The following is a 72,089-nucleotide window of genomic DNA, read 5'->3' as shown; positions in this document are numbered from 1 at the left end:
CGAAGTTTTTTATATCATAAACCTACTATGTTCCAAGTTTAGTGAAAATCGTTAGAGCCGTTTTCGAGATCCGTTGGACATAAATAACCATATAAAAATAGAGAAATTGCTTGTTTAATATAATAGGATATTTTTCTAATCAACCATGACAAAAATTAAAAAAAAAGTGCAACAGAAAAGCAGGCCGGTAGAGGAACAGGTACGAGAAGAGACTAGCACAGAGAGGGGATTAATTAATCACACTCACAACGTTGAAAGAATGGCCTGCAACCTTTAAATTAATTAGAAAAAAATTCCCGCTTCTTTCTAAACGAATTCAAAGCTCAGAGTTCCTCAGAAGTCCTTGATTCGAGCAGCTTTCTCTTAAGAATTGAAGCAAGAATCTTGTTAGATTCTCTCATTGAAAACGGACTGAGATTTACTGGCATCTGGTAACCTTCAATGTGAATTACTCATTTCCCAAAAGAGCCAGGCAGCCGCTTTTCAGGCGTACTTTACGCGGCAAGAGGCAGGGAAATTAATTAATCCAAATAGTCCACATTGTTGAGACTCCTCAATTAACATTGCCAAGTTGGCAACTGGGAGGTGCGCTACTCCAACTAGACGAATGAATGAAGAAAGGTTTTCATCTATGACCTTCAGATGAGGGATTCTGATGAATTATTATTTCGTAATACAACCTTCCACGATATACCAAACTCATTCATGGTATAGACGCAAAAGTTAAGGCTTCAGCTTTATAATTAGCTGTTCAACATGTTGTCAATACTTGTAGACAAGGTAAAATGCTTGTAGTAGCAGAAGCCTTCGAGTGGTGGTTGATTACATATTTGAAATTTCTTATTTATTCCTTAATAAACGAGTATTATTTGTTCAGCAATAATTCATCATTGAATATTCCACAGCATTTCAACAAATCAGATAATTTATAATCAGTCATTGAGTAAGATTACCGTCTCCCGAAGATACAAAAAAGTCAGAGCATACTTCAAGGCCTTGAATCTTGAAATGATTTTTCAATAATTCTTCTATTCACATCAGGATTGATTCAGTATTATATAGATGAGCAATACTCAAAACCTCTCGTTTTCTCAACTCAGCAAAGCTGATCCATGAATGGGAAGTGGAAGCTGAATGAGATGTGTTCAGTTGAAAAACGAACACAAAAAATCAGAGCATAATTCAAGATCTCGAATCTTGAAATGATTTTTCAATTCTTTTATTTGCATCAGGATTGATTCAGTATTATATAGATGAGCAATCCTCAAAACCTCTCGTTTTCTCAACTCAGCAAAGCTGATTTATGAATGGGAAGTCGAAGCTGAATAAAATGTGTTCAGTTGAAAAACGAACAGCACTTATATATTTTATCGGTTGAGATATCTTCACATGATTCAACGTTCCAGCCCTTGTATGGAGAACGATAATCAATGGGGAGTGGAAAAGCGGAATACGTCTGTGGCTTCCCTTCTGGGAATTGAATTTTGTGGTGCATTTTGCGAACCAAAACCACTGAAAAATTTAAATTGCCAGCTTTTGGTGCGGTATTGAAGTAGGTCTACGTACACTTGGAAATATTCAAGTGGATTCACGTGTGGTACTGAGTGCGCCATACATTAGTGAGAAAAAACACAAAATTCGCATTTGAGAGTTGGAGAGAAAATATGAAAAAAGAATCGGAACTGATCGGGTGGCTGAGGGATAATATTTCCTGGTGAAGGTTTGACTAGACGGAGCGGTCCTTTGAGAGGTACGCTGAAATGACGGTGCCACCGAACAAAAGCGGCCACTATTGTTCTTGCTTTGAAATAGTAATTTCGCCTGAACGATGGATTGTTTGTCAGAACGAAACCACAGCCACTTCATTCCAATAGCTATTTGAAAAACTAGTCTAACCTCGGCGAAGATTTATGGCGGCAAGCAAAGCCATTCCTACAACACCGATTTATCGACATTTCTGCATTGTCCACCTTTGTCGAGATTTGTTAAGCTCCATAGTATTTCTTTTCTTCAATTTTCAGAATATTGAATGAAAACGTCTGTTCTATTTCGTTCGTTCATTTGTTTTAATCATTCTAGACGTATTTTTTATTATGAGTTAATATGAGAATTGAATAAAATTCAAATTACAAAGAGATTGAGCACATTATTTGCTGTAGAAAGGTCTTGGAGATTCACAAAACTGTTCATTGATCAATTATCTAAATGGAATCAACATCTTTATTTGTATATAAACAAGGATAGTAAATATATTAACTGATAACTAGAAAAGTTTATATGAAATTATATCAATACGTTTATAAGTATTCGTTTAATTGATCAAAAATTTGATAATTGATCTAAAAAATATGATTTTCCCAAATAGAAACACTTGAGCAAAATACTCAAGAAACACTGATTGTATTATACAATAGAACACATACTCTCTGAACACACAATAGAACACACACTCTGTTCTATTGTATTGACTTCTGAAAATCTCAACATTCAACAACTCTTACTATAAATATTCTCCCTGAAATGGATGAAACTGTCACTCCTGATTTTTATTCTGTCCATCGAATACGAAATGTACTTGTAATGGGAAAAGGGGTTGAGTTTACACTGTCAAACTCATGATTTTTCATGTTTTTGCTGAGGGTGATGCCCACATGAGCTCAAGGCTTGTGCGTGGGTGATGAGGTGGATGATGAGAGATTAATGGACCTACAGTATTAGGTAGGTTCCGAACCACCAGGAAGCGATTTTACAACTCATTTGAATTTTTTTTTCTTATTCTAACTGAACCATAGTTTATCATATTAGATGTATTATAGTATGCAGTAAGTAGTATGAAATGTTATCAGAGGAAAATGATTTGTGTATTCAGTTGAAAAGTTGAAAGTGAGACTAAGTATGTATTGGATGATAAATAGTGAAGCGTTTCTTTTTTAGTAAGTAAAATGTAGTAGACCTATCAAATGTCAATAATCTTGGAACTTGAATATTCAAGTTTCTTCAAGTCTTTTATAACATTAGAATCATAAATGATACGCATGAATCATCAACACTGGTATCTGTATCGATGTATGTATTATTGGAGCTCTTTTTTACTTTCCTTGCCCTATTACCATAGGTAAGGAAAGTATTGCTTTCTGAAAAAAATTAAGGTACCTCAATTTCTACATTTCTATACGTTTCAAGGTCCCCCGAGTCCGAAAAAGTGGTTTTTGGGTATTGGTCTGTATGTGTGTGTGTATGTGTGTGTGTATATGCGTCTGTGTACACGATATCTCATCTCTCAATTAACGGAATGACTTGAAATTTGGAACTTAAGGTCCTTACAATATAAGGATCCGACAACGAACAGTTTAGATCGAATGCAATTCAAGATGGCGGCTAAAATGGCAAAAATGTTGTCAAAAACAGGGTTTTCCGCGATTTTCTCGAAAACGGCTCCAACGATTTTGATTAAATTCATACCTGGGATAGTCATTGATAAGCTCTATCAATTGCCACAAGTCCCTTATCTGTAATAATTTCAGGAGCTCCGCCCCATCTATGCAAAGTTGGATTTCAGATTCACAATTATCAGGCTTCATATACAATTTGAACAAAAAAAATTGAGTGGAGAAGATTGAGCATTAAAATCTCTACAATTAATGTTGAGTAACATTTTCACCTAAAATTGAAATTAAGCTCGAAATTTGAGAAAATGTGATTATCCAATTGCAAGCTGTTGATTCTATTAAATCATTCACTATGAAGAGATATCAGACCTCGTATGTCTCCAGCATTATTGTCCTGTCACCAGCTGGCTTAGATCTTTGTTTATAAGTAGACTTGTGATGCGCGTGAACACTAGCGTCAGGTGATCAATTCTAATAACGGCAAGGAAAGTTGTGTGAGTGCGCCACACCAGATTTTTTTCTCTGATTATATCGATATCACACATGAATCTCGTTCATAATAATTATATTCTGAAGCACCATCTCCATGCTGAAAGTTTGATTGAACTTTCAATGGAAAGTAGGGAATGGGGGAAGAGGGACAGAGCGCTTCTCTATCCCTTTCAAGGTCTCCAGCCCTCTTACAAGGGTCTCCGTTGTCACCCATCAAGTGTTCAAGAGGACATTGACGAGTCTACTCAACCCCCGACAAGCACACCCCTTGGGACGCTTGAAAACTCACTTACTTCGTATATCTCCTGCTTCTCTTCGATTCCTGCCAGAATGTGAGGGAATTCACTTCCCGAAACGAAATGCGGATCTCTCTGCAGTGACCCAGTGATAGAATAAGTCTTTCTCCCCACTACCAAGTGACTGGTAGTCTCTCACTGACACTTGGGAAGTCAATCCAGTGCTAGTAAATGCAGTAGTAGCATAGGGAAAAGTCAGCATGAGAAGAGATATCTTATGGTATAGGACATTCATGCTCCAAAGACTGTATGGTCTTTGATGCGAGAAACACGAATCTGGAATCAGATTTGCAAAACTCCTTACCGTTCAGGAGATATGACCATTTGAGAATTTGTAAAATTCATGTTTGAAGCTTCTTTTTCTTCTTCTTCTTCTTTCTCTTCTTCTTCTTAGTTAACACAAGCTGATAGTCCTATAGTGAGGTCCACGTTATAATGACAGTATTTGATCAACTTTGGTTTTGCTATCCTTGTCTATCATTCAATAAAGCCGGTTGTACCATCCTTTTCTAGGTCCACAACGATGCCAATATTATGTTTTTGACAGTGTAGGAATATAATTAATTAATGCAGAGAATCGGCATCGCTATTTTCCTATCTTTATCCACTGCCATTATAACGTGGCCCTCACTATAGTAGTTCTTTTTCGTGAAGCTATGTGACGATGGTTCCCATAGTGAGGTCCACGTTATAATGGCAGTGTTTGATTAGCAATGGTATTGCTATCCTTTTCTATCATGCGACAAAGCATATTTCTCTCTCTCGCTGTAGCCAGATCGTCTTTTAACAATGTAGAGTTAATAATTGATTAACAAAATATTTCATCTTAATCATGAAAATTTATTATTAAATCTTTAAAAAATATAATTTCTTGCTTAATAAAATATCATTTATTATTTCAAGGTTGTTCGGTACACCTTTTTATCTATTTAAATTGGATAATCTTTTTCGATATAATTGTTAAGGTCATTATAATAAGAGTGAGAAAAAGTGGCAACTGAAACTTTTAAGTTGTCTAATAAGCGAGTTATGGGTTGTTAAAGTGCTAAACTCCATTTTCTTTCCAGGTCATAAACTGTTTCGAATTTTGCATTTGAGTTTTTTTTAATACATTCAGTATATCATTGGCTTTGTTCTAATATGCGTTTTTTCGCGATTAATGCCAAAATAAACAAGTTATCTAATTTACAAAAATGTTACTTTTTTATTTATGAACGATAAAATGTTTTAGTTTGGAAAGATACATCTTTTGAATTTTCAAGAGAAGTTCTAATAATATAGTTGGAACCATTATGATCTGTAAAGAAAACGGAATCTGAAAAGTTAGCACTTCAACAACCCATAACTCGCTTATTAGACCACTTAAAAATTTCAGTTGTCACTTTTTCTCACTCTTATAATGATCTTAACAATTATATTGAAAAAAATTATCCAGTTTAAATGATAAAAAAGTTTACCGATGTGTGCCGTCCGTCCGATGACGATCTGTGTGCGTCTACCTTGAAAGTATAAAAGTAAAAGTGTAAAGTGTCCAAGTACACTTGGATTACTGGACATTGCATTACGTTTTCCACTTCCCATTAACTCTTCTTCATTTCAAGTTCAATGAGCATCACGATAACTTCTTCACCCTATAGTTTTTCCAGGATGAATAAAACTAATGAAAAAAGTTCTCAATAGGAATTGATATTGTGGAATTTCTCAAGATATTGTGAATTTTGTTGATGTGTTCAACACGGAACTGCACTCCTGTTTACAATCCAAATGATGTGGATGTGACAAGAATAAAACTGTGTTTTTCAAATATGATGAAGATGAATGTGTATCTCAGGATTGAAATTCCAGTTAATCCACCGATTTTGGATAACAAAAGGTACAATACAAAACAGTCTTGAATATAAAGACTAAGAAATTGTCAAAATTATGAATAATTACCACAATATCAACTTCTCAACTACACAAAAAACAGTCTCTCACATTTGGAGGAATTCATACATTCACACATCCGGTCCACCTTCAAATTCATGAAAACTGTGCTTAAATCCATGTCGTGCACCATATATTTATACGTAACAGTAGAAATTAAAAAAAAAAAGATTAAACAATAAATTATACTGCAGCTTTGAAAAACGGTTTTAGGTCTATCTACTGGTCTACTCTCACTTTTTGTGTAGTTGAAAAGTTTATATTGAGGTAATTATTCTTATTAAATAAAATACTAAGAAATTGTCAAAAACCACAGATTTATTGATATTTTATTTTTCATTTAATATTTTTATTTGATCTATCTACTCTATTTAGAAACCTGCAATTCAGCCTTTTATTCCACTCAACATGAATGTTATTCTCTATCTCAAGTTTTTTCCAATTTGTGGAGTGTTCTCCTCGAGAGGAAAGAGGAAGGAGTGTGTCTGTAGCTGAAACAAGCTTCTCAAGTCCATAAATCCATTGGAAAAAAGACCTTCTCACCTGTTATTCTCTCACACGGCTGGATGGAGAGACTCTCAACAGTGTCCCCACTCCAGCATTGGACGTTGATCAAGATACTTTCTATTTGGAAAACAAGGAAGAGCACTTTCCTCACCTTTCGAACATGTTTGGTAAACACATTATACACTGTATTTGATACAAGATCAAGAGATAAAAATCCAAGTATTCTTTTCAAAAACTTTGTCTGACAACATGTTTCAACATCAATGGAACTTAGATTTTCTATTTCTTAATGAATAGCCTTAGCCCTCACAAACAACTGATATTTTAAAAAACACTTCATTCAAATAGGCTACTTTTTAAATTGATAAAACAATATAAAAATCTTGAAGCACCCTTTATTTTTTTTTAAAACTCTAAAATAGTTCAACAACTAGTTTCGGTGATAGTAAAGGGTGCTTCAAGATTCTTATATTGTATTATTAAGTTAATATTGATACAAGATATTGATACTGTGACTTAACATGAGAGCCGTAGATTATGTCTGTCTTATAAAGTAAAATTTGAGGCTGGCAGTGTTCTGGCACCTGTTTCTATTATTGAAAACTCTACATTTTATTGGAGAAACTTCTGAATGAGAGTATTGACAGGGTTCTAGGCCGCAATCCATTAAGCTACTACAAACATCCAGCGGCTTTGGAAAAACTGAAAGAATGATTATATAATTTAGTATGAATTAAATTATAATAATTTAGAATGATTATATATTTATATATTATAAGAATGCCAACGGAAAGAATTCCTTTAAAAATTTTAAATTACCATCCGATAGGAAAAAGAGACATTGGTAGACCTCGGAAAAGATGGCAATAGAGGAAATCAAATAAGAATATAGGAAAAGCTGATAAAGAAATTCAAAATTAATAACATTTTATACTTGTATAAGCTATAAATTTTAGATATAATATATTCCTCCAAAACATTTAAATTTTTTGTAGAATGCTGTTGTGAGTCGGAACAAGCAAAAGCCTAATCCATGAAGGCAAGAAGAAGAAGAAGAAGAATTTAGTCCAATCAGAAGTAGTCTATATCTGGAAAATATTTGATAAACTGGAGGAAATGCAGAGTTTTGAATGATTGAGTAAACTGTAGTGAAACGAATGAATGAATGCTCTTCATAGTACTGTTAATAGAAATAAAACAACGGATAAATCACACAATGGAGAAAAACACATCTCATATTATACAATCAAATAGAAATCAACCAGCTTCAAGCACCAAGTTTGAAGCAAAAGCTTAAAGGCGAATGTACATATCAACAGACAAACAGAGGAAAAATCAAATGTCTGCATGCAGACTTCAGCAAAAATATGGGCTCAGAGGAATAACGCACATAGTCCAAAATTTTCAAAATTGAGATTTCCATTGCAACAGGTGGCTATCATGCTGTACTATTGCCATGCAAAATAATAAAGAGATATATTGAACATAGTCCTAGATATAAGCAGAAGAAGAAATAGGATACAGAGTAGTAACGCACAAAGTCCATGGATTGACATGTAATAACGAACAAGATCAGAGGAAAAATGAACAGAGTCCATGTAGCATTTTCTTCAAAAACGTTCTCCTGTAGAATTTGCTTTTTGTGACTATGTGTATTATTTCTCTGAGCCCTTCAATACGAACTTCTATGCGCGTTGCAACAATGCTGGGGAGAGATTTTTCCTCCATCTTTTGCTGTATGAATTTGTCTAAACTCCCTCATGAGTACATAACAAGCTGCATCATGGAATGATACATAATATGGAAAGCTACATAGCATGCATTATTCAGCATAACTGTTGATGTACATCTATTATAATAATGTAGTTCAATGCCAGCTATCAATAATTTGCAATGGGAATTATTCGATTCTCTAGTCCCAACACATGTAATGTATCTGATGGAGAATTTGCTGGATACACCGTGAAGTTGGTTTAAGCTGGAATTCCAATACTATGTATTATACTATTCCAATACTATGATTGTATTATAGGTACTTATGCTCTCCAAATATAAACTCTTGCATATAACCTGCATTCCAATTCGTTTTCTCTATTCTCCTGTATTGGATGAATAATTTGTTGAATATACCTACACCATGACATAGGGTAGGGCTGTTATTACTTTAATATTATAATATTGCTTTCTTCACGAAATTTTCATTGAGTTGAAAGTGTTTGATTATCTATTCAAATCCACTATATTATTATTGATTTGGGACATCAATTGAAATTAATTAGATTATTTCAAGAACATGTTATTCGTGATGGTTGATTCAAATGTCGATGTAATCCATTATTCAAAGATCATCCCTTCATCCATTATATCGTCGATATTCGATTTGTGATACAATCAGCACGGCAATTATCAGGCTATTATTATAGATACTCGGTTGACAATACAGTCACTTATGACCACACCATGTGTGACATGTATCTCACATGGCTAATCAATTCACCTGCCGTTGGCATGGCAACAGATTATTGATTGTTTGCTTGAATTGAGCAGAGAAGTGGTTAATATGGCGTAAACAGTTGGGAGAAAGTATTTGTTGTGGCGCAGGATTATCCCTACGCTCTGACCAATAAACAGTCACTGATTGCTGCAAGCTGAATGTATCTACTTTACTCTCTCACTCTCACAGTATGCGGGATTGTCTATCCTTCACTCTCATCCAATCCTACGCAAACTGTAAGTTTTGATTGGTTGATCCAACTTTGTTCGAACTGACAAACGCAAATTTCAATACTGACTGCTCTATAAATCCCAACCCCTTTGTATTATGTTTTGAGCTGTCAATTTCTACATACAAGCAATCCTAACAATCCGACAGCTGAATTTTTCAGTATTAGAAACATAAATTCCGGGGATGTAAAGCCACGTTTACACCATAGTTGTCAACAAAATATTGTTCACAAATAGCTTCCTTCAAGAAAGTTGTCATTTTTCTGTAGAAAACAAGTTGCTGTGATTTTCAAGAAATTTGTAACAAGTTGTCGAATTTTGTTGGCATCTCAGTTGACAACTCTGGTTTGAACGAGGCACAAGATACATGGAATTTTGTTAGTGAATGAAGATTTGGAATAAATTTGTGGGAGGGAATATTTGAAGAGAATACACTTGGAAAAATATTCTTAGCTTCAAAAGTTTGAAATGAATAGTAAATTCAAATCTTCAATAAGAACGTTGAAAAGAGAATGTTTTAAAATATGTTGTTTTGCGATCTATCTTCAATATTATCGTTCTTAGCACTTTTCGAGGTGTCATCACTCCTTTGTCCTTTCCCACTCATTTCTTCTCCTTCTTCTTCTTCTTCTTCTCTTCTTCTTCTTCTTCTCCTTCTTCTTCGTCTTCTTCTTCTTCTTCTTCTTCGTCTTCTCAAGGTCTATTATTGGAGTGGAAAAAACATAATATACTTTCTGCACTAGTAGGCTCATATGAATAAAAATTCCGTGGAGGAATTACTGCACTTTGTGGTAATGGAGAATTGAATTGCATGTATGGAAAAAGCTAATGAAATCACTGGGATGTTTGAACACTTGATGGTGAACATGTCACCAACAACAATATCTGAAAGAAAAGTTAAATTTTACAAGAAACATCTTGCAAGGCCTATTAGTATTATAATGTTCAGTGTAGAAGAAAAAGTGAACGAGATTGTAGAACTGAAATGACCAAAAAGGCCATCTATTTTCATCACAACTGAGTGGTGCATAATGAATTTGAGAGATAAAGTTTGTATAAAGTGGAGAGGAAATTACGAATGTCCATGGAGAGCAAAGGGAGAAGATTTCAGAGCGGTTTGCAGATAAAAGGCGATTAAGGAGTACCTGGAGCACTCTGCAAAATGCACTAGACTTGTGTAAACATGGACCTTCCATTCTTTATATATAATATCCTCCACCGGCCTTTTCCTCCTTGCAGAGGGCTTTGACTGTGCGCCCTATGCCCTAGAGAATATACTTCTTTATTTACGTAAGCGGCTACCCTTCCAAGCAGCCTGGCAGAGTAGCACGAGCCCTTGTATCGAGCAAAACAACCATTACAACACCCTCACCCCCCCCCCCCCCGCTAGACCTTTGCACTGCTGTCGAATTCAGGCTCTAAACAGCAGTGTAAACATTTGCTTATTTGCACTTCTCAACATGGTGAGAGTGATTCTTATTATTCTATTTGGGATCTTTCCTTCTAAATAAGTCGAAGTAATGAGTTGGCCCCTTCCAACTATCTGCTATCACGTATCCCATTACGGAAGTTCGAGAATGCTTTAGTCAGTAAGAATCTGGTAAAGATATGTAAAGATATATGGCTCTTTCTCATAGAATTTCAATGTTCATCTCTCTTATTGTAAAGCTGCTTGCTCCCGTTATTGTATTTTTTTGGCAGATGAACTGAATTTCAATAATCTCAATATTGTAGAGGGAGGTACCGGTAGAAAGTCAGTCAGTTAGTCAGTAAAGATCTGGTAAAGATATGGCTCTTTCTCATGAAATTTCAATATTCATATCTTTTATTTTGAGGCTGCTTGCTTTCGTTATTGTATTTTTTGGCAGATGAACTGAATTTCAATAATCACAATATTGTACAGGGAGGTACCGGTAGAAAGTCAGTCAGTTAGTCTGGTAAAGATATGGCTCTTTCTCATATAATTTCAATGTTCATCTCTTATATTGTAAAGCTGCTTGCTCCCGTTATTGTATTTTTTGGCAGATAAACTGAATTTCAATAATCTTAATATTGTAAAGGGGGGTATCGGTAGAATGGCTGTCACTAAGTCAGTAAAGATCTGTTAAAGATATGACTCTTTCTCATAAAATTTGCATATTCATATTTTATATTGTGTGGCTGCTTGCTTTCGTTATTGTATTTTCTGGCAGATGAACTGAATTACAATAATCTCAATATTTATTTATTTATTTATTACAGAACAAAGAAGACTACAGGCATTAAGCCCAAAACAGTCTTCACTACTTCTTCAGAAAGAAGTGACACAGTCATCACAAAACGTATTAAGCAAGTTACTAAAAAAAGAGATACAGTACATGCAATTTGGAAATACATAAGAAAATTAATAATTATAAGGAAAGCATAAGCAATTGAAAGTAATCTGAATATAAGTTTTTTTTGTGTAGTTGAGAAGTTGATATTGTGGTAATTATTCATATTGAATGAAAAAGACTAAGAAATTGTCAAAAAACCACTGATTTATTGATAATTAGAAAGACCGGTTTCGGTTATTACACCATTGTCAATCTCTGATAAACTAAAACTAAATACAAGAGCAGCAGAATTTATACTGGTAGGCGAGTACTGCTATTGGTCGAAGGCATGAACGCCTGCCATTGGCCTAGCTAGACAGTCTCCTCCCCCTCAACGGTGTGACAAAATGGCGGCTTAAGCAACAGAATCGCCATGATAATAAAATTCACTTTGAGTACAAAATAGGAACCAAGAAAACAAGTGTGAAAGATAATAAAACAAATATGTAAATGGAAAACTATTGACTAATGTATGCTTACAATTTTATGATAAAACTAAATTCATAGTGTTGTACTGGTTGAAATGAATCTGGTCATTTAAACTATACTGGGAATTTTCCTTAATTACTCTTGTTATTTCTAAAGCCTCTAGAATATTCAAAGATCTGCCTTTGTTATTAACATGCAGAAACTCAACATTCTCCTTAACTGTGAACTTGTGATTATTTGTTATCAAATGTTCTGCAAAGTTAGATTCCCCATTTTGTTTATTCCAATCTCTGATGTGTTCTTTAATTCTACTTTTGAAACTTCTACCAGTCTGACCCACGTAACAAGCATTACAATCATCACATTTAAGTTTGTACACCCCGCTTTTATCCCAAATATCAATTTTGTCTTTACTCCAGCTAAATAGACTATTTAAAATCGGTTTGGTCTTGAAAGCAACATGAAATCCATTCCTCTTCAATTCCCTACCTATTTTATCAGATACAAGGCCTAAATATGGGATTGTTATCCAAGTCTTCTCCTCACAGTTTGAGCCTACAAAGCTAGAATTGATTGAAATTATTCTATTAATTTTACTCAATAATCTGTCCACCATACTTTCTTCATACCCATTTGTGACAGCTATCTGTTTAATTTTAGTGATCTCAATATCAAAATCATGATGGCTCATAGGTATTGTTAGTGCTCTATAGACCATACTATTGAAAGCAGCAAGTTTGTGAGAAATAGGATGACAAGAGTGAAGAGGAATGATAACATCAGTATGGGTTGGTTTTCTGAAAATAGAAAACTTGTGAAAACCAGTGCTATGATCTATTCTTAAATCTAGAAAATTCAATACACAATCCTGTTCTACCTCTACATTGAATTTTATACTCTGATGTAATCCATTCAGATAGGAAAGAAAATTGTCCAGTTGTCTGTTACTTCCTTTCCATAAGCAAATAATATCATCAACATATCGAAACCAGTAAACAATTTTATCTTTGAAATGACTATTTTCAATGATTCTACTTTCCAACTTATCCATAAATAATTCAGCTAGGAGTGGTGAGAGGGGTGACCCCATTGCCAACCCCTCTCTTTGTTCAAAAAATCTATTGTTAAATTTGAAATAATTATGCTGAGTGCATAACTTCATCAATCCTATCAGTTCTTCTCTGAGTGTATGATCATTTATAGAGGCTTCCATTATTTCCTCAGCTCTTTCAAGACTTTCTCCACCGGAATGTTAGTGAATAAATTAGTAACATCAATGACACAAGTTTATAGGATGATAGAACAGGAATATGTTTTATATTGTTGACCAACTCCAATGAATTTTTAATACTAAACTTTGGTTGAAAACCTGTTAATGACCGAAAGGTGCTATTCAGTTTGTGAGCTAATTTAGAGCAGGGGAAATTAACAAAAGATACCACTGGTCTTATAGGAACATTAGTTTTGTGTAATTTAGGTTGACCGAAAAGTCTAGGTGGATATGGATTCATAACTGTTAGATACTTAGTTTCTTTCTTGTTAAATAATTTGGTGGTGGTGGTCAACTTATTTCTAATCAAGCTATTGATTTTGGTGGTGGGATTGGAGTTAATCTCAATAAAATTGTTATCTGCAATGAAATGGTTTACCTTACTTAGATATTCGTCCTTATCCATTATTACTGTAGTGCATCCTTTGTCAGCTTTCAAAATCATCAGGTCATTGGTTTTCATCTTCTTCTTTAAATTCTTCATGATGTCCGCCGTTTTTGTGATCTCTGGTCGAAGTTCCCTTGTCTTTTCTTGAAGAATTATGTCAGCACATCTGTTAGTTAGTATTTTGTTCCTTGAGGCTTCCCAATTGCTATCAATGCTGCATGCTAGTCGTTCAAGTTGTTGGTTATCCAAATAGTTATGACTACTAGTAGTTATGACTACGAGTTCATGACGCCGATTCAACATTAAACCGGATATCTTTCCAGTATAAGTCACTCTCTTTCTTAAGGGTTGTGTGGCAGAGAGAACCTCGAGTCCTAGCTCCACCCTAATGAAAGCAATTATTCAATTCTCTCTCTCTCTCTCTCTAGTTTTTAACTTACTAAGTAGACTTTCTTATTCGAATATCACTTCGAGTTATAATTCCCAACAGCTCTAATCCATCACAACCCGGTCGTGTGTTGGGGAGGATATTTTATATCCTTCTTAGAGAATCGACAATTTTGTTGAAACACCGCCGATTTATGAAGCTACATCACATCATTATATTATCGTTATTCTAATTGCATTCAATCTTTATTCTCATTGATTAATTGTTCATACTTTGTAAAAATCGTTGAATAATTAGCATTACCGTCATTTAATGTAAATTAGTGTATAAGCCAGTAAATATTTTACATACATAAATAAAGAAATCTAATCTAGTCTCCCTAGAATAGTATGATTCAGGCTCAATATGATAGGTACTGATTGCAGCAGTGCAGAAGCGTTCGTTTACATAAGGTCTTGCAGACTCAAAAATTTCAATCGTTATCAAACTTAAAACATTCACCACATACGTGAACCGTGTGGCCTACAATTACAGATAAATAGACAACAAATAGAAGAATTCGTTTTATATTGTCTCTGGTATTAAAATGTACAACTTCTTAATAGGGACTGTGTGCATTCTCATTCAGTTCATTCCAGATATGCCATAGAGTGATAGGATTAACAGTAGGTAATAATTATTATTGTTCTTTATGTCTCATAGCTAGTCATTTTAATAAAAATGGAAAGCTTTCCATTCCAACAGTGTTGAATATACAAGAGTTTAAGAGTAGGCCTATAGGCTAGTTCCCTATGTAGGCATTTGCATTTATAAATATACTAGCCGTCAGGCTCGCTTCGCTCGCCATATCCGTCTACCCCCGACTGGATCGTCCAAAAATGAGATCAGCGGGCTCGCTTCGCTCGCCTGTATTTTTCATTTGAGCATGCTTCATTCCATCAGAAAGTCAAAGTACTGAGAAAACGCAGAAAAGCTGAGAAAAACGCTGATTTTGGGCGTATCTTTGATGAAATATTAAAGTCAACTCATCACAAAAGTTTTAGACCCTAGCAAAGTTTTAGACTCTAGGGTTAGACCCTAGAGTTTTAGACTCTGTACCAAATTTTCTGTCTATTACTTGATTAAATAACTGAGAACACACAAAAAAAACGCTAATTTTGGGTGTATCTTTGCCGTTATTGCAAATTCCTTCTGATACAACATTATTACACCCTAGCTGATCTTCTGTACTAAATTTGAACAATTCCTGTTCATTTTTTCTCGATAAATCTGAGAAAAGGCAAAAAAACGCTGGAAAACGCTAATCATGGGCGTATCTTTGACGTTATTGCAAATTCCTTCTGATACAACATGATTACACCCTAGCTGATCGTCTGTACTAAATTTGAACAATTCCTGTTCATTTGTTCTCGATAAATCTGAGAAAAAGCGAAAAAACGCTTATTTTGGACGTATCTTTGACGTTATTGCAAATTCCTTCTGATACAACATTATTACACCCTAGCTGAGCTTCTGTACTAAATTTCAACATTTTCTGTTCATTTGTTCTCGATAAAGCTGAGAAAACGATGGAAAAACGGGCGTATCTTTGGAATTTTTTTCAAATCCGCCGTTCTTAGTGCGCCTCTAAAGGGCCAACTGAACATACCTATGTTCAGTGAGTGCCATTTCGCTTTTATATATATATATATATATATATATATATATATTATATATATATATATATATATATATATATATATATATAGATATTACCCATATAATATTCTAGAAATAATAAAATATTAATATTGTTGGTAACTAGGCCTACCTACATAAAAAACTCTGCATCAAATTTCATATGAAAATTCTGTAACTCGTTCCTTAAATTGGGCTTATCGTTTCAGTAATAACAAAAGCATATTCGCATGTGACAAACTTCATCAATAATTTGTAATCATTCTGATTGTGATTGTCGAATTGATTCGATATGGCAAGGTTTTGCATGTTGCAATAAATTGCTCGAGGCAAGTGAATCAATGTAACACGACAATGTTGACTCAACATGGTGGACCGTTGTTTTTTTAAGCTCATTAGTCGACTGGACATTGTCCGCTGTTCGAAATCAAATCCAAAGAATCAGTTATTCCGGAAAGCTCCAATTATTCAACTGAAACCCTCCAGTTCAGTTCACAATCAACTTGCTCCATCAAAAGTGTAGAACGTCAAAAAATCTGATTGATGAAGCTCTCTATATACGACGGTACACAAACTTTTCAATTATATTTTTTTCAGGAGAGAAAAAGTAGGTACTACTATATCGTTTTATGATGTATTACTTGTCACGTTAGTAAACAAGGTAGGTAATAAAGTCTTGGAAAAATAATTTCTTAGTAAATTCATGTTCTTCCGATACTATGAGGTGAATCTAACTAATTCATTCACTCACAAAAGAATCAAAGATTAAACTTTTTTGCGTACTTTTCGAAATTGGATCTTGAACTTACACAAACTTTCACTAAATTTAACAGCGTTCAAATGACGTCTTTATAATGTTTTTCTAATTCGTTCATTGGTTCAAGAAGAAATTATTGCGTGCGATTCAACCACGATAATATTTATTTATACATTGATACTTACAATATCATTCTCAACTATGAATTATCGATTTGTAAGACATATTCTTACAAAATGCCTTATGAATGATGAATCATAAATTATCTATTATGTTATGGAAGCAATTATTAAGAGATATCCATGTTTGCTTCTTTATTTTCATAACTAAATCTATAATATAATAAAGAAAAGAATGATTGGCTTATACAGGTACGGGATAGGAAATTCACGAGAGGTCTTTCATCATCACATCTGAACTAATGGACTAATTAACTTGAAATTTTGCATATAGATTCTTAATTTACCGAGGATTGTAATAGGCAAATTTTAAATTCTTCAAGATTTCAGTACATCAAGTTTTCAATCAGACCCTTGCGTAGCACGGGTTACCTGCTAATAATAAATAAATATTCATTAGACCTACGTTCAACCGGAAATTTGTCTGTCTATTCGAATAGAGTTTAATTACTGTATTTGTTTATGAACAGAGGAATGTCTGTTTAACAAGTGTAAATACTAATTTAATAGCTTCATTTGAATAACACAACATAGAACAGGTCAGTAAAATTTAATTATCAAGTTTCATTGCTTACGAATTTCTCTCAAAAGAACAACAATGCTTATATTAATTGAAAATACCGGTAGCAAAGGAAAGAAGAAGAGAACGATGGAGTGAGTAATGCAAAAATGTATAATGGCGCCGGGTTGGAATTCGAAAGGGGGGCGGAGAGATCTCAAAATTACTGATCTTCCTGAAGTTAATTAAACAGACTCGCCCGAATTCAAACTGACTGAAGTCAGGAAGTTTGGCACAGAGATGAAGGTACACCGGGAGCCTCTTCTCCTTTATTTATATGTGCTCCAGGGAACGAGAAATGTTTGAAGAAGGAAAAATGTGTATGAAAGAGCGAGACGGAGAACAGGAAATGTACTGAGGGTAGCTGGGAAAGATTGTGGAGGCGAGAGAAATGAACGAATCTGTGAGACCACAGCTACAATGAATACACAGCTAAACAATGAGAATTTATTTGCCAGCTAAATTTATTCTGTGAGCAACGAAAACGGCGTTGTTCCCTAGACAACTCAAGTTTCATTTGTGATTCTTACTACAAGCAGAATAAAATGCAGATAACTTTTTGATTGAAAATTAGAGTCTTCAGTAAAGTATGTGGAGTTGGAAGGAAACAGTAATTCACTCAACTTTACTTGATAAGGGTGAAATTTTCCCAAGAGGGCTTGGAACGAAAATTGTTCTTCAAACAAGATTCTCATCTCTTTCCAATACAAAACAAAGCTTTCTGAAGCTGCCACTACGACAAAAAATTTAGTCGTAATAGATAGTAAAAATTTAGCAAAAAATTTAATAAAAATTTTAGCAATCTCTTTGCTCTGCGCAACATTAACCTTAATGTAATAAAACAAAGAATTGACTTATACATGTACGGGATAGGAAATTATCACGAATGACGCATCATCACGTCTGAACTACTGAACTGATTAACTTGAAATTTTGCGTATGGATTCTTAATTTACCGAGGATGGTTACAGGCCTATCTCCAATTCTCCAAATTTTCAGTAGGTCAAGTTTTCAGTTTGTCAAGATTTCAATTGGACCCTTGCGGAGCACGGGTTACCTGCTAGTCTGAAATAAAGTTAACAAATCTACCTAATTATTCTAGTCTATTCATAAAACATTGGTGAAATAAATAAGTCACATCTTATTTTATTGGCGATTTAATCACTTTATCCGAAACGGAAGAATGATTACATTTTTAATTATCAAGAAGTTAGATTGAAATTTACATAAAGATTGATAGAAAGGATCATAGATGATCAAGACAATAAGAGTTATACGAATAATGAAAACAACCAAATTAAGTAGAGCCAATATTAACAGAAGAATTGAGCAATATACACAAAAATAATCAATCACAGAGTCAATACAAAACTATTTACACCATCACATTGAATGTAATCAATTTGCTATCACCTAAATACAATAATTATAATTTCTTCAAATTACGAACAGATAAAGATTTTCAAAAAAATATTTAATATTTTTCGAATCGATTTTGAATCGAAATAGAATGAAATTACACCAAACTGAGTTTTCATAAATCAAAAAGTCTGTGACTTGGCTATAATTGTGTGCGCATAAGTAAATTACCCCAAAATTTTGAATCTTCTCTGGAAACTACACCTTACTAAATTTCATCTAGCTCTAACAGAAGTTATAACAACTTGAAAAAATATACACTCGAACAAATTATAAATGCACTGTTCGGCCAATAAGTTTAACAATAATAATAACACAGGTATTTATAAATAGCTACAAAAATAACAACGAATGTAAAAATTAGTTACAAAATATAAAATTTACAACGTGCGTTTACACATCAAGAGACTATTCAACTCTTGCGATACACCCACTATAACGTAACGAGCTTTCCCTCAAATAAATAAGAATCTTTGTGCTTATAGGAACTGAGATGCACGACTACATTCATTATTGTCAAAAATAGATATTCGAGATTCAGAGCTCCTCAAACTCTTTGTTAGAATGACAGAAAACGGTAATAATTCAGTTCATATCACATTAAATAACGACCCTGTTTTTGTTAAGTTCTGTACCAATAGGCAATTAGTCGTTAAATACCCCAATCATAATTTCTACAAAAATACAATCAAATTGTAAGTTTTTTGTCAATTTAGAATCAATTGCTTTTCAAGCGTCAAATTGTATACGAATATACAAAACTACATTTTCAAATCATTTAGAACGATAGTTCTCGCAAACTAGTTGGTATTCCGAAAATACCAATGACTATTCAGTTTGTGATGAATAAAAAAAAGATGAGGGTATCGATGATTTGTCTATAATTTCCTACAACTGACTAGTGAACGATTTACTTTGAGAGGAATTGAGCGATTTTGACTGCGTTGTCTCCTTGTACGATTTGCCTGTGGTTTCCCTTCAGTGAGTGTATCTGGACTGGTCGCTTGCAGATCTGAAAACAAGAAAATAAATTCAAATTAGTTGCAGTACTTGATGTTACTACACATAAGAGTTTTTTCATAAGCAATCTATTATATCACTTATCTTCGATCTCTAGTTTGGGCTATCAATGTTGTGCTCCACGCGTTTAAAAACATTTTACTAGTGACATTTTTCAAAGTACTGTACCTCAATTTGGATAGTATCGAGTTACCAAAATGGTACACATTTCCAAGGGAATAATTTTATCATTTTATGATATGAGTGCCTAGAGTTGAAATCTTTATGGTAGCCTAACCCATTTCAAAATTGGTAGCAATAAATACATGGGATTCTGAGAATACATTCTACAATATATTGTTCATCGAAAGACATGTTTGATTTCTCAGAATATGAATTATAGAGAAATTTATCCCTCTTTGAAGAAATACCCCAATTTGACGTATTTTTCTTATTATTTGAAACTGGAATGAATTTCTCTTAAATTGATATTTTAAAAAATCAACTGTCGTTTGATAAACAATGGCTTCAAGAATTTATCCTTAGAATTTCATGGATGTATTTATTATCAATCCTGAAATATATTACCTCAAATATTTGATCTTGAAAAGTAAAATATCTAGCATAGGGAACAGTAGCATGTAACATAATATATAAAAGTAAAAAGTTTTTCATTAGAAAATTCTAATTTGATCCCTTTCCATGATATGACTCTATTTTTTCACAATAATTCTCTTTTTCCCCTTCTCATGATATGATTCGAGTGAGCTGGAACATCTATGACTGTATTAATACAATTAAAAAAGGGTACTTGATTTTATTTCATTTTCTATATTTTAAATAGTAAAACAGTGCATTCATATTTAATCAATGGAAACGCTCATTGCTACAATTTTAGGATTATGTTCAATTGAAGCGCGTTTCGCTTGAAAGAATGAAGGAATGATGTGCATGGTACTTACGGGTGATAGACCATAGTCCTCGCCGAGGTTGACAAAGTTGTCTTGGGCCTTGATGAGTGTGACGTGACCGTTGTACTTTCCGCTGGGCTGATAGCTGTCAGCTGCCACCAACTTCTGGAAGAAGGACTGTGCGGCGCCGGCCAGCTCACTCTCCGAGTAGGGCGTGGCACCCTTCAGCAGCTCAGCTGCCTTCGACACCTTGCCGTCCCAGCTCTTAACGCCCTGGATTTCCTTTTGTGTCTGCAATCACACAGTTTCTACATTAGCCTATCAATTTCGTGATAATAATATTATAGTTCTATTATATTATAGATAACTATATTATAGTTCCTTTAAAAAAACAAAATTACACTATGAACAGAGATGTTGTGGAATTTTTCTATATTAAAGTGAAATAAATAAATACACGCCCGTTCTGTGTACATGGAATGTGGTAATTGTCCGATTCACAATTTACCAAGTAAAAAGTTCCGCGTTCCATGGGAGGAATTTTGACAGATTCTGTTCCAGAAACTTGTTCCAGTTCCAACTATCTGAGCTCTCATTGGTCGATTATTTTAGTCTGCTTGCTTCTCTGCGCATGCGCTATATATAATATATAATACATAATAATATTGTTGGTTATAATACATAACCAATGTGATGTTTGATAACCATTCATTAAATGAATTTTTCTCGATAGAAAATTTGAGAGTAATGGAATAAAAGAAATTACACTTTTCTAGACGGTAGGTTTGTAAAACAGCCTTTCTTCATTCACGCAGCTAGTAAACGACACATTTTAGTGTAAATCAACTTTATATGTGCGCGCCAAAAGCTTGAACCAACGATTTTGAAATGGCGTTCCATGGGAACATTTTGCACTAGTCACGTGATGGAACAATTTACGATTGGAACTGGAACAATTTACTGTACACAGAACGTACACAATGATATTGTCAGTTCCACATAATTTATTTGAGCCAAACTATAGTTTCAATGCACTTGGGGCATCATAATCTTTGGTCTAACAAAAAATACCACTGATTATGATGCATTAAGTGAAAACTTTAGGTCAAATAAATTGTGTGGAACTTACTGTATCGCTTTTATTTTACTTGAGGCATGATCATTAAAACATGAATACCACTGATCATCATCAGATGATGCATTAGGTGCATTGAAACTTTGGCTCAAATAAATTATGAGGAACTGACAATATCGCTCTTATTCCACCATTCCACCTTGATAGTTTATTCTATCAGGAAAAGATTTTAATGAAAACTTTAGTTCTATTATATTATAGATAACTATATTATAGTTCCTTTAAAAAAACAAAATTACTCTATGAACAGAGATGTTGTGGAATTTTTCTATATTAAAGTGAAATAAATAAATACACGCCCGTTCCGTGTACATGGAATGTGGTAATTGTCCGATTCACAATTTACCAAGTAAAAAGTTCCGCGTTCCATGGGAGGAATTTTGAGATTCTGTTCCAGAAACTTGTTCCAGTTCCAACTATCTGAGCTCTCATTGGTCGATTATTGTAGTCTGCTTGCTTGTCTGCGCATGCGCTATATAAAATATATAATACATAATAATATTGTTGGTTATAATACATAACCAATGTGATGTTTGATAACCATTCATTAAATGAATTTTTCTCAATAGAAAATTTGAGAGTAATGGAATAAAAGAAAATTACACTTTTCTAGACGGTAGGTTTGTAAAACAGCCTTTCTTCATTCACGCAGCTAGTAAACGACACATTTTAGTGTAAATCAACTTTATATGTGCGCGCCAAAAGCTTGAACCAACGATTTTGAAATGGCGTTCCATGGGAACATTTTGCACTAGTCACGTGATGGAACAATAATTATTTACGATTGGAACTGGAACAATTTACTGTACACAGAACGTACACAATGATATTGTCAGTTCCACATAATTTATTTGAGCCAAACTATAGTTTCAATGCACTTGGGGCATCATAATCTTTGGTCTAACAAAAAATACCACTGATTATGATGCATTAAGTGAAAACTTTAGGTCAAATAAATTGTGTGGAACTGACTATATCGCTTTTATTTTACTTGAGGCATGATCATTAAACCATGAATACCACTGATCATCATCAGATGATGCATTAGGTGCATTGAAACTTTGGCTCAAATAAATTATGTGGAACTGACAATATCGCTCTTATTCCACCATTCCACCTTGATAGTTTATTCTATCAGGAAAAGATTTTAATGAAAACTTTCCTTCAATTAATATGAGAATATCCATACTTTATCAGTAGACATTTCTATCCACTCCCTCCAACACACAGACCAGAAGTCTTGTAGGGGATTTCCTTAGATATTTTATTTGAAATGGTAAAACTCATTCTTTCATGTACATTCTGGGAAATAAATTGATTTGAGTCTATAAAATGGTTTCAACAGTTTCAACGTGAATTTCGTGATAATATAGATTTCACACAGACTTGTAGGGGATTTCCTTAGATATTTTATTTGAAATGGTTAACCTCTTTCTTTCATGTACATTCTTGGAAATAAATTGATTTCGGCCTATAAAATGGTTTCAACAGGTTTAACGTTAATTTCGTGATATTTACTGAATAGCTGATGTTACCTTTTGGTAGTCGACATCCTTGAATATATACTAGGATATTCGATATTCGACTGAAATTGATCATGGTGGTTACCTTTTGGTAGTCGACATCCTTGAATATATACTGAAATAATCGATATGCGACTGAGATTGATGATGGTGATTACCTTTTGGTAGTCGACATACTTGAATATATACTGAAATATTCGATATTTGACTGAGATTGATGATGGTGGTTACCTTTTGGTAGTCGACATCTTTGAATATATACTGGTATATTCGATATTCGACTGAAATTGATCATGGTGGTTACCTTTTGGTAGTCGACATCCTTGAATATATAGCTGAAATATTCGATATTCGACTGAAATTGATCATGGTGGTTACCTTTTGGTAGTCGACATCCTTGAATATACAACTGAAATATTCGATATTTGACTGATTGATGATGGTGGTTACCTTTTGGTAGTCGACATCCTTGAAGAGCATGATGAAGTAGGTGAGGGCGTCGGCCTCGGCTTGCGATGGGTCGACATGACGTGACTTGTAGTTGCCGGTGTGACTGGCCACATAGGAGTGCGAGCCATCCAGCAGCACGAGGCTCACCTGTTCGCCGGCCTTCTCCAGCTGCAGACCCATCTCGAACGCCACACACGCGCCGAACGAGTAGCCGCACAGTGTGTAGGGGCCTTGCTTCTGCTTGGACTTGATTTGCTGCAACACGACACACAAGTGTGGTTAGATAGTTGAGAGATGAACATAGATGTGATATGAAAACGGAAATGAACTTCATACCACCTTCGAATAATAGAATCATGGTTAAAGAATACACTATAGTCCGTGCAAATCTAGTTAGAGTAGCCGCACAGTGTGTACGGTTTTTCCAATATTAATATAACTAAATTACCTGTATAAATGCAAATATCTATCCCACAAATTGTATTTTATAGAAGCCTACAGTAAAGTATATAATAATATGATTACTTTATAAAATCATTTATTCGGACAATAAAGAGTGTTTGAAAAATAACTCCCTAGTTTTAGGTATACATTAATGGAAAACTACATCAACAAGTACATACAATGAAAGAGAGAAGCTTCAAGTTTTGTTTAAAATCAGTACACTTCAATATGGGATCCATTCCTTGCCCTGCACACGTCGAGACGATATTCAAGTTTTCGCCATTTATTCACCAACATATCAGGTGTAACTGTCCCAACCACCGTGATGATTCTTTCACGTAAATGATTTTTCGCCACACTTGGATGTAATGAGCTGGTTTACGTGCGTCATATGGAGGCCGAAAGTGATTGTTTTCCGACCAGGCCGGTAAAACTTTACAGCCCTAGGGCTGTAAAATGACCTTGAATAACAGCTGATCGTGTCCGATCTCACAAAAATCATGGAGAGATAATCTCATAATGACTGTAATAATCTATATAATTATGTATCGTGAATCGCGGTATTATGTCTATAATAATATATTTTATAAATTACTGTTTCATAATTTAATATTTATTATTGTGTTTTTGATATCAAACAATAGAATACGATGATATATCCATAGCCTCAACAATATAATGTTGGCTACATTGTCCATTGTCAGAAAGGTACGTATCGCAAGTCTTTAAAAGTGAAGAATCGAATTTGAAATCAAAGTACAATAATTGTATCGATATTTAAAAGTGAGGTAGAGTAATAATTGTTTCTTTTTTATTATCGAATTCCACTTCTTAATGCAATACAATCAACAATAATAATAGGAAAATACAGCAGAGATCTAAAGTTTAAGATAAGCCTACTGGTGAAACTCAGCCTTGACTAAAAATTCCTAGTAATTTTTCCGTAATTCATTATTAAAACTTTTAGATAATTTTTCTTCAATATCAAACCATATAGAGAAAACATTAGGCCCACTCAAGATTGAATCTTCGAATGTTTTCTCTATGATTTAACTATTTTCAGAGCAATATTTTGTTGTGAAAATGCCGGCAAACCGGCTTAAAGTTTGCCGCTATAGGCTACACTATATTATAGTAGCCTACATACGTTACCTGACTTACAGGCCAGTTCGATCAAAAGGAGCAATGGCCGAGAGTGTAAAGGCGTGTACTCAAAAGCTCTTAGCTCAGTGAATTACAAACATGATCTAGGTTCGAACCTCGGTCAGTGACATTTTTTTTTGTCGATGAATTCGACTTTTATTAGCTATTTTTTATATTAGTTACCGTAATTTAAATTTCAATCAATTTTTTAGATATATTTTGAGACAAAACTGTGAAATATGCAATTATATTAATTTTTTAATCACATTATTCACAATAGTAATGAAAATTCTATTCATCCATCTATCCATGAGATATTGCACCAGGCGCAAAGCGCGAGCTATAAAAATTCAAACAATTATTCGAAATATTAATAGTATAAAAATATTGTCACTATTGTAAATCATTAATTAGTAATATTGAAATTAATTGACAGTGAAAGTTGTCATAACCAAGATTCAAACTATCAAAATAGGCTGTTTGAATTTTATTTATTTTTTAATTTCTCATATATTGGGAAGTTTTTTTTTGGTGTGGCGAAAAATAGCGTTCGCACCATGGGCAAAAATGTATTTCCGGCTCTCAATCTTTTCTAGTCCTCGGCCTACGGCCTCGGACTTAAAAACCGATTTCGAGCCGGAAATATCTCATTTTCGGCCCTAGGTGCGAAATATACTATTACGGATTTTTCCACTGTACACAACATTTTTCATGTGTCCCCAAAAGAAAACGTCCAGAGGAGTTAAGTCCAGGCTTCGTGGTGGCAAGCAATTGGGCCAGCTCTCCCTATCCACCTTCCCGGAAAGCCCGAACTCAACTGTTCCCTGGCGCCGTCTCAAGGTCAAGCAGATCTGCTAACTGCAGGGGGACAAAACTTGGACAGTAGTTGCTGAATCAAACACCACAAACTACAATAGTGTATATCACTTTTTACAGATTATATGACGTGATAAAAATAGGGAGTTCTTTTCCAAACAACCTGTACTCTTTGCATTAGTAGATTAGAGTCTACATTAACACTTGATTACTTTCATTGGGTCATCAAGTTCAATTAACAAAGAAAACTTCAATTTTTCATAAACGATCTACTAGTCTGCAATCTCATTTCCAGTAGTTACAGACTATGTAAAATATGCCAGTTGAGACAACAAACTGACCTGGATGTAGAATGCTGATAGGTCTTGGATGGACTTGAGTGGGGCGTCCTTGGTGCACTGCAGGCCCCAGACAGGCCTTGGGATCTGGGCGGCCACATTCCTGAGAGCGGTGACAAAGCCTTCGATCGGGTGGACGATGAACACTGGCTCACCAGTGCTGGCCTTAGACGGCATCTGCACGATGATCTGTTTCGGTACCAATTCCTTGTCGCCAACGTTCTCGAACTGAACCTATAAACAAAACAAATATGATTAAAACTCAATGGAAATAAGAATTTTCCTGATTCAATACAAGCACAGGATCAGCTGAGAGAACAACGCAAACTCATACGATTATGTTATGTTTGAAGGGACAGATTCACTGATCCAAAAATTCAAAGAACCCCACACGTCAACCGAAGCTTATTGTGTGTCCCAAGTACGTTACTTGGGCAAACCAATACCTGTGACCTCTACAAGATCCAAGAGTTTTTCCCTATACTAACATCCCATTCATCACCTGGTTGCTTGCAGCCAAACAGAGCTCTTCTTCTTGCCACTAGTCTCTCGCAATCCAGTGTGATATGCTAAGCAGTCTCTTCAGACTGAATGGTCCTCGTGACCTTCGTTATTTCCACTCCTGGCCTTCTTTGTAGATCCTTCCGCTGAGAAAGGGGTCGCCAAATTACCAATAGGGCACCGTCGACTCAGGCCCACATTTGTGCCTGGAGTTTCACCCATCTCTGGTCTCTTGGGCTACCGATAACGCAGCTGAATCACTTGGAGGAAGCTTTGTTTGGTTGGGCTTTTATCGTTGCGTAAACTATGTATCACAAATTGAATGAATTTGTTTTACTTAATAAAATTGTAATTGATTGATTAAAAAATCACTATAGGCTTTGACCATCCTCGATAAATTAAGAATCTTATTGTAAAATTGCAAGTTAATCAGTTTAGTTATTCACGTTTATTCAGACATAATGACGCGTCAATCGTGAATAATCGTGTACTCCGAACATAAGCCAATACTTTTCTTCATAATATTATCAGTCAAAATAGAGATTATAGATATATTGTGATAAAGAAATCGCTGTAATCGTGTACTCCGAACATAAGCCAATTCTTTTCTCCATAATATTGTCAGTAAAAATAAAGATTATAGACATATTGTGATAGAGAAATCACTGTTATATAAACGCCTACCAGTTCATAACAACCATATTTCAATTAGAGAATCTCCCATTTATTGTTTAGATATTAGTAGAAAATTGCTTACATAAGTTATTTGGTACAGGCATCGTCCCTACATCAACTGCTAGTTGTGTGTAAGTTATAATTTACAAATGCTAATAATGATAAATTGTAATGATAATATTATATGTATATTTATTTAATTGATCATTGAATGAGAAATAATGCTGACCTCGACATTTCCGTTGGTGGCGGGTGCAGCGGCGGCGGGTGCGGGGGCATCACTGGCTCCACCGGAGGCGAGCTCCTGGAGGCGACCAAAGGTGAGGCCTCGGATCTCCTGGGCACTCAGCACCAGGTCGTAGCTGCGCTCCAGTGTCTGTTTGATTTCGGCGCCCATCAGCGAGTCCATGCCAAGGTCGGCCAGTGTCGACGAGCCGCTCACTGTCTTTGTGTCCTTAATACCTGCAATCACACAATAGCCATACATTGGTTACCTATGCTACGATACTAGGCTAGAACACATAAGATTAACATCATTATTCACTGTACAACAAGTACCAGAATCACTTCAATCATACATAGTTCATCAAGACAAATCCTTTCGTGAACTATTTTAACGACACTACAGTCTAATATCTTTGAATATTAGTTATTGAAACTAGTACTCAACACTCAGTGTTGAAAATGGATTCTCAAAATCCGAAAGCGCTCCACAGTGAGTACTAGTTTTAATAACTGATATTCGAAGATATTAATTATACTGTAGTGTCGTTAAAGTAGTTCAGAAAAGGATTATTACTTGCAGTTCGTCATGGAAAATGAAATAGATGAGAAGACAAATTCATTATATTTCCAAAGATCAATCTACTTTGTACAGTTAAAATCCAGACTAGAGCTATACACAAATATAGATTGATAATTAATTATTATTAAACGAAAAGTCCCACTTGAATTACTTATTATTGATTAATTACCATCTACTTTGTGAAGTTAAAATCCAGACTAGATCTACACACTAATTGATAATTAATTATTATCAAACGAGAATCCCAATTAAATGCTGTAAATCACCCCGAAGACTTCTGCTACTGCAAATATTGACAACAGGGTAAATAGCTAGATGGAAATACATTTCTGGATATAAATTAAGAAAAGATTCAAAATAATGAGTAATAATTAGGCTACATCCAGTCTATCAACAATATATTTATATCTAACATATTGTCTACAAGAGCAATAGGCAACTCATACGAAAGTTTCATATACATGTTCATATAAATCATTCTAAAAAAGTGTCTACATATTCTAATATTATAGAGGAGGGAGGATCACAATAAAATCGTTGAAATATTTTAAAGCAGTTTTCAACTAAATGCATGAAATATCTGACAGCCAATATCTCAAAACAAAAAAGTATGTTCTACTGACCTAGAATGTTGGCAACAGCGTCAGTAAGACTGACTTGGTTGGCATCGCCACCTCCGCGCCTCTTCTCGGCGAGCACCATGGAGGCGAGGACAGGGTGCGGCTGCTGCAGGAAGGTGTCGATGGTGGCCAGACAGGAGGCCATGCGCTGCGGCAGAGTGCCGCCGACCACTGTCTCGTTGTCGCCCATGGTCTCTAGGATGAGACCGACGTCACCGATGGCGCCCCACTGGATGGCCACGCCGGGCAGGCCTGTCGCTTGGCGGGCCTCGCAGATGCGCTCCATCGCCGAGTTGGCCAGACCATAGTTCACCTGGCCGGCGTTACCGCGACCGCACGACACCGACGAGAAGGCCACGAAGTAGTCCAGCTCGGGGCACAGTTTGCGGGAGGCCACGTCTAGGTTCTTGGTACCGTCCACCTGGAAACGATCGAAAGATGGTTAAATATGTAAGTCAATAGTGATTGTAATGTACTGGTCCACCTGGAAGTAATACGTAGTACGAGAGTCATTTTTTCAACCTCCGATCACATCATAAGAAAGACATGCAGTAGGGGGGGGGGGTGATTTCCACATAGCAGAAAAGCTTGTCATCCCCAGCAGACGCCCTGTGATCAATGCGGTCAGATCGTTAATCGTTATCGAATTATAGACCCCAAAACATGGCCGCCTTAATTGAGCCTTCAAGCTAAAGGAAGAAAGTCCAGGATAAATTCAACTAAGAATTATTCAAGTTAACGCAGGGAAAGTTATGAGAGATGATATTGTTAGTGATTGGTGTCGGAAAATTAAAGACGTCAGTTGAAATGACTTCCGGAATAGTTGTGATCCATGACAACTCGGCCACACAGTGCTGGTGCAACCAGATGGCTTCTCTAGAGAATCAAATCGGATAGTATCGATCACCCACTATACAAACCCGACTTGGCCACGAGTAACTTATACCTTTTCCTCAAACTGAGGACATGACTTTGAGGGCAGAGCTTCCATACTATCGAGGAGCCAACAATGTTATTGCCCACTTGAACTCATTTGGCGGCAGAATTTTATGAAGAGGGTGTTGGTAGGCTGGTCTACTGGTATGACAAATAATACCTCAACCTCCACTGCTATTATGTTGAAGAATAATCGTAAGTGTAAGTAGCCTTTGTTGAACAAATTATTCATTTACATACATTCGTATTTTATTCATGACCATCGGAGGTTGTAAAAGATGGCCCTCGTAAGTTGATATTGTCAAAACAACTGGTTTATTAAAACAATATTTGAAATACTAGTTTCAGTTGTTACACTATAATCAATCTCTAGTAAACTGGCGTCTGTTGTCAATATTATTGTTACATTTTTCTCGTACCTTAGGTTTGCAAACGGTGGCGAAGTCAGCCGGAGTCTGGTTCTCCATGAAGGCGTCACGCAGAACGACGGCAAGATTGAAAATACCACCGACAGGTCCGAGCTTCTTGGCTTCGGCGATCAGTTGTTCGGCGCCCTTGAGGCTGGTGACGTCAGCTGTCGACACGACAACCTGCACCTTGGAGTCCTGCCACCTGCGCACACACAGCGCCTGGTAGCCGCTCTTGATACCGCTTCGTGACGTCAGCACCAGTTTGGTGGCGCCGCGCTTCACCATCCAGTCGGCCAGCTCCAGACCGAAACCTCCCAGACCACCTATTACACAAGTTCACTCATTATTCATATTCATATTTATTTACTTGTCATGAACAATCATTTATTTATACTAAACAAAGATATTTTTCATTATTTTTTCCGTTTAATAGTTTACTACCTTGCTATTTTTGTGAATCAACAGTGTTGATACAATGACATAATAGTATCTTACGTAACAAGGACGGGAAGGGGCTTTTTGCAGGCGAGAATGAAGTTTCTAGAATGAAGAGACTAGAATTTCAATCGAGCACTGCAAAAAAAATTTACGTTCAAGTAGCGTATACTATTTTTTGTCATAATAATCTAAATAAGAATAATTGAGAAATATAAAACATCACCTGCTTGTGCTGAAGTTAATACATGCATTATATAAACATAACCTAGTTTAGAAATTCTGAATCAGGAATTTTGTGGAAGTTGACAAAACTTCCACCTTGAGCGCTGAAGGTTGTTTTTTAGCAGTTTTGCTGTTATTATTTCGGAGCTAGGAAACATACCACTATCTCCGTGAACAAAAACGTAGTGTATTCTCGTAAAACGTAGTGCTGACGTGTGACGTCAGCACACGTAGTGCTCCTACACCAATGAAAACACTAGCTGATATAGATCAACTGAAATCAACGAATTTTTATTGGTGTAGAAGCCCTACCTGTGCTAACGTCACACAAATGCACTACTGCTTTGTTTACGGAGGTAGTGAACATACTCGACTGTAAAGAAAACATATGGTTTCATTACAATAGAGTATGCTGTAATGAGAATCATATGTTTATTTGTTCTGCAAACAGCTGTTTACCGGATTGATTTCATGCATGGAAAACAGCTGAAATTGAATGACTATGACAAAAAGTAATTTTAAGAAGAATAGTCAACTTTATGCGTTAGAAAATTGAAGTTTTGTGATTCTGAATCAACTCACCGACAAGGATGTAAGATTTGTCAGGGTTCATGTATGTCCTTGGGATAGCGTTGACTGGTTTTGGCTTAGGGACGATCTTCTTTTCCTTCTCTTCGTCTCTGACCCTCAGTACGACCTTACCGATGTGCTTTCCAGATCCCATGAACCTATATCCAAATAGAATCAATAATGTTGGTTCAATGTACTCAAATTATTTATAATCAATCAAGGAATTATTGCATCCACATCACTATCACCACATCATTAAACTCACTGACATTTGATACAGATGGCAAATGTTAAACTATGATGCTTAAACACATATCAGGAAACAATTTCTTATTTTACATTATTTTATAATTCATTTCATCGGTCGGTTGTGTATTTTTAATTATTGGTGTTGTGTGGCAGAGAGGACCTGGAGTCCTAACTCCGCCCTAATAAAAGGAAATAATCAATCAATCATTTCAAAAAGAAAAATATTGACTAGAAATTTCGAGAGTTCTTTATATTTTATTCAATATTGCTGATGAGTTATCACAATATCTGAGTGGCTAAACGATTAAAGTGAAGATCAGAAGTTCTGTTAACAACGATGTTTGTAATGAGTGGAGAAACTCAAAATCTATACATCTCACAGTTTATTTTTAAATGAAATCATTTAACAGGTAAAATCAAAACATGCCCTTATTATTAAAGCGTGAAGTTTTTATTGTTAAGATATTGAGGAGCAAAAAACCATGACCTTTGGTCAAAAATACCATAACCTTCATCTGGAAATTTTGTATTGGGAAGATAATTAACGTGTAACAACAGAAATCAGTGGAATTTGATGTGATGTCCTCAGTTAACAGCTTAGTCTTCATAGTACATAAATTTACTACGTTAGATGTATGGATTATAACGGAAATATATGAAATTGATTATTATCATGAAAATTAAAACACTTCACTTATATGGGCTACTTTTGTACAAATTAATAAAAACAATATAAAAACCTTGTAGTACCCATAAATAAGCATATGTTCATATTATATAGTATCAACTTGTTTATTTATTTTCAACTTGAAAATGACCTAAGTTAGGGTCGAAACTAGTCGTTGAAATATTTCATAGTTTTTAATAATAAAGGGTACTACAAGGTTTTATATTGTTTTTATCAATTTATCATGAACATATGATTAGGTTGAAGTCGAGTTAAGCAGTATTGAGTATTGCATTTTATAATAGTTGTGTAATTTCGGAAAATACATTTGAATTTGGAATTTGATCTGACCTGAAAGCCTGCTCAACCTGGGCCTCTGCGAAGACAGTGGCTGGGAGTGGGCGAATGGCGCCGTTCTTGATTCCCTCGGTGACCAGTTTGACGACGGCCTTCTTGTCTTCGTTGTCGCTGCCCGCGTCGAACAGAGCGTCCAGCAGGATTCCGTGGAAGGTCGTGTTCTTCAGGAAGAACGCCATTCCTACGCAAACACACAGTCAATATAACGATCCAGCATCAACACAGATTTCTATCAAAATAGTTCACACTCTGTCCAAAATAAGTTCAAGTCACTTCCTGAATGAACAGAGTGCACGATAAAAATTTGGCATTTCCTGTTCAGAGCCACGATCAAAAAAGATCCACTCATTTCCTTTGCAAACCCAGTTTTAATTGTAATGGATGAATAGAGTTCACAGAATGAAACCATAGATAATCAATAGCATAAGTAGATATCCCATGGTATAGGACGTTTATGTCGCAGCTTTTACTGTTATCTCAGACCAATTACTGTCGATTATTGTCGATCTTTACTGTTTTGTTGGGGTGAGAGTGTATGAATGGCTCAATATGAGAGACTACCAGCGTCACTCAGCGTCACGGGAAAGAACTACGTGGACTGTCGGCTTGGGATAACAGTAAAAGTTGCGACATGAACCACTACCTCCGTTTACGGAGGTAGTGCATAAACGCCCTATACCATGGGTTATCTACTTATGCTATTGTTTCTCTATGATAAAACTAACTTTTGTCATGGGCTTCCAAATAGAGAGCAATTCACATCAAATTCTTATTTGATAGAATGTTTTGAATATGATGGAATAATAGAATGTCTGGAATAGCATCATTGGAGCTAAACTATTGATATTGTAAAATATTGAAGAAGTTATCAATGAAATATTTGGAGCTCAGTGTGGGTATAGAATTATTGAGTTACAGAACCATTTAGAACTAAGTATCGTTGATTGAGGTTATCAGATTATAGAGAATTTAAATAATCAAAGAATTCAGTTCAAGTTTCAGCCTGAACTATGTAAACGACCCACTGTTCTTTGCACTATATTCCATTTTTTGATGTGTATTTGGTTCTGAGTGAATTAATTATTCCGAACAATCTATTGCTAATTGTTTTGTTCATTCAGTTGTTAGAACAGTTCATTACTATCAATGGTTTGTTTACAATATCAGTATACAACGACTACATAGACCTCAATCTTAAAGAACTAAATTTAGAAAGAGAGGAAGTTTTGAGCTAGCGTGAATATTGTAATGTGTTTGATAGAATAAATATTACTATGAATATAAATACTGTAAAATATGGTTACTTAGAAATGAAATCCTTCCTCATTAATGTGATAATATAACCTTAATCAAAATCTCGATATTTATTAGGATTCTCTTTGTAGCCTGTTAACAATATTGCTTTCTGCTAACAATTATTATGATTCCTGCATTGATTAATCAATAAATGAATTATTAATATAATTATTCAATACTCAATAATGAAAAATATTCGTATCGATTTTTATTGGTGCCACTTATCCCTTTCGGGTGTTCTACCCTCCAACAATAATTGAACTGTCGATTGAGAGTCATATTCGTATCGATTTCTATTGGTGTCCCTTGGTCCCTTAAGGGAGTTCCACCCTCCTACCACGATTGATAAAATTTTTTCAGTCGTGATATCAACGGTTGGTATTTCATAATTCCATATCGAGTGAGGTGTGAGTGAGAGTGTGACTTAAATGCAATATCTAATGCAGATAATGACAGTGTAACTTACCAAGAGCGGTGTTGTTTGAAAGGTCGAGCTTGCCGATCTCGAGGAAGCGACCGTCCTTGGCGAGGCAGCGCACTGAGGCCTGCAGCATCTCGTGGGCGAGTGAGTTGAGCACCAGGTCAACACCACGGCCCTTCGTCTGCTTCATGATGTGCTGCTCGAAGCTGGTGTCACGTGAGTTGGCGATGTTAGCGTCTGTCAACTGTAAATCAAAACATTCAAATTTATTGGATCTGAAACACATTTTACACTTCTCAATATAATACACGACTAGAAAGATCAGAAACCCGAGTTCATAACGAACCCCGAGAAAATCAACACTATCATACTATGTTTTAAAATGTATAACTAAATTATAAAATGAATGCTAATATTTTTGACATATTATAGTTCTTGATACAAATTATTAAGTACCCTTTTAGATTTCGTTTTGTAGATACAACATGTTTTAGCTGAAATGTCATTATTATTATAAAGTACATGCATGTTTTATTATAATTTTTTTCACAACTTATAATTTTAGTTTTGGTTTTGTAGACACAACATGTGACAGCTACAATGTCATTATCAAGTGTCGAATCAAATGATAAGGGAACAAATAAATAGTGTATTTTGAACGCGAACAGTGAATGCGTCCAGGAATAGATTGTGAAAGCTTCTAACGGAAAATCCTCTTTATTCACTAGCTGAATATTTTAATAGCCTATGGATGAGGGAATATTTAACAATTATTTCGAAATATATATTTATATCGCTATTGACATTGGACTTGGAAGCAATATTCGTATTATAGGGCATAGGCCCTTTGAGAAAACACCTACTCATAGGGGACAAAAGTTTTTTGCGAGGCTTCCGGCTGATTTGAGAAGTATTGTTGAAGAAAAACAATTCAAAACAAAACTATATTCTTTTCTCAGTGAGAAGGCTTTCTATAAGGTTGACGAATTCTTGTTAGAGTGCAAAAAAACTATTATCTAAATTTTGCAAATTTAATGAATTGTTGAATGTTATTAGAGTTTTATTTTAAGATTGATATTTTATGTTATGTTATTTATCTATGACGTTTTTCAACTGTATTACATTGTTTTTGTTATACTTTTGTTGAGAATAAAATATTATTATTATTATTATTATTATTATTATAGAATTTAAGGAGCTGAATTGATTATTTTTTGAATCCTCATTTAATTTATGTTTGACGTTTCCAGTTGTATATTGTGTAAAGAAATAAACTTTATTTTATTTCTATTCTATTCTATGATGAATATCAACTTTATAAGGAGCTGGAATTATAGTGAACCTACATTACAAATGATTAAGCAACATTTTAGTTTTGATGTTGTAGACACAACATGTATCAGCTATGGTACCACAATCAAGTGTCGAATCATATGATAAGGGTATGAATGAAAATAGTATAATGGGTATAAATGAATTTACCTCTAGAATGAGTATTCCAAATTAAGGTTCAAAACAGTTTTGGGCAAATGCCTGTTGTTTTACCTGGATTGTATTTGTATATGAATAAATAAATATAAATATCTTCTAGACGATAAATATCAACTTATTATTGTGACAAGTCTTTATCGTGAAGCAGTCTTGAAAAAATTGATTATGATTTGTGACTGTGAATGAAATACCTGTGGGAAAGTTTTCTTGAGGAAGTCCCTCTTCTCCTTGCTGCCGACTGTGGTGTAGACGGTGCAGCCCATGTGGAGTGCGATGGCAATAGCCGCCTGACCCACACCTCCGGTACCGGCGTGGACCAACAGGGATTCACCTGGCTTCATGCGACCACGCACAACCAGGGCGTAGTAGCTCTATAACATTATATCAATATTGAAATCAATTTGGATGTTCAAAATACAATGAAATATCTCCTAAGGTAACATAGATGTAATTGATAAGTTAAAAATACAATGAAATATCTCCTAAGGTAAGTCACTAACTTAACGTTTCATCGGACATATTTACGACTAACAGGCGTACAGTGTTCTGATCTGCAAGAGCACAGAAACTACTACCATTGAAAAAAGATAGCATGATATCTTATATCTATGCTACTGCATACTTGCGTTGGAAGACTGTCACAAACGTTCAGGTTTTTGGCTGTATAGTCGTATCGTACATGAGAAACATTATTCAAGTGCCAAGCCTTGCATGTACAATATGATGTAGCCCAATATGATGATAATTTAACAATAATGCTCAATGATATTCCATTTCTTGAAAATGAAATCTTTTATTTTATGGAATTTGAACCGTCACAAACTAAATCATATAACTCACCAACAAAGTCCAGGAAAGTTTTAAAAATAATTAATCCATGAGCTGACATTGGAGGACGGAATATGGATAAGAGAGGAGTAGTGAGTATTTCAAATACTTTAATCAGCATTTGTACAATGGTACAAATGGTACTGTAGTACTGGTAATGGTATAAAAGGTACAATAGTGCTGATTGTACCATTTCGCTGATTACAGAGACCAAGTGATTGATCTCTTGAAATTAATGACTCAAACAGATCATCAAGCAAAAAAAACCTAGATAGAATTATACCCTCAGAGTAATGTAGGCCTACAATAATACGTTTTTTCAAAGAAGTTCATTTTTCATGGTATTTAATTTGAATTGTTCTCTGAAAAAATACAAAATTGCCATATTTCGTTGTTTATTCCCAATACTAACTACTCCTCTAGATAGTATAGAAACGCTAAATTGTGAAACATATTTAATAATACATTATTTATGGCTCGTTATTATTGGATGTTCGTTGAAGCTTTACTGGATACTAAAAAAAACAAAAAGTATTTAGACTAAATCTATATTTCGAATTAAAACTTTTTGAATTAAGTTTTTTTTTCAAATTTGTGAGGCCCAAACGTATATAGCCTACAGCTGTATTCCTGAACACCAGTGACAGTGAAAGAGATCGATACAGTGAAAATATTATTCTCATACATTCAAATGGGACTATTCATACTCGTTGGGCCGTGCTGAGTGTGAACAGTACAAAAAGAACTCATAGAAATTATATTTTCACTGTGCCGGTCACTTTAACTGTGAATGGTGTGTGGGAATCCAGCTTAAATCGTAACAGAACACAAATCTACATATGTATTTATCACAAAACCTAAATAATTTGAGATTGAATACTGACGGTAGCGTAGACGACTGGAATAGTTGAGGCTTCCTCAAGCGTCCACTTGTCTGGCACCTCCCACAGGAATCCGGGGTCGGCGAGAACGGTGGTGGCCAGACCCTTGGCGGCAATCATACCCATCACCCTGCGGCCCTTAGTGTCCCTTCCGGTGAATTCCAGACCAAGGATACAATCCTGTCAGGCAACAAATTCAACAATGTCAATTATTCAAATGAATGAATAAATAAATAAATTCGACTCAAGTTATAATATTGGACATAGAAATAATAGCTATTCCTCTTCTTCTTGTTTGGCTTTACAACCCAGTACGAGTCACAGCCTCGCTCGATCTTCTCCTCCAAGCATCTCTGTTCAACGCATCCCTGCACTCCAACCTTTGCCGCATCCTGGTCATCCACATCCATTCATCTTAATATATTTTAATTTCCATCCAATAATAACTATTGCATGTAGAAATAATTACAAATTAAGGTGAAATGAAAGAGATTTTGTAAGTTTCACATCATTTATTCAAGCCAAACTATAGTTTCAATGCACTTGAGGCATCATCATCGTCATCATCAACATCATCAGTTAGTAGTCTTTTGGTTTGACCACTGATGATGATACCTCAAGTGCATTGAAACTATAGTTTGGTTTGAATAAATTATGTGGAACTGACAACATCATCTTCATTTCTACTTAATATGGAGAAATTCCACAAAAAGTCTGTTTACAGTGTGAATAATGACAAAATTTGGCAATATTAAATTCAGTGATGAACTGTAAGGGCCAGTCTCCAAACTCGCGATTTAGCTAAGTTCTAGACTTTAAACAGCTGGAGTTGGAAAATTGGCTTTCTGAAACGGGGCGTAGTCGTAGTCATAGTCAAAGTCATGTTTAAATAAAATTTTGAAAAACTAGAAAATTGAACACAAAATAAAATAAAGAAAAAAAAGTGTGAAGTTTCAGATATTTTGAATTATTTAGGAATGTTTCATTCGTCAAGGGAAAACGTTTCCAATATTATAGAAATGAGAAAATTAAGATTTATTTTGCTGCAACTATTCACTGCGACTAAGCCCCGTTTTGGAAAGCCAATTTTCTGACTCCAGCTGTTTAAAGTCTATAACTTAACTAAATCCCAAGCTCGAAAACCGGCCCTAATAAATAAATGTCCATTTTTATTGAACGATCATGTTGAAAATTGAATTTTCCAGGTTAAATTTGTCGGGAAGTAAAATTTTCTCTTTGATAGGCCAAGTATTTGAAGATTTACTATGAAATAATACAAGTCATTTTTCTGATATTTTAGTATTGATAAAAATGAATTCTAATAATTGGCAAAATATGAGTTCTCATTCAAAATACATAAATAATGTAGTTACCTGTCCAGCCAAGTCACCTGGCAGCGCATCTGGGGGCAGTTTTCCTGAAGCCAACATAATGTCACGGAAGTTGAGGGGAGCGTAGTAGACGGTGCACATTTCTTTGTCGGCATGGTTTTCTGGTCTGTTAAAAAACAAAAGAAAATAAGTTGATATGAAAATTAACTGCTATCATTTACTTCTTTTTTCTATAATATATACTATATTATTTACGTGCTCATATAATTACAAAATTAATAATGATTAGTTTCAATTATAGGGATGATTTTTATGACTTTCCATTAATTTAAACTAATATATTTGAAAATACAATATTCCCACATAGATTATATACTATTAATGAAAGCCTGGAATTGAACAGTTTATTCACTGTTTCAGATAATATATAGAGGGTGCATTAATAATTGTACCGTAATGGTGCACATAGACGCTCAATATTATTGTTCAAATACTACCTTCACTACATTACTTATAAGATCGGGCAACAGTGTCTGTGACATGTTCAATACAGTTGTGAGGTCTGATGTTACAAGTGGGTATACTTTAATGCACAAAATTATGTCACCTCTATGGGACGGACACTCAATGTGATATCGCATTGAAAATGTAAAGTAGAAAACACGGGCATTGTTTGTAATATAACCAATCATGAAGACACAAGAGTGTAAGGGCCAAGCTACATGAAACGTTTTTGCACTGACGGTGGATGTGTCAGCAGGACAAGAAGCTCTCCGATCAGTTGATTATCAGCTGATTAGGTTGGCGTTCGGGAATCAGATGATAATCAGCCAATCGGAAAGCTTCTTGTCCTGCCGTGTCATCCGCCGCCAGTGCAAAAACACCTTGTAAAACGCTTCATGTTACTTGGCCCTAATAATAAAGACAATAGTGAGGGAACAATACGGAAAGGGCACAATGAAGACAACAGTAACAATAAGGGATAAGTAACAATACTATGGAAAACTTTGCCAACTATGGAAAAGCTATAAGCAGCTGATTGGGTAACTAGCCTCGATACTATAAATGACAGAAAACTGTGTACTTATATAAACTGTGTAACATAAAAACTGATTAACAACTCTGATGTATTCTCGTACTAAAACTGTGTACCATAACAACTGGAATGTACATACTTGTAGAAAGTGAGCGGTCCCTCGATCCAGCGGAGACTGGCAAGGTCACCTCTGGTGAGCGCGTTGATGTAGGCGTGCTCGACCTGGAGGGAGGCCTCGTCGGAGGGGTTGCTGAGGCGGATGTGTCGGTAGCTGCCCCACACGCCGTTCTTCAGCACGTTGTGAACCAGGTCCTTCTTCAGCTGGGCGGCGTACTGGGGAGCGCTCTGTGAGAACGCTGGTGCCTTCGCGTCTTGGATGAAAACAGTTCTGCAAGCAAAACAATTATGTATGAAATTATTACGTTCAATCATATGGATAACTATAAATAGCTATGTTTGTTAAACACTTATAAAGTTCTCATCCTTATTAAGTCTTTATTTTCTCTCTGTTATAGTTCAGACACTGTGTGACTTGTAAATATTTGAAAAAACGCTCACTTGGAGTATAGAGGAATGCATTTCACTCCAACAAAAGTAAGTGTTTTTTCAAATATTTACTAGTAACACAGTGTCTGAACTATAACAGAGTGATTACATAGTGTTTCGTCATGGAAAGGAACATCAACTTTATTTTCTATCAGGAAATATGAGTGATGGAAGGTTTGAAAGGTAGGCCTACATTTTACTATTCAGAGCAAAAATATGGATACCAAATTACTGAACATGAGTTAATGGAACATAGGCTACTGAATAAAAATACTATTTTTATTGTATAATAAATTTGAACTGTTTATGAGAATATAACTTGATATTATTTATTTATCTATCACATTGTGTACAAATAGGCTACATAACATAAGGAAAGGCACAACAGGCTCTTGCCCAAAACTGTCCCATTTCCAATTTATACTATACTGTCCGAATCAAAGTTTAGGTTATATCACTTTCACTTTTCAAAAGCAATTTACACTCTTCAAAGCTCATAAAACCAGCAAATTTTGAATTGAATGGATATTATTAAAGTCTAAAATTTAAAAAAATCTAGAACAGTAATTATTCTGATTTTTTTTTTATTAAAACTAAAAAAATCTGAGTCAAAACTTCACACACTTTATAGAAAACTACAGCATTTCTATGAGATTTCATCCTCCAATCATACCCCCAAAATCGTGAGAAAATAGCGATTCATTCTCAAATCATACCTTAAATCCGAACTATAGCCTACAAATCCTACAAAAGTATTAAAAAGATTATGTTCATTTAATTTATAAATTAATTTTGATGGAACAGTTAATATAAAATTGGAAAATGAATCATTATTGGAGACTTGAAAAGTAATTGGAAAATAATATTAGAAGGGAAACCGCATTGGAAATAGTTGACTTGGCAGATAATATGATTTCAATCGTGAGTTGTAATGAGGATGTCATTTATTCATTCATCGACGGTAATTAATAGAAAATGAAATCGAACCAACAGGCATTCGACCAAAACTGTACGTATCCCTAATTTGAAATAATATTATCAGTTTATAGTCATAATCAATTCACTCGTAATTTGAAGTCGTATTTAGTGTAATTGTAAAAATAATTACCTGACATTGTTGCCGCCTGGCTCCTGCTTGATGCAGTTCATCATACCGACCATTCCAGTGGTCTCCTCTCCCTGGCACACGAGCAGGTAGTGCTTGCCCTCGTTCTCGCTGGCCTTCAGTGCAGCCTTCAGATCTTCAACCCACTCAAAGTTCTTCTCGGTCACGTTGATCACTGTTGGAGCTGGCTTCTCAACCACCTGCCAGTCAAACAACATTTTCTATCAACATCTTTCAATGTAACATGGATTGAATAAGAATGAGATTGCTTTAGAAAATCTCCAGTTCCAATAAATCAATCAAATCAAGAAGTATATCTCCAAAACTTAGACCCGGTTGCACAAAAGCCATTTTAAGCCAAAGAATTCTAACCGTGATTAATTTCACGAGAACCAATCAGAGAAGGCTTTTTTGGAAAGACGGCTTCTCTAATTGGTTCTCGTGGAATTATTCACGATTAAAATTTAACCGGATTTTGTGCAACCTGCACTTAATCTTATAAGTGAGTGTCATATAATACAATAAACAATGAGTAGTATAATAATCAGCAATAAGGAATAATGACGGTTTAAAACTGAATATACTGATACACGTTTGTTCAAAAGATTTATTGTTTTTGAAAATAGCAAAACAATTCATTACTTAATCTATCTATTCCAAATAATTTTTTATTCTAGATTGTTATTCTTTTGTTGTATAGATTAGTACGGATAGTTGAATCAATTACACAATCTTGTTAATCTATTCTGAAGATCATTCTCAACTATGAAAGGAACTAGACTGGGAGAGGAACAACAGGCTTAAAGCCCAAAGCTGTTCCTTTCCCTAATTTGGAAAGAAATCGTCCAAAAATAGGTTATGTTTATCACTTCATAAGTTTTGTCCAATTTTGAGTCCAAAATATAAATAAAGGATTCAAGCGTAACTTTGGAAAAAGAATAAATGAGTAACATACATTTAAACTGCCCATAATTATTTGATTTCAAAGTACAGTATAATCCATACAAGTTTGAACATAACTGGTGTTTTAAAGCGGAAATTCAACACAACAATAAACTAACTCAATCTTAACTCATTAAGTAGTAATACTCGTAAATACGATCATACGGAGCTATGAGTTACATAGTTCTTACATCTTATAGATTACTATTTCTATGATTCTTTGAACTATTTTTTTCTGAGTTTGATGACTATTCTAATTATATTTATTCCCGGTTTCACGCGATCGATTCTGATGTTTTAGAGACGAACCATTCTTCTCTTCAAGCTTGGGCCCGGTTGCACAAAAACCAGTAAAATTTTAACTTCATTAATTTTACGAGAACCAATCAGAGAAAGCCTTTTTTAAAAGACGGCTTCTCTGATTGATTCTCGTGGAATTAATCACGATTGAAATTTAACCGGCTTTTGTGAAACCGGCACCAAGTCTACTAAGGAATCCTCTTCTATTTTCCTCGGTGATTCGCGGTGTTTTCCTTCAACTAATGCCATTCCTCTCTTCAGACTACCGAGGAATCCTCTACTACTTTTTCTTTACATCACAATGTTTTCCTTCAATTGAATCAAAGTGATTGAGTAATATACTGTACTTCAGTAATAAACAGTATATACTATACTAGTGATATACTTCTAAGCACTTGTCAAAGTACTTCTGCAATTCGCAATGTTTTACATGAATTCAAGTAAAGTATTCAATGCGAAAATTACCTTCCTTAGCAGGGACGAAAGTCTTGCTGCCGGCTGGCAGCTTGGCGACGACCTCGAGGCCGGTCTGCTTGATGGCGGCCGGGGCTGGCGAACTGTTCTCGGCGAACAACAGGAAGCCGCCGGGCTTGAGAGCGGCGGCCATGTTGGCGACGACACCGGTGGCGGCGATCTGGTCGCAGGCGACCACCAGGTGGCAGTTCTGGTCGACCGGGCCGGCCGCCGGGTTCTTCTTCACTGTCTTCACGCCGAGTGGCTCCAGTGAGGCGGCCACTTCGTCTGAGTCAGACAGCACCACCATTTCCACCTGCCCATCACATCCATCACATAATAAAGAATTATTAGATAGTCAGATTAGTTATTAGATATCAAGTGTAGTACAGTATTAACCATTAGGAGAGTTTTATGCTAAATTTGACGATTTTCCTAAAATTAAGTAGACATTTGGAGGGAGGGTTAAACGAGTCGAACATCGTACTCAAGAATTTGTCGAAAACCAGAATATACCCACAGTGTCGTAGGAGGCGACTAAAAGGGACCTCCTTTCCAAAGCCCTCCTCCCAAAACCCTTCTTCTCCTTCTTAATATGCTTTGGAATTTTTCATTTCTAGATTGGCTTTGCTTTGTCATTATACTCTGGAATGGATTAATTAAGTTACTTCAAGTAACTGATGAAAATAACTATTGCACCTTTCCTCATGTCAATGAGTCATTGTATTTATACACAATGTGGTAAATAAATTGATACAGATTACAGTCGTGGTAAATAAATTTGGATACAATCCTCTCTATGACTGATTAAGTCATGCTTAATTGTTTATAGCAATGTTTCTGTAAAAAATTATTCTGTTAATATTTATCAACGGTGCAACACCAATTTTAGAGACATAACAGTGGAAAAACACATACATAAGTAGATAAATATTACATTATGAAGTTAATTAAATAGAAGAGATTCAACCTAGTTTAGGTTTGAAAGGAATTCTTGTACACTATAAAAAGCTTTATCAACTAAATATTTTTTCATTTGTTTTTGAAAATCTTCAAATCATCATTACTTTTCAAGATTTGAGGTAGCTTGTTATAAAATTTCCTACCAATATAATCTGGTTTTTGTTCAAATAACCTACTATTGTGACCCATTATATGATAATCTGCTCTGTTTCGCGTATTATACTCATGAACATCTGAATTCTGGATCACACCACTCTTTTTCACATGCATTACAACTTCATATACATACAAAGATGGCACAGTTAATAGACCAAGCTTTTTAAATAAAGGCCTACAAGAGTCTAACCTATTCACTTTCTCTATACATCTGAGTGCCTTCTTTTGAATCTTAAACACTCTGTCCATATTTTGTTGAGATGAATTACCCCATACTAAAATAGCATACCTAATATGAGATAGTATAAGTCCATGGTAAGCAGTTAACAGTAGTTTTTTATCATTCAGCCTAGCAAGCTGCCGCAGGACAAATACCCCAGATGATATCTTATTACATATCCTCTCAATGTAAGGATGCCATGTTAATTTCCTGTCCAATAAAATTCCCAAGAATGCTACTTTCTCTTCTTGGTCTAATTCATTTTCCTCTACAAACACATTTATTTCTCTATCCTCTACTGAATTATATTTACTTTTGAATTGTAGGAATTGACATTTCTTACTATTTATTGTTAATTGCCTTTGCTTCAAGAATTGGACAATTGACTGTACTCCAGTAAAAGCATTTATTTCTAGACTATCTAATAAATAATTGTTAAAGATAAGCGATGTGTCATCAGCAAACAACAGAGCTCTGTGATCTTTTAACTCTTTTGGTAATTGGTTCACATACAACAGAAACAGTAAGGGACCCAGAATTGAGCCTTGAGGTACTCCAGCCTGGACCTCCAGTTTTTGAGATTTAATTTTTACTATTTCATTCCCATCCACCTTGGTAAGCTCAACACACTGGTTTCTACCTATGAGATATGATTCAAACCATTTTAGTTCTATACCATTCACACCTACAGTTTTTAGTATTTCCAATAATATTCTATGGTTCACACAATCAAAAGCTTTGGATAAATCAAGAATATTGCGGCTGCCTTCTCACCTGAATCTATTATATCTATTAGTCTTTCAACAAGGGATACTATTGCAGTCTTAGTAGATTTCCCTTTCTGGAACCCATGCTGTTCATCACATATGAAATTAATTTCTTCCAGGTGCATCAATAACCTATTTAAAACTACTCTTTCAAAAATTTTACTTATTACATTTAGAATACTAATGGGTCTATAATTTTCAACTCTTTCAGAATCACCGCTCTTGAAAATTGGCAAAATTTTTCCTTGTTTCAGATCATCAGGGAAAATACCCTGCTCTAGTGAAGTATTAAGGAGATGCAATAAAGGGTCCAGTAATTCATTTTCACATTCTTTTAAAATTTTGCTTGAGACCCCATCCAATCCTACTGTTTTTTTGTTATTCAAATTTTTTATTATTCTTGACAACTCATCTCTTGATAATGGATGAAATTTAAATACCTTTTCAATTGGCTCAGCATTTAATGTAGTTGTATTATAAGTATTAGTGTTCAGTGACTTTTGGAGATTATATGCAACCTGTTGATAATATTTATTGAAAAAGTTACAAATGTCTATACTATCATCCATATAATTCCATGTTCATCGATTATCCTAGGGACATTAGTAACTGTATCCTTTTGAGCTGCTCTCCTATTTCTATTAATTACCTCCCAAACAGCAGAGTTAAAATTGGTACTAGTTGTTAATATTTCAGCTGTTTTCTTACACTTAGCTTTCCTCACTTCTTTTGCATAGTTTTTCTTTAGACATTTGTATTTGACCTCACTCGGAACATCCCTCACTAATTTAAATTCCTCATAAGCTTCCCTAACAATATTTCTTTGAGTAAGATATCTTCAGTTATCCATTCATCTACTTTGTTTAATTTACTTTTTACTTTGACTTTTTTTATCGGACAGCATACACTAATGTGAAATCTTAGAGTATCAATGAATTGCTTATATTGTAATTTAGGTTACAACTGTTATAAACACTACTCCAATTTTCTTGAAGCAGTTCCTGCTTCAAACAATTATATTTCCTAGCTCATATTGCTGAATTTCTTTCACAAAAGTTTTTTTTCTGCTTGGATTCTGGCCCTGCAACTTAACATCTAAAATTTGATAGTTATGATCTGATAGATCTGAGCTACCTAACCTGACATTACAACCTTCTATATTTGTGAGGATATTATCAATAATTGTCTGTGAAGTTCGAGTTACTCTTGTATATTCGTGGACCTTAATTTCTAAATTATTCATATTAATAATATCTCTAATATCCTCTGTCATTTTATCCTGCCTGGCAAAATCGGTATTGAAATCTCCTACTACTATAACATTTGTGAAACGAGCGGTTGTAATTTCCAAAAGTGTATGGAGCAGCTCACAAAATTTTTGCCAGTCTCCATTTGGTGACCTATAGATACCTAACACTACTACCTCAAATCGATCATCAATTTTTAACCTTAGTCCCGTCACCTCTAAATCCATCTCAACAGAAAATCTCTTAACAAAATCCAGTTCATAAGTTTGGGTATGTTTAGCATTGCTAGTGAATATACATACACCACCACTTCTATGAGCTATTCTACAAAATTCTGATCTCAGTGAATAGCCTGGAATCCTAACTTGATTTATTTCCTTTATTTTTAAGCCATGCTCTGTGAAAATAACAATGTCAGGATCCTCCTGTTTAAGAAATACTTCTAATCTGTCAATTTTGTTGCGAAGATACTGAATATTTTGATGATAAATACTAAAAACCTTACCATCTTGTGCTACTCTATCTCTAGCATTTGTAGCTATTTCCCTTTCCCTGTTTTGAGCCAATTTACTAAAAAATCGTTATTTGTTTTTTTGACTGTTTTTAAACCAGAGGATTGCAAACGGCTTTCAATCAGCTCTGCCAATCTATTACAAAAGATTACTTTGCCAGATCGATTTAGATGCAACCATGATTAGTGAAGTTATGTCTTTTCAGCCTTTCATTTAGAAAACAAATCCCCAGTTGTTTAGAATTCTTATTTTTTAGGCTGTTGATTGTATTATGGATTGATTTGTTTGTCGAATTGATTGCTTCATTTAATTCTGGCCTATCAAACCTATTAGGAATAGTACTTATTATTAAGTTTGTTTTTTTGCTGAGTGGCACAATTTCCTTGATTTTTTCTGTTACTTGAGGAAGATGATTCAAGTTAGGTTCATTTATATTATTTGAGCCACCCAGTACAATTAGATAGTCATTTTCATCAAAGTCTTTAGTTTGTTCCCTAGCTGACTCTACAACTGCATTAATTGATGCACTTGGCTTGAAAAAACATTGGACATCAAATTTATTTTTTAATCTTTTATCAAGGAGATCACTGCAATCACGTCCATGACTGGACGTCAGTAGCAGAACTCTCCCTTTCCTATCTTTATTCCCTCAGCTATATTTTTGGTTGCTGTCTTCAAAACCTCACTGTACGTTTTATTTCGACCATTTTCAGAGCATTTCCCATCATTTAGGTTAGATTCTATTTTTTTGCATTTGGACGGAGGTTCTATCATACATTTAGTATTATCAAATTTAGATTTTAGTTTCTTTATTTCCTCCGACATTAGACTACATTGATTTTTTAGATTTAGTATTTCTTTTTTATGGTCTTCATCTTGTAATTTTATAATCAGTTCCAAAGATTTAATTTCTTCTACCATCCCTAACCTTTCTTCCTCAGACGTTTTTAAAGTTACTTCTAATTGGTTTTTTAAATTAGTGTGGCTACTTTGTAGTTGAGCAACTTTTTCGGCTAAAGTAGTTTGAAGAACTGGGGTTTTGGTTTTGGCGTTTTTGAATTTTGGTTTTGGGAACGCGTAAGTACTCTCGCTATGTTTACATTTCTATTATTAACCTTCGGTGTTTTACTTGAGCTCATCTTCCTATCTAAGAAATTATATTACTTGCAATAATAATAATTGATTTATAAATGATAGGATTTTAATTTGGTTATAATTTTAGTCAAGTAAACTATCTATGTTTATTTTTAAATCTCGAAAACCTAACCTCAAACTAACCTCTAAACGGTGTTTGGCTTTTTAAAATAGAATTAAGAATTAAAATCTAAAACAAAATGATAAAACGTGATCAAGAAACAATTAATAATGAAATAAACACAAAATTTGTACTTATCCGTGACTATTTATAACACAAAATCTTCCAAAACCCAGGAGCGAAATTATGTAGTACTTTCATTCACAACCTCTCAAGGTCAATCCTCATGATTCTATTGAGCAAAAAACGTTTACAAGACGGTACCAAGTAGCCTATACAATCGAGATTCAAAGCTAAGATGAGTTTCATACAACAGATATATTGTGAAGTGAAGAACTACAAGACTCAACCTATTTCGGACTATGTGTAACCTTATCCAAATTTGGGAGACGAGTAGCACAAGGTTACCTTATTTTTTCTCTCCGTATCATTTTGACGATGTACTTATTGTATCAATGAAGCTTCAATCAATTAATAAATAAAAAATAAAGATACTCTGCAACAGTAAGTAAAGTAAAATAAAGATATGCTTACATTTATCACAGAAGTAGCCACTATCTTTTACGTTTTAAGTTTGATATATTGAAAACAGTTTTCATTTGATTAATTGATTTAGATCGTTCAGCGTGTTCACACTATTATTATACTTTTTCTACTTAATTATATGGCAATACAAAATGTTGATGGTTTTTAGGAGTGTTTGAACCATCATTTATGAATGTGTATGAAGATCGTTCCGCCATTATGTTAAAATACATCATCAGACTGATTGAGCAAGGTGTATACCATATCTCAAGGTATGAATTTCAAATCGTTTATGCAGACGATGTCTAAATATCAAAGAGAAACTAATCAAATTATTATTTTATCAAACTAATAATCTAATTATCAATGGTCAAAGATTTGACCATTACTTACTCCGGGAGTTGAAACGTTTCTACTACTAAGTCAATTTTCGGTATATATTTTACATTATTACTAGGGTGCGATAGCAACTACTCATTAGTTACTGCAAGGAACCCCATTGAATTGTTAGTTTCAATGGATGCATTTAGATACAAGAGAACAACAATAATTACCTTGTCAGATTCGTAGGGCACAAATACGTATTGTTCGAGTTTGGGAGCTGCCTGGCTCTGCTGCCTACGGGGGGCAAGAGATGCCTTCATTCCACGCAGCTCAATGCCTCCGGCCTTAATGATGTCTATGTCACGGTACATGTGCACTGGCACACCTACAAACCAACACAAGTTTACAATCTCATGAAAATCAATCTAAGTGCAGAGTTTTATATGATGTTAAGTGCCTTGATGATATCAATGTTACGGTACATGTAAACTGGCACACCCACAACCAAACAATTTTCACATTTTCATGACAATCAATCAAGTGCACAGTGTGAAAGATTATATGCCTATAATGATACACAGTTGAAAGCTGCTCTGTGAGAATTTCCACATTTCACTAATATAAGCGCAGAGCGTGGAAACGTATTAAAATTATACAGAGCAGAACCTTTGAAGATTTAAGTAAATAGGAAATATTCTTATATCAGTATCTAAGAAATGATAAAAGTGTCAAGTTAATGGTTGGTAAAAATGGCAATTTTCAATAATACGTACAAATTATTTTAATCAACTTCCAACTGCACCCAAAAAAGATTAATGAAGTGGATTTTCTAGTTGACAATCACCACCTACATAAATTAATAATAATGAGCTAGCATTTGCATCTCTCAATTAAGTAATAGAGATTTGCGTGATTTAAGTAGATGTTGAGTGATAGAGAAATGATAAACAATGTTCGATACTTGAGTTTAAAAAAGTTATTTAGTGTTGAGTGACAGGGAGGACAGGTTGTAACTGCCTGAAAGGCTTTGTTACCGTTACATTATATATATTTTATTTAGTGATTAAATGAAGCTTGATTGGGATGTAGTCATCACAACTATTTAATGTAATTCAATAACCAACAGTTTTATTGTTTTAAAGTTGTTAGCTGACCATGCCTGAAGGTGAGAACAGAACGAGTAAGTCGCGGTGAAGATCGATGCCATTAAACAGCTTTGCAATGATAACAACTTTTGGCGTCAGTGATATAAATATACACGGTCGATAGTGAGCTCAAATCTACATAATGATCTGACCGTTCTGTTGTACCCATAGGGAAGGGATACATAAAATTGATAGGCTTATTCTGCTGTCATTGCTGGGAACTAATCAGGTAGTGAGTTTGAAATGTGAAATCATGAAGGTTAGAAAATTTATGAACGCATGCAACTGCCATTGCCTGAGAACTAATTTACAGACGGACTAATTTATTCACGGACTAAATTACTGACGAACTAATTTACTGATGAACTAATTTTTTCAACTGGTGCTTACCTGAGCCCTCTGGGAGAGACTCGACGTACTGCATGTGCTTCTTGGGGTCGATGATGACGCGCTGCATGCGAGTTGGCAGATACAGCTCGCGGGTCGACAGACCCAGGATGGAGAACTGCAGCATGGTGTCGATGAAGCTGATCCAGTTGCCGATCCATTCCAGTTTGCCAGACACTCCTGTTCACAGATGTCAACAGTTATTTTTCAAGAATAAAAACTACAACAGAGGACATTATATACGTATCTAATTGTCATAGGATTCATATTCCCTTTCAGAGGTTATCCAAAACAGCCAAGAGTTATGATACATTTGGTATAAAAATTTACAATGAATTACCTACAGATTTAATATTAGAGACAGAAAAGAAATTTAAGACGAGATTATTGAATTGGCTTGTGATAAATCCTTTTATAGTGTTGAAGAGTTCTTTGAGAGTGAAATAATTGTTGCTTAGAGTTAAGAGGTTTCTATTTGTATTTATGTATTGTTCAAAAGTTGTGCTGTAAGGAATATGTTTTGTGCATTCAAATGAATTGTATTACTGTATTTGAAAAATCTAATTGACTTACAGTTTACTTACTGTATTAATTTTAATGTAATTTTGTGTGTAAAGTTGTTGTAAAAACAATAAAATCATATTTATTTATTTATTATGAGGACATTATATATGTGATTTTCATATTTCTTTGGAAAGTATATTTTCATGAAAAAATGAATGATTGACAAATCTAGAGGAAATATTATCAAGTTTCCACTAAATTTCAAATCTTCTAATTCACTTTTGTTTAAAAAAAATGCGTTTTGTTTCAAAACAAATCTTTTATTTAATATGTTCTCACATTTTTTTTCGATAGATTGTCCTAATTTGAAGTTGGCTATAGTAATTCTATGCAAGAGAGTGGGAAAGAATGTTGAATGCTATGAGTAGTTCTCTATTAAGAAAATGAACAGATTATTCAATTATGCAATTGAGACCCATCATAAAATTTTATCAACTTGAAATAAAATAAAAATATTCATCCAGCACCCTTTAAAATAATATATTTAATTTTCGTTACTCGGCTTGAAATTTGGAACATAAACGACTTATACCATGAAATATTTTATTAATTACTTATTAATTCTACATTGTTGAAAGACGATCTGGCGCTTTGCTGAATGATAGACAAGGATAGCAATACCATTGCTAATCTGACACTGCCATTATAATGTGGAACTCACTATAGTTCGTTTCTCCTACTAAACCGTGCTGTCGGACTTAAACTGTATAGATTCTGGATTGAACCTAGATAAAGGGTGAGATGATTCTAGTCTGTACTAACCCTTGTTGTCAGACTCCTTGACTCCGCGGAAGATGCCGGTGTAGTCGTAGCCACGCAGACGAAGCTCCTTGTAGATGTCGGCGGTGTCGAGTGAGATGTTGGCGCTGGCCACACTGGGCGGACTCAGCTCCAGCTGCTCCTTGGCGATGTCCTCGGGCAGGCGCACTTTGCCAGACACGGCCACGGAACCGCCCTCGCACAGCTCAAAGTCACCCGTGCCGTCGAACACGTTGATCAGGAACTTCACTGACCCTAAACACAGGAAAACACAACAAAACTCAAGTAAATTCATAGAAAGTGAGAGACAACTAAAACATAAAATTTGTGCTTTTGTGAGGGCCAAGCCAAACGCTGATTTCCGAACACCAAACCAATCAGAGCGTTTTCTGTCCTGCCGAGCTGTCTGAGAAACGCTTTGTGTGGCTTGGCCCTGAAACCGATGACTAAGTTCCGGTTACACAAAACCCTGCTGAATTAAACCGTGATTACATGCCACAAGAATCAATCAGTGAAGACTTCTTTTCGATTGGTTCTCGTGACATTTGGTCATTATTAAAATTTGATAGGCTTTTGTGCAAATGTGATTAAATGCCACAAGAACTAATTAGTGAAAACTTATTTTCAAAGAAGCCTTCTCTGATTGGTTCTCGTGACATTTAATCATTATTGATTAAAATTTAACAGGCTTTTGTGCAATCGGGCCTCAGACTGAATTCAATGATATTAATTTTTTGATTATACGGTAGTAATCAACTGATCTTATAGTTTTGGTTAAAACTTCATAGTTAAGTTATATTATTGTACTTTGTTACTTGTCTTATTGTTTTCTGTTTGATGTTTGACTTGGCTCAGTATGTATATAATGTATTGGCTCAATAAATTGAATTCGATACTTTGAATAGTCCGTGAGTTATAACATGAACCTTCGACTCGCACCACATGAGACTCTGCATTTTTTTAGGGTGGGGGTAAGTTTGGTCAGTTTTCTCTCGGCAGCCGGTACCCTCACTTCAAGCAATTTCTACATTGGCCGTATGCATGCAGAGTGAAAGGAGAAGATGTGTGAGAGAGACATACCCAACTCTACATCCCTACCAAGCCAGCCACTCTTTTACCGTTTGTGAGGTAGAGGTTCATGTTACAGCTCGTCACCTGTATCATTGAATAAAGTTGAGGAATTGTGCTTATTCCAACTTTGATAGTATGAAAATTCTCAATGTGATTGTAAATTTGAATGAAAGGGTACTAACCTTCCTTGGGCATGATGGTAGCACGGTGGAACTGCACATTCTCTAGGATGACAGGGGTCTCCTCGTAGGAAAGGCCTTGCAGTTTGGCGAATGTTCTCCATACAAGAGTCTACAAATGACGAAAAAATACAAAAATTATTATAGAATTCCAACACTTATGAACGGAAGGTTCCAATCAAGCCAAGGAGAATTAATAATAGCGTGAAATATCTCATTAAGTAGTCAAAATTACTTGATGGGACAGATAGTCGGACATTTCAGAACTTTACAATCGAATGTAAGTATGTACCTTAAGAAGAAGTAGTATTAAAATTATACTAGACAATGTAGTATTTGAAAAATCATCAAATTCAAACAAGATAAGAAGCTGAGTAAAGACAGGTGTGCCTTCTCGGAAACGAGAATAATATTATTGACATCTTCGAATATTTTACTTGGGAGAGTCTACAAATATTTTGTAGTACAAGCCTTGATATCGATAGATATATTATATCAGTATCGAAATATATAGACTATCGATTACCGATTTTACTGTCGATTATCGTTATCTTTTCACCTCAATTACTATAAAGGCTGATTTACATGGTGCCAGTGGCTGGCATGACAGTTTGGATATTGATTGGAAGGTCACTGGCAAGCGGCGACTGGCATGCCAGCTTTAAGCGGTACCCTGTTTGCACGTTGCCAGCTACTGGAACAAGTCAGATGTGTTGGTGTGGTTCCACAGCGAGAGTGGTTTATGTAAAAGTAGTGCAGATCTTGGTTTTTCAAACAAACGACAGAAACGCCACACAGAGTTGCCGTTCAAAAGTGTGTGAGTGGAATATCTATGGTTGTGTGTGAAGAACTTTTGAAAATATGTATCAACGAGTAACAGCGGAAAGAACGAGAAACGTGGATTCGAGAGTGGATGGACAACAAGACTTTGGGGACATCAGAGACAATATTATAAGAGAGCTTCATGCTAATGACCCGCAAGAGTATAAAGCTGTGATGAGGCTGACATGAAGCTGGCGCGCCAGTGGAAAAAGATATTTGTTCTGCTGGAACTGCCAGCTGCTGGCTCGTCCTTGGCTTGCTGGCTTCTCCAGTTACTAGGGTGGCCCGTTTACACAGTGCCAGTTGTTGGCATCCAGTGATTGGTCACCTTAGCTGGCAAGCCAACTGGTACCGTGTAAATCTACCTTAGCTGGCAAGCCAACTGGTACCGTGTAAATCAGCCTTAAGTCTATTTCTAGATCCGATATATTTCAATTGACATTCAAGTGTCAAAACTCACCAAATATCCAGTAGCTGGGAAAAGGACACGTCCATCAATAGCGTGACCAGCCAGGTAAGCATCAGCTTCCTTGCTCAGGTCGATTTCGATCACACATTCTCCAGAGCGAGAGCCTCCCTGCAAAAAAAATATCGAATAAATACATGTTCTCCAGTAAATCAATACTACATAAATTCTTATAATTGAGTACTTGAGTAACTATATAGAACCATTATTAAAATATTATTCTACAGATGGAAATTACTGAGATATAGTAATTTCATCAAATATCCACCAGCCAGCTACTAATCTCTATCCAGAGATTGTCAGTTTGGTGTAAGGGTAAGCATTCCTGACCGGCAATTACGAGGTACTGGGTTCGATTCCCGGGCAGACAGATAATTTTTGAATAGTAGCGCTCATCGAATTTCCATCTAGCTGTTTATCCTGTTGTCAATATTTGCAGTAGCAGAAGTCTCCGGGGTGAATTACAGCATTTAATTTGGATTTTCGTTTAATAATAATAATTAAAATATTATTTGTTGAGAAATACTTGAGGGAAATTAGATAGAACACTCCTCACAAAAGCATCAGTTCTGAAGATACGGTACTTTTTTATAAAGAGCTTCTAACGAAAGAGCTCTTCTAAATAAGTGTATCATTTTCTTAAAAATTCGAATTTACAATCCATTATTTCGACCATAAAACTGTGCATGTATTGATTGAGATTGGAAGGGATTTGAACGTACCTTTCCAGAGAAATCAGCAACACTCCATTCGGTGGAATGGTCCCATTTGATCATGGACTGGATCATTGGAGTTCCGCGGGACACTGGGAACTTGACTGGATTGTACAGCTTGCCTACATTGGGCTGGGTACCGGCATTGAAAGCTCTGAAAAGGCATTTACAAGCTCATAAGCGCTCACTAGGTCTACTTATAACTTGGAAATTATTCGTTTTCAACTATCAATTTAAATGTATTTCCTCTTCAAGGATACAATAATAAATAGATATTTCAAGTGATACAGATGATAAATATGTGAAGAATTATCTTTGGTAAATAAAATGATCAGAAACAAGTAACGTTTGACCACTTGGTATTCCAAAGAATCGCAGAAACGACAAGAGGAATCTACACGATGAGAATCTACACAAAGGGATTCAATATGTAAATTTCTTTTAAATTCATGAATTGAGTTAATTTGTAAGGTTGTGAATCAATCAATGTTTTATTCATGTAGATGTAATTCCTGAAACTAGCTTCCAATTTTCAAACTTTGAATTCAATTAAACATTTTTTAACCATAAGATTTGTTCTACAGATTAAGTATTAATTATCTATCATACAGAGTATAAGTAGGACCTATTAATCAACATCACTATATCATCTGGCCTCTATTCCTATTTCCACTTGAAATCTTACATTTCAATACTGCAAGAAACAAATTTGTTCACAGTCACTAAATTTGGGAGAAATATAGTAGAAGGTATCTTCAGTTTTTCTCACCCGATCTGTTTTTTGTGAAATTAAAATAGATAAATTTTAATTTTTAAGGCTGTGCAAAGGCTAAAAATAAACTTTCTACTGGTGATATTTTTCAAAGTTTTTCGATTTGTATATCATCAAGCTATCAAAATAAAAAAGTTTCCCAAGGAAAAGATTTTTTTCGATCATTACTTTTTGAGATATGAGCGCCTACAGTTTAAATTTTTGGGACAGAACAATTCAAATTCGGTAAGAGATAAAATAATCCATGAGATTTAGAGGATAAATTCTTCATGGTATTGTTGATTTAATAAACCCAAAATTCTCTAAGAATATCAAGTTTTGAGAAAGTTATTCAATTTTTTAAAAATGACCAAAAATAACTTTCAGTTAAGCCTTAATAGTTTAGTAAGTAATTGCCTTCCACTTGGAAACTACTCTATCTGCGCTACCTAAAAAGCATATAGGCTAAAGATATTTTTCATTATCTTCTTTCATATTTTCAATGTTATTCAAATTTGGGAATAAAATATGAATAAAACTATGTTTTTTTGTAGGAATAAAATGAATAAATTTCAATTTGAAAATCGTATAGCAACTCACTTTCCAATGCTGCTAAGCAGGAAGCTGAGGTTGTCGGCGTGGCCGCGCTTGGAGAGGCCGATGTTGACACAGTTGGGGCCCAGAGAGCGCTTGAGGATGGCCTGCAGCAGGCAGTGAGGTGCCACTTCGAACACAACGGCGTTTTCGGGGATGTGCTGGATGGCCTCGTGGAAGAGCACGGGCGACAGAAGGTTGTTGACATGGTAGGCGGGAGAGGAGCTCTGTGCCAGGGCGGTGCCCCAGGCCTCCTCGGGGATCGATGAACTGATCCACCTTGGTGTACGGGGTTTCGGGTTTGGCAGCAGCTACGAACAACATTAATACATCTTGTGAATTACTCCGTATCAACACAATATGATACAGTATCATCTCAACTTGACACACAAAAACATAATTTGAAACAAAACTTCCAAAATGAATGAGAATTGTTCGAAACAATACGAATTACAATAAAATATTCAAATTATTCAATATGGAGTGATCCATGGTGTAATGGATATAGTGCTTGCTTAGCAGCATAGAGGTAACTCTATTTCAAGCTCTATAGTCCATTTTAATATTTTCATAGCAAATCATTCGAAATTGTTTACCTTGAGTTAGGGAGGCTATTTTTGGGTTTTCACATGCTTGACTCCACAGTCAACATATTTTTGTAAGTTAATAAATGAATATAAGGCTGTAAACTTTTCTACGTATCAAATAATCAAATAAATAAGTACATAATGACTATTACTTGGTATCTGCTTTCAAGCTGCATTGATTTGGGTTCTCCAACGAACAATATATCATTTTTTCTATTCAGTTGAATGGTTCACTGACCTTCTTGAGACTGGGTTTTTACCTGTTTTTATCCACATATTTCTGTATGTAGATAAATAAATGAATATAAGGCTGTGAGCTTATCTATGCATCAAATAAATGAATCAATAATGACTGTTACTTGGTATCTGCTTGAGTTTCATTGATGTGGGGTTCTCCAACGAGCAATAATTGTAATTCTATTCAGATAAATGGATCACTGACCTTCTCAAGACTTTATTTTTACTTGTTTTCCTCCACATATTTCAGAATAAAAAATGGATGAATAATTGAATATAAGACTGTGACTTTTTGTATGTATCAAATAGATGAACATCACTATTACTAGGTATTTGCTTCTAAAAGTTTTAAATTCGTTGGTGTAGTTTCTTCAACGAAAAATTGCAGAGTTCTATTCAGAAAAATGGATCACTGACCTTCTCAAGACTGAGCTTCTACCAGTTTTCCAACACATATTTTTTCTGTTTGTGAATAAATATATGAATATAAGAATAGGTCGTTTATCTTCCAAATTTCAAGCCTTTTTTTTGTTAACTCAAGCCGATTACTGTCGACTACGGTCTATTATTACTGTTTTGGCCGGATGACAGTGTAAGAACGACACAGTATGAGAGACTGACTACCTGCGTCACATAGTTGCATGAAAAATAACTACTATGACTCGGCTTGAGTTATCAATGAAAAGGAACATAAACGCACTATACCATGAGATATCTTCTTATGCTATCTTTTCCCTATGATATAAGGTTTCGAGCTTTTCTTTGTATCAAATAAATATAATCGTCTATATAATTATCTATTACTTGTTATTTTCTTTTCAACGTTTAAGCAGCATTAATCTGGGTTCTTCAAGGAACAAGATTGCAATTCTATTCAGGTGAATGGATCACTGACCTTCTCAAGACTGGCCCTGAGCTTGGGTGCGGCGTCGGCGATGTACTTGGAGTGGAAGGCGACTCCGTTGGAGGCGACCTCCTTGGCGAAGATGCCCTCTGACTGCAGCTGCTTCACGAACTCGCTCAGCTGCTTGGGTGGACCGGAGATGGTCACACTGTCGTTGCTGTTGTGACAGGCGGCGATCACCTCGGCTGGCACGCGGGCCTTGGTCTCTTCCCAGGTCAGACCTGTACAAAAAACAAATATTTTTGGTTAAAATTCTAAATTTTCAAATCATTATTCCTGGACCGAAAATAAAGTAACGAAGCAGTGAGTGAATTCATAACCTTAAACTTTAGACAGCATTAACATTTTATCAAAATTTTTGGATAGAAATAGTACAGGATCTGCCTAGTTTTTCCTCTAATGTCATAATTATATTATGATTATAGTGTTTTATACAATAAAAAATTCAAATAAATATTCAGAGACAAATATATATGATATGTTGATAGATACTACGAATATGTTACGCTAGATTTACAACTGGTACGCTAGATTTGGACTGTCGTATAAATTAAAATTGGAACCATTTTCAGTTTAAGCCTTTGGTACTTTTCTGGTAGTTGTGTTATTTGAATGATTGAATAGATATTTTGAATTGAATATTCTTTATTCATTTATAATAAGTACATTATCAAAATGAATACGCTTCAATCTTGCGCTTCTTTTGACCATTATTTAATTATAACGAAGACAATGCCTTTTATGATATCAATTTATTAATGCATTGATGAAAAATAGTTAAAAATTAATTTATCGCCAATAATAATTGAAAATTCAAAATTCTGGATGAACCAACAGGCATTCACCCAAATTTGTAATATTGTAAAATTCTATCTAATATAAAGAATAATTTTACATAAAACATTCAGAAGGAAGTTGTTTTTTAACGTTGATTTCTGAAGGATAAAGTTAATTTTATTTATGTACAATACAACTGATACTGATGTAATAACATTGGTAGATATAATAATAAGGTAGTCCTTGAGCTATTTCTCTTCCAAATTCATAGACACAGTCCGAGATAAGGTTAGAATTTCACGTGTAGGTACAATTCCAATACAATTTTAGTACAAAATAAACATAATTTTATTTTAGTTGAACTGAATGATAAAAAATGAACTAACCGACAGCAGCCATGGCTCCAGCTGGGAGTTTGGACTCAAGGATGCTGCGACCTCTCCAGAAGGCGGCCAACACGGTCTGTTCGGCGGTGAAAGTGCCATCAGCGTAGGCGCAACCCAACTCACCCACAGAGTGACCGACAATGCCGTCAGGGTGGATGCCAACGTAGTTCAAAACATCGACCAGAGCCACCTACAACAGACGTAAATCATTATGATCTTGCTCGATAATACAAAAATAAGGAATACATGTCTATCTATCTAAATTTAATCAATCTGAAAACAAAACTATAGTCCTGTAATTGTCGATAACATTTTTCCAATTAACCAATAGATGAATTGTAGATTGAAGTATTGCAATACTGAAGCAGTCTTCATGTTGTGGGATAAAATGATAGCCTAAGCAAATAGAAAATAGAGATGGGAGTTACAGAGATATTGCCTATTACTGAGTTTACCCTGTTGTCAATATTTGCAGTAGCAGAAGTCTTCGGGGTGAATTACAGAGTTTAATTTGGATTTTCGTTTGATAATAATAATAATTAATAATAATAAATAGAGAATATTTTTTAAAATGTATGAATTCAGGGCTACTTTCTTTTTTTATAACCTGACGATGGTGTGATCACCGAAGCTAGTAGTTACGTTACAATTTATATTCTTGTTTTTAATATTTTATTAATTTAATTTTTAATATTTTATTAATTTAGTTTTTAATATTTTATTAATTTAAGGGTAAGTTACTATAATTTTATTTTATAAATAGAGAATATTTGAAAGCAACAAGTATTGTTTGAGGAGGAATATATCATGTATTTTTCAAACACCCAATATGAGAACTGATATGTACAAGCATGTAGTACAAAAAATGCAGATTACTTTGTGAATATTACAGACAATTAATTACTTTATTAACATCAGGCCAAATATAAGTAATGATAATGTACTGTTTCAACTGGCTTTGAAGTAAATGATTGTTTTTATTGATCGATGTGGATATTGAAGTTTCAAATATGTTTCATGGGTCTAAAAATATTTTTTTATTCAAAACTTTAATATTTGGAGAAATTATAAGACTACTCTCCATTTGGACTCTATTCAACACACGTCTGTGAGAATAATTCATGGTTGTATAAATACAAGTTCCCTACATGTTTTTCAAGATCCCATATTATATGCATATCACCATACTGTCATACTGTCAGACACTGATAGTCTCTCATATTGTGCCGTTCATACACTCTCACCCCAACAAAACATTAAAAATCGACAGTAATCGGCTTGAGATAACAGTGAAAGTTGCGACATAAACGCCCTATACCATGGCATATCTACTTATTGTTTCTCTATGGTACTAGTTACTACATTCTTGTTTTTCTTCAATCTACCCACTGTTTTTCAATGAAATTCATTCATATTAGATCATAATTGAAAGAGTACCTGGATAGCAGCAATGGACACGAACGAGTTGAGGACGTTGGTGAAGGTGGAGTCATCTCCCTTGAGGATGATGTTGAGGAGGTCGAGTCCCTCAGGGCGCAGTGCGTCTGCGCACTTCTTGATGGCCTTCTCGAATGGCTCGAGCACCATCAGGTCGCGGCCCATACCGGCCCACTGGCTGCCCATGCCCGAGAACACGAACCACACTGGCTTCTTGTCTCCGTTGAACACCTGAACACACACAAAAAATGGAGAAATGAATATCAGATTATTCAATTTATAAAAGTATTACCTTGTTTTGTAAATTGAGAAATAGGCTGTAAAGATAGGCTATATTAATTATAGATTATTCTATCACTGTAGAATAATTCTATAGATCATTCAATTAATAATATTATTACCTTGTTTTGTAAATTGAGAAATAGGTTGTATAGACTATATTATATTATAGCTTATTCAATAGATTATTCTATTGTATCACTGTAGAATAATCCTATAGATTATTCAATTTATAATATTATTACCTTGTTTTGTAGATTGAGAAATAGGCTGTATATATAGGCTATATAGAAATAGAAATGTAAATTTATTTTTTATGAATGATGTAGAACCACACTGTGAACCAGTGTGAACTCTTGTCTCCGTTGAACACATTTACAAACAAAACAACAAATGATGTTCACATTTATTTCAATCGGGCTACTTGAATTATTGTTTTATTACATAGAGTTACTAGTACCATTTTTATTTTCTTTGAGACTAAGAAAATAATTGTAGCTAAAATTAATAGTACCTAGTACTCAGCATAACTTCAATTATTACTAGAACCCTTTTTATTTTATCTGAGACACGACTAGTTCAATGTATCCTATTCATCCCATTATCTGGTGTCAGAAAATAAGTTTAACTTTTTGGACTATAGTGTATAAATCAAAATTCGGGGAAGGAACAGTTTTAAGCTGTGCCTGTTGGTCCTTCCCCGATCATTTTAATGAATTGTGTTCTGTGTAGCATTAAATAAAGAAAAATAAGAAAAATTTATTATACTTTATCCTCTATTCATACAAAAAATATGTTCAAAAACTGACGTGTACCAGATAATATTTGAGAATCCAAGGTAAGGAAATTACTTTCATCACTATAAGCATTGATAATACGAGATGTGAGCTGAATCTCTCACGTCAAGGAATACTAGAAACATAAGATTGAAATAATTTTAGAAACTATTTGGAATGCACACTTAATCTGGGGAGTGGAGTGGAATGCACATGCATATGTACATGACTTGAAACTAATTCGTGAAACAGAAGAACAAGGAAGCATGGATTGATTTGAAATAAGAAGTACAATGATAGTTTGTTTACTATTTGGATGATATATCGAAACTTATTTATCTAGTTGTTTTAGAAACTATTCGTTTACCTCGATTTCACGTTGTGGCTTGTCGCCGAGAAGAGCGTATCCACGGTAACCGTGTCCTGGAATGTTGGAGCTGTGGATGTTGTTGAACAGAGCGAACAATTCGTCGTCCTTTGGCAGAGTTTCCAGCTGAGAATAGAACGAACAATCAGCTTTCATCCCATTTTCAAGATTTCAAAAGATAGAGTTTCTATTACTTCTTTTGTACAATGTAGAGAAGAGAACTATATAGATGAAAAAATTGCACTTACAGAATTAAGAGGTGTAATCTGAGGATCAAAGGATCAAATTGTTAAATAAACACAAGGATTGAATTGAATGAAAAAGACTGAGAAATTGTCAAAAAACCACTGATTTATTGATAATTAGAAAGATCGGTTTCGGTTATTACACCATTGTCTAACTCTGATAAACAATCAGAGAGTTTATCAGAGATTGACAATGGTGTAATAACCGAAACCGGTCTTTCTAATTATCAATAAATCAGTTGTTTTTTGACAATTTCTCAGTCTTTTACATTCAATATGAATAATTACCACAATATCAACTTCTCAACTACACAAAAAGGATTGAATTGTTTGATGATCACAAAACATGTTTCTCTCTTATTGAGGATTAATTTAAATTTACAATATCAAGTGTAATACAATTCGGAAAATATTCAGTTTTGCTTGCTATGTGAAATATAATAGATTGACTTCAATACTATAGTAATTATTCCACTTGCGAAACAAATTCATTGATAGAAACTGTGTCACATATTGTATTTAAATCTGATAATTGAGAGTACTTCTCTACATGTATAATTCATGGTTACCTCTAAAGCTGGGGGTTTCTTTGTGCATAAATGCCGTCGTCGACCACGACAGGGTGAGGATCTCAGATTAGGTAGATTTCAATTTGTCTAAATGACTTGAAAGATTATGTTCAATTTTGTTTTATAGGAGGAAGTTGGGTTTATACTTTTAAATGGCAATATGTTGATATTATTCGAAATGTTTTATTAGACAATGAATAACAGAAATAACAGACAATTATTTGATGAGCTGTTTTAGCACATTTGAAATTTGGACAATATGAATGTCATCAGACAACAATGCCAGTCGTCGTCGAAGTCGGAAGTTTACGCACAAACGAACACCCACCTTTATAATAGTGTATTTTGTCTTATGCCCGTTTCACCAAGTTCAGACAAGACATTTTGAACATGGTCAAGATGGCTGCGCTTTACAAGTGTGCACTGGAATTAACGTTAGTAACTATCGCCATAGACATCATATTATTTCCCAGTCCACTAGTAAACCGTACTTGATTTGTTCGTGTTCAAATATCTTGAAAGAGGTGGTGAAACTAGGCATCACAGTTATTTTTGGTTTGTATGAAATTTAATTATCTCTACAAATGAAATAAAGATTTGAGTGATGCTTACCTTGTCGAAGATGGCGTTGACAGCCTCCTCAGAACGACCGGAGATGGGGACGAGACGGGGAAGTGGGTCGGGGGTGGCGGGCACCTTTGGCTTGGGGTTGGAGCGCAGGATGACGTGGGCGTTGGCACCTCCGAAACCGAACGAGTTCACTCCGACGATACCACCGTTCCACTGCCAGTTCTTGTGGACAACCTGTAACACGATGCATGTTTATTTATTCATTTGTTTTATAATCAATTTATTCATTTAAATACAAGCACAAATAGTATACAATGTTTGGGAGAGGACAACAGGTTAAGCCCAAAACTGTCCCTTTCCCGATTTTTGATAAATAGAAGTTCCAAAAAAGTTGTTTTCAATTGAACATTGTCCGTTGTCCACGTACATATTTCCTCTTATTCAATAGTGAAATAATTGAATATTATCCGTTACTGGCGTATTTTTCTCCTGTTTAGTATAGGAAATAATATTGTGGTGGACATTTATATTGAGTAGGATGTAAGTACTTGCAACTGTAACAACCAATTATTTATTGAAAGTAAGTTGTGAGATAATCAGAAGCTAGTTTCGGTTGATCAAATCGTTATCAACTACTGGTAAATTCTTTTTCCAAGGGGTTGATAACGGCCTACCAATTAGAGCCATATTCTCGTTATTTTAATCAAAATAATATGATGATTGTGACGATTTCAAGTATTCTATTCTAGACTTGAATTCGAAATTTCTAAGGTTCAAGTTGTTCAACTTACTATAATAAAAAATTAGGAAGAATGAAAATAATATGGGCATTAGCTGTGAATTAGGCCCGCCGCAAAGTAGACCCACGCAAATCCACGCCACTCCAACCCACGCCTTGAGGGTTTGCAAACCATTGCTATAATAGCAATGATAGCTATATTAGCTATAATAGCAATAGTTTACAAAACATCTCACGGCGTGTGTTGGAGTGGCGTGGGTCTACTTTGCGGCGGGCCTAAGACACTACTTATCGGATGAATAATAGCATTATTACTCTAGAAAATTATTGTTCTCAACCACTTTCTTTTCAAATGTTCCTTCAAGAGATGCTAAACTCTTACAAGAGGTATTTGCAAGATGCATATATAATTTATGCTTTTCTTCATGTATCATTGTCATTATATGACAATAATATGACATTATATAGACTTGTAATCTAAGTCTTGATTTGATTTATTTGACAAGTAAAATCTCAGAGATGTAACATCTCATATTAGATGGATTATGACCTTGGAATATAAACAGTATATCTTTAAAGGTTATCAAGGAGATGGGTGAATGGGAAAGCGTACCTGCAGACGTCCGTCGTTGAGAGCGGGGATGTCGGTGTTGGGGCTCTTGAAGTGGAGGTTGCCTGGGATCTGTCCGTTCTCCATGGCGATAAGGATCTTGGCGATGGAGCAGAGTCCAGAGGCTGGCTCCGAGTGGCCCATGTTCGACTTCACAGATCCAATCAGCAGCGGCGATGACCTGTCCTTGCTACAGAAGAAGTCTGCGATCGAGTTCACTTCTTGTGGGTCACCAACCTATCGATAACAAAAGAGATAATTATCAGTTAATCGATTTTACAAACATATATATAATTATTTATTTCTTTCTGTATTATTTTTCATCATTTTTTCCCATTCGTATATGTAAAATTTGTATTGTAGAGGAGACATATTTAGGGAAACCCGTTGTCTCCATTATGAATAAATAAATAAATAAGTGTGCAATCGAGTTGACTTCTTGTGGGTCACCAACCTATTCATAACAAATGATCGTAATTTAATCAATTTCATAAACATATACTATCATATTATTTTTTGAAAAAAGGTTAGCAAAATGTTGAAAGCTATTCTTTTTCCATGATTGTATCTACATCAAATTTTATAAGACAAGCAAGAGATAGGATAACATAAATATGAGTGGAGAAGAGATAAGCTTTGAATATTTTTCAAGCTCATTACTGTACAACATTCCTCTACAAATGAAAATAGACTAAATGAAATAGAATTGTGCCTTAATATTGAGGCGTAACTCAGGGATCAAGAAAACATTCATAGAGAATCAATGTGAGGAGCTTTCAATAAGGATATTGAGTGTCATGTACAAGTATTTTCCAGGCTATTGCAGATGAAAACATTATAAAAGTTTATTAGGGTTCCACTAAATAAATCTACTTTTATATTATTTTTCCAATTATAATTTTAAGTCAATAAGACTTATAATGAGATTATGAAATATATCATGAGATTTTTAAGATTTTTTCATCATTAGTCATGATTTTCATCAGTTTTCAAGTAAACTGATTATTACTCGTAATATCTCGATTGAGATTGTGGGATTGCAGTTTTCTCATCCAAATAGACTATTTATTGGGGTTCCACCGAATGAAACTTTTGTTTTGAGTCAATAAAACTCGTGTCAGAGTCTGAGAAGTTTAGTGAAGCTTCTCATTATTAATATAATGTTTACTATAATTTTTCAGTTTTCTGATTTCTACTCATATTTTTGTGTTACCGACAATTCAAATATGACTCGTGTCAAGGTTTAATTGTAAACACATTCTCCAGATTTCATCAGTAACATAATGTTTTTCAATGTTTTCTAATCACTACTAATATTTTCGTGTGTCCAACAACAAATCCGATTATTTATGCTAATTATTGAAGCTTTTTTCAGTTATCACATGATAGTTTGACACCTTGTGAGACCGGACTCCCCACAAGTAATGATGAAATACATTTCGTGAATTCGATGAGATACCTTGGTTCCGGTACCGTGGGCCTCAACATAGGCGACATCAGCTGGACTGACGCCGGCCTCGGCATAGGTCTCGCGGATCAGCTTGTTCTGCATGCGGCCGGCCGGGAAGGTGATTCCCTGCTCCTTGTTGCCGTCAGTGTTGGTCTTGGCGTTCAGAATGGTGGCGTACACACGCTTGGCGTCCTGGGCCTTCTGCAGGTAGATCACTACGGCGGCTTCACTTCTTACGTACCCGTTACCTGTTCACAACACCACAAAATTAATTTGTATTATTCTCTCATAACATGATGTAAAGATGAGAGATTTTATCAGAAATTGCTGTTAAACAACTGCTGTTAAACAACTGCTGAATTATTATTAGTGTATAATAATTATTTCAAACATCCAATGAAAGCTATATAAATAGAAATAAGGACTTCTGCTACTGCAAATGACCGAAGAACTATAATGTGGACCGACTATCCACAATTTTTGGACAGTTTCATTCTTCAAATATCCTTCTATTTAGTTCTTCGGTCAATATTAGCAGTGGCAGAAGTCCTTAGTTCTATTTATATAGCTTTCATTGGATATTTGAAATTGTATAATACCAAGTTATACCAAAGTGTAAAGTGAAATGTTCTAAATAGTGTGTTTGTCTTTTCGGTCTCAAAATTTTATAGTTTGTTTCTCAAAGTTTGAATTTTCCAACTATTTGTAATTCATTTAATTCAATTTAGAAGTATTTTATCAATTTGAAAATGATTTTTGAATATTTGAATTGTAAATTGAGTGTGTAATTGAAGAATTTTGAAGTGATACATAACCTAGCTACATTTGGACTGTTGTATAAATTAGAATTGGAACCGTTTTGGGCTTATAAGCCTGTACTTTTCTGTAAGTTGTGTAATTATGAATGATTGAATAACTAGCTAAATAAATAAAGTGAAAACATAGCATAACAGGATATCCCATGGTATGAGGCGTTTAAATGTTTTAAATTTAAATGTTAACTCAAGCCGATAGTCCTAGTAGTTCTTTTTCGTGAAGCTATGTGATGCTGGTAGTCTTACTGTGCTGTTCTTACACTCTCAAATCCGGACAAAACAGTAATAATAGACAGTAGTCGGCTTGAGTTAACAAATATCGACTTGAAATTTGGAAAATAAACGACCTATACCTATATGGGATATCTTATTATGCTATCTTTTTTCTATGGTATTATATATTCATATCTCAAATCCCTGAAATGTCAAGCATGGCCTGGCTATGTAGTGATTTTTGCCGAAATGAAACTAAACTAAACCTAAACAATACATTTACAATAATTTGCATTGTACGAAACTAATTGTACCTCCGTAATATAACTGATGGTTTATTTTCTGATGGTTTTGTGGCTACGGGAGGATAATTTTAGCTTGTACAACCACTATGTTTGATATTAGAAAAAAATCAAAATTAACACATTGAGCTTTGAGCTTCTAACAAGAGCTTTGGAACAGTTGCAAAGATGAATTCAGCAAGGTGAGAAATCGATCAATGGTAGGCCTTTTGACTGTACTTTAATAAATTCGTAATATTTTTATACAACATTCTAGTGATTCAGTATTGAATTTCACAGAAATATGCTCTCTTTTATTCATGTCAATCATAATTCAAAACCTATTTCATTCATGTAATAGTGTCAGAAATTTTATTGGAAGGGGCTTGAAAAATTGATTTATAAGTTTCTTGACTGAATTTTATTGGAAGAAACTTGAAAATTTGATTTATACATTTCTTGATTGATTTTTATGAGATTTTTACGGATTCATCTTATGAGTACCAGAAGTTGGTTTGCACTTGCCTGAGCTGTCGAAAGCCTTGCACATGCCCTGTGGCGACAACATGCTGAGTCGGTGGAACTGCAGGGAGCAGGTGGGCTTGAGGAGGAGGTTGACTCCTCCCACAATGGCGGCGTCGCACTGGCCTGACTTCATGGCGGCGTAGGCCTGCTGCAGAGCGAACATACTACTCGAGCAGGCTGTGTCAATGGCGTAACTGGGGCCTGAAACAGGCAGACATCACGGTTGAATCATATTAATTTCTTCTCGTTTATTTCAATAAGTTGACAGTTACATTACCTACTAACTTGGTATTTGTTTTCTTTATATTTTTATAAAGAGCTGAATTTCTTGCTGAATAGCACACATTTCAGTTGTTATTGAGTTGCCTAGTGAGATGAGTACATGGACATAAATAAACAGTGCGATTAGTAGGATCATGGATAAAGGATAAGCATAAGCTATATTTGGATAAGGATAAGCTATATAAAGGATAAGGATAAGCTATATTTCTTGTCTCTGGTAGGATTGAGTCATTTCTGCATACTAGCCTACACTCTATAATGGTTGATTAAACTTACTCTGACTGAGCCATTGGAGTACGCGACAAATGGCCGTGATCATTCTTTAGAGGATATTGTACTGATAGTTATTCACACAAAAGTTTAGGCTATTTTTTTCAATTTGTAGATTAATATTTTTTTATTATTAGGCAATAATAATGTAACCAATTTATCCCTAAACTTATTTGGTACGATAGTCTTTCAGCTTGCTCGAATTTTATTTTAAAATTGTGTCCAAAAAACCGAGAAATATTAAGAAAGGAGGAGGCTTTGAACAGCTAAATTGCACACACTTCGAGAAAGAACTGGGTGCTTTATATCTCATTCAAAATATTGACCCGGAGTATAATTCTAGTATGATAGAGGTACTTGATCTACTCACCACTGAAGTCAAAAGTGTAAGAGATTCTGTTGGGGAACATAGCCCTACAACAACCTGTAAGACCATATCCGTTGACTTTCTCGGGGTCCATGGTCCAGAATTCGTCGGACTCACTGGCCGACACACCAATAAATACACCAGTGCGAGATCCACGAACATCAGCTGGGTTGATACCTGAAAAACGCAATCAATTTTGAAAATTCCAAGTTCTCAAATAATCAAGGATGATTGAGTTTTACCACACAGACTTCGTCCAACTTTATAACATGAAAAACAAATAGCCTAACTTGAGATCACTGCATATGTTTTTTATCATGTGGCTCTGTAGCTGAAATTACAATCCAAATGAAACATTCTCAAACTGTCCACAAGGCCAATTAAAGCCCAATGAAACTCCTTTTATTTCAATATAAAAATGCTCACTAGCTATACTTACAACTCTTAATTATTATTCCATAAAAATTAGCAATTTCAATCAATTTTCTTGATATTTCAATAGTGTGACAAATTATAAAATTAGATTACTTTATTAATTTGTAGGCCTAGTACCTAAGAAAGTTGGGCTAGGCCTACATGCTATAACAGTGCAGTAGAATAGCTAATTTTTGATAATCAAACAGCACTGTATAATAAGCTGACAATATTAAGTAGTAGGCTACCTATGCCTAAGTCAAAATTGAAATTATTTTTTTATAAATATAAGATCTAGCTCCTTACCGGTCAATTACTAACAGAACTAACCTTCGTAAAAACCTGTGAATAGACACTATACACATTTCTATATTATAATGAATGGAATATTTGAGATAGCTGAGATCAATACTAATGCATTTTTTATAAGGAATTTATAAATTACTGGATCGAAATGTTTTTTAAACATGTTGATGCACCTCTAAATCCTAACCTAAAAAAAGCTGACTGTCTTGAGGTGACAGATTAATTAGCTTTTCAAGAGAGATAATGCATTTACTTCGAGCACAAAATATTCAACAATCATTTCTATTATGAATTTTAAGAAGAAAATATAAAAACTCAGTACAAAATGCAAAATCAATTAATATTATTTTTATTGTACTACACAACTACACTGGACTGGGACTTTGTGTTTGTTGACCGTTGGAGCACGTTGGAGCAGCTGTTGTCTGTTGAGCTGTTTGTGTTTTTGTTTTTTAAAGGTCGATCGATAGTGCACTATCGATAGTGGTTCGGAATCGATTGCACAGAGTTGGCGGATAATTTTAAATTGGCGTAAAATAGATTTCGGCTTATTAGCAAGAATAATAAATTATAATTTCAAAAGTTGATCATCCCAATTCAAAACATAATTCAAAAATTTCAGAACTGACTTAATGATAATGATGTTAATGTACTAGTTTATAGTCTGTAGCCTACTACCACAACCATGGTCTTTTGAAACGTAACTACTCGCATGAATGTTTCAAACATCGATAATTATTATTAATCTACTAATAATATTTCATAACTATTAATCCAGAATGTTGCTCCAAGGATGACTCTAAGAGGAGAGGATATTGCAGTCAATAGCCTGTGAAATATTGAATTTAGATTTGTTTTTACTCACCAGCATCGACAATAGCCTCATGTGTCAACTCGAGCAGCATACGGAGTTGAGGGTCCATGACATGCGCTTGCTTGGCATGCACACCGAAAAAGGTGGCATCGAAATGCTGCAGGTCCTTGAGTTTACCAGTTCTTGTGGGGAGACCGTGCAAGCCTGCAAACATAAATCGAATCAAATAATTACAAAACGTTATCAATAGTAATTCCAGAGAAAATAATTTACATTACAATATTGTTGTATAGTCTCACTGAATCACAATGAATTATATAATATTTATTTTGTCTCAGTTTATTTATCTTTTGTAAATCGTTATTTTCGTAACTGGGCACCCGCCGAAAAACCTTCGAGTTTGGCAGGACCCTCAATTGTTTGTATGCGAATAAAAATTTTCTTTTGATTTGATCCCTCCAGAAAATAATAAATCACACAGATAATGAGTTGCATAATGAGTCACCATGAACCAGTAATTTACAATCACATAAGATATTAAAATCCTTTAATAATTTATTAATACCAGGAAAAAATCAGTGAGGCCTAGGATATCAATGATGTGATATGGAAGAGAAACAGGTGAAACTTTAAACTGGAAAGAAGACAGACCGGTAAGGTACCGATATCATGAACAACCGGGACTCAATCTTATAGGAGAAATATATAATCCGAGATTATTCCCATGCCAAAAAAGTCATAAGTTTATCTAATCATAATAGGAGTTTATTACATACTGGAATAGATTATACATTATGATAAGAAATGCATATTCATTTCTATCATATTCCCATTATTTGATGATACTTGAACTTGA

General features: G+C 34.9%; 1 protein-coding gene across 1 annotated transcript; it reads right to left on the bottom strand.

Annotated features, from left to right (window-relative positions):
• Positions 1-18,473: 18,473 nt before the first annotated feature.
• On the bottom strand, positions 18,474-71,644 carry LOC111045930 (fatty acid synthase). Its single transcript, XM_039429550.1, has 35 exons — positions 71,285-71,644; positions 69,703-69,876; positions 68,781-68,981; positions 66,956-67,194; positions 65,500-65,733; positions 64,190-64,381; positions 62,764-62,889; positions 61,342-61,572; positions 59,905-60,094; positions 58,733-58,962; positions 57,020-57,324; positions 55,678-55,822; positions 54,950-55,066; positions 53,671-53,779; positions 52,421-52,672; positions 51,098-51,274; positions 49,724-49,947; positions 43,622-43,945; positions 41,902-42,098; positions 40,387-40,635; positions 39,254-39,377; positions 37,884-38,060; positions 36,363-36,542; positions 34,726-34,924; positions 32,958-33,144; positions 31,703-31,848; positions 30,470-30,783; positions 29,118-29,535; positions 27,919-28,151; positions 26,517-26,747; positions 23,701-24,027; positions 23,407-23,553; positions 23,335-23,364; positions 20,716-20,955; positions 18,474-19,766 (listed from the first exon to the last, which is right to left on the bottom strand). Exons 1-35 carry the CDS (start codon positions 71,445-71,447, stop codon positions 19,665-19,667), a joined length of 7,134 nt encoding a protein of 2,377 aa, XP_039285484.1. The 5' UTR covers positions 71,448-71,644; the 3' UTR covers positions 18,474-19,664.
• Between the last annotated feature and the right edge of the window lie 445 nt (positions 71,645-72,089).

This window comes from Nilaparvata lugens, chromosome 5 (genome assembly GCF_014356525.2).
Source record: "Nilaparvata lugens isolate BPH chromosome 5, ASM1435652v1, whole genome shotgun sequence".
NCBI lineage: Eukaryota > Metazoa > Arthropoda > Insecta > Hemiptera > Delphacidae > Nilaparvata > Nilaparvata lugens.
Note: the sequence above shows the minus strand (reverse complement) of the source record. Positions and strands in the feature narration are given on the sequence as shown.

Coding starts and splice junctions, on each gene's coding strand:
- LOC111045930 (XM_039429550.1), bottom strand. CDS start 71,447: ATGTTTGCAGGCTTGCACGGTCTCCCCACAAGAACTGGTAAACTCAAG. Junction 67,195..68,780: donor CAAGGCTTTCGACAGCTCAG/GCAAGTGCAAAC, acceptor TGTTGTGAACAG/GTAACGGGTACGTAAGAAGT. Junction 58,963..59,904: donor TGGAGCCATGGCTGCTGTCG/GTTAGTTCATTT, acceptor TTTTTTGTACAG/GTCTGACCTGGGAAGAGACC.